The sequence below is a fragment of the Amblyomma americanum genome, chromosome 1 (assembly GCF_052857255.1).
Source record: "Amblyomma americanum isolate KBUSLIRL-KWMA chromosome 1, ASM5285725v1, whole genome shotgun sequence".
NCBI classification, from domain to species: Eukaryota; Metazoa; Arthropoda; class Arachnida; order Ixodida; family Ixodidae; genus Amblyomma; species Amblyomma americanum.
This window is the reverse complement of record NC_135497.1, coordinates 438,397,428-438,469,516: the sequence shown is the minus strand read 5'-3', so window position 1 is coordinate 438,469,516 and position 72,089 is coordinate 438,397,428. Positions and strand designations below refer to the sequence as shown.

The following is a 72,089-nucleotide window of genomic DNA, read 5'->3' as shown; positions in this document are numbered from 1 at the left end:
GTATTCCAAAATTCTTGAATATTTCCACAGTGTTAGCCTTTTACTGGCGCTGCCATGCGGTGGGACAGCACCCGCTGGTCTTCTTTGTCTTCCCCGGCTCGTGCGTTCGTTCGCTGAGAGTGTCTGCCTGACTAGTCCTGGTGTGCCCTTCTGCCCTTCCTGCCGGCTTTCGATGACATTTTGGTGGAGGTGCTGGGTAATTTCCCAATGCACGAAGAGCTCCCGGGAGCCTCCGACGACGCCCAGCTACACCCCGTGGACACGACACCTGTCCACAAGGCAAGCCGCCGCTTACGAGGCTTAAATCCTGAGTTCCGGCCCCTGACGGCACGACCCCGCGCAATGACGTCCACTGCGGCAAGTCAGACCACCCAGAATGCCGTCAGTTCCCCACCGCTGCTCTTTCATGCGCCTCGCACTCCCACGTCGTTTCACGGCGACAAGTTCGAAGACGTGGAAGACTGGTTGGCCAGCTACGACCGAGTCGCAGCGTTTAACCTGTGGGTCGAGGACCGCAAGCTACGCAATGTCTATTTTGCCCTGGAAGACTATGCCAAGACGTGGTTTGAAAACCACGAGTCCGCTATCCCCACCTGCCAAGGCTTCCGGCGACAGTTGCTCGACACCTTCGGCAGCAACGAACGGAAGGAGCGAGCTGAAGTTGCCCTGCAGTCCCGAGTGCAGCGGCCAAATGAGAGCGTCGCCATGTTCGTAGAAGACATGACGCGGCTCTTCAACCGCGCAGATACTACCATGTCTGAAGCGAAGAAGGTGCGTCATCTTATGCGAGGAGTGAAAGAGCAGCTTTTCGTAGGACTGGCGCGCACCCCTCTTAGCACAATGGTTGACTTTGCTCTGGAGGCGACGAGCATGGAGCGCGCCTTGCAGCAGAAGTTCGCGCATTACGGCCGTCCGCCGAATATAACTGCTATGGACGCCAACATGCCGCTGCTTGGAACCGAGAGTGAGGCCCTCCGTGAGCTTGTCAGGAGCATTGTGCTCGAGGAGCTACAGAAGCTTCGTCCTGTCGAGCAACACCCAGGTGTCGGAGCCATCTCAGATGTCATTCACGACGAAGTCCGTCGAGCGGTGCAGCCAATGGCCTGTCCCCAGCCGCTGCCTGAGCCGTATGTCATGACGTACAATGAAGCGTTGCGCAGCTCTGCGCCAGCACCACCGGCGTTTTACTGCCCTGCTCCAATGCACCGCGTCAACGCTTTTCGACTTCGCCTGCCCTCTCCGACGCACAACCACCCCTCAGCAAAGCACACGCGTGGCGCACATCGAACAACCGGCCCCTGTGCTTCCACTGCGGTGAATCCGGCCACATATTGCGTCACTGCCCGTATCGTCGGATGGGCCTGCGAGGGTTTTCACTAGACGCACCCCGGCCACGCTATGGTGAACGACCCCGCGACATCGAGCAGTACCTGTTGGCCAGCGTCCACCCTGTGCTTTCGCTACAGCGCCCGTCCAAGTCGCCGTTGCCCCGTCGGTTTTCTTCCCCAGGTCGCCAGCCGTCCATCCGGCAGTCCCGTAGTCCACGCCTAGAGAACTGAAGACGGTGACCTCTGGGGGTAGAGCCGCCGTTGCTCCGCAATTCGAACAAGATCCTCCGCTCGCTGACTTGACCCTTCAACCCGATCTTCCACCTGCTCCGACCGCCTTCTGACGCCCAGAACAGCCTCTGCTCGACGCCTCATCTCTACGAACACCTCGACCCTCCACTCCGGAACCTTCCACTGCGCGCGTTCCAGAAAATTAGATCGTTTCAGCCGAAATACCGGTCCTCGCTGACAACCATCATGTGACTGCCTTCGTCGATACCGGCGCAGATTTCTCAGTTATGAGTCTTGGTCTTGCTACCCTCTTGAGAAAAGTGCTGACACCCTGGCACGGAACACAAATTCGGACCGCTGGCGGTCACGTGGTGATGCCGCTCGGCGTCTGCACCACTTGTATTGAGATTCACGGTATCATCACTGGTTGCTTCGCTGTGCTGGCTGAGTGCTCCAAGGACCTGATCCTCGGTCTCGATTTTCTTCGCGAAAATGGGGATGTCATCGACCTCCGCGAATTCATGGTGACATTCTCCGCCCCATGCACCGTAGCCGACGACAATGCGCCAGGAAGACCCGTTTTTCGCCTGTCCAGCGACCTCGTCACTCTACCACCGCGTTCCAGCTTATTAGTTACGGTGGACTGCGACAACCTCCGCGCGTCCAACGGCATCGCAGAAGCAAACTTGTCTTTACTGCTGAGCCAACAAGTCTACATCGCACGAGGTGTCGTTGCCTTGCAGAACCAGTGAACTGAGCTTCTGGTTACTGTTGTATATGTGGTTTCGGTTTCGGTTTGGGGATCACCTGCCGCCAGAGGCACCAGTGTCGCTATGTGTATATATATGACTGTATGTGGCAATAAACCGGGATGGTTTTGGTTGCTAGCAGTTCGTGTACTTGGGCGGCCCGCCGCTACAACATTGGCGACGAGGATGGGATCGATACCCAAGAGTGAGGTGCCTTGTTCTACGACGTAGAAAAGAAGGCTTGTTGTGCTAGCTTTGTACGTAACGTCAGCGAAGAAACAGCCACGAACCGGAATTGGCTGTTTTGAATAGTCCAGTAACCGAACAGTCGGGGTCAAAAGTACTTGGCCTTCAAAATACTGCTTAAAAAGATCGTGTGCAACAATGGAAACTGACGACCCAGAATCTACAAGGAAAGTTATGTCCGCACGGTCAATCGAAACTGTGACGTAAACAGCGGAGCGAGCGGCCGTCGTCACAGCCAGAATGCTCAAAACTTCCTCGCTAGGAGAGTCTTGGCTGTCTACCTCACGAACCGGAGCGGAGCCTCGTTTCTGGCAAACAGAGCGGAAGTGACCCATGACACCGCAATGGTGACAACGCTTGCTTTTGGCTGGACAGCGAACTGATGCTGCATTGTGCTGGGATGAACCGCAGCGGTAACAATGAGACTGGCGGTTGTGCGACCACTTCGAGCTCTCGTCGGATTGTGGTGTACGCGTAGGCGTATTTCCACGAGTATTTATGCGTCCAACATCTACAGAAGGAAATTCTTGCAGATCATTGTACGCCTGCTCAAACTGCCTTGCCAGTAGTACTGCTCTAGCGAACGAGAGAGACGATCCTTCAAGCAGAAGACGCTCGCGCAAGCTCCGAGACGAAATACCAGCAACGATCTGGTCACGCAGCGAATCTTCTTCGACAGGAAAAGAGCACGTAGCAGAAAGCTCCCGCAATGCAGTGATGTACTCATTCACTGATTCACCAGCTTGCTGAACTCGCCTACTGAAACGATGCCGTTCGGCAACAACATTGCTTGTTGCCGAAAAATGATCATGCAGAGCGGCGACTGCGATATCGTACGACGATACTTCAGGCCTTGTGTCGCCTGTGCCCTTGCTATCTTCCGACGTTTTCTCAGTAGCAGTTTGCTCACCGAGCTTGACGTTGTCCAACGATGGAAGTGGTAATGTGTAAAATATGCGCTGACCTTCTACGCCGAGGCTGTGAAGAAGTAGTGCTTTGCGACGATCCGGCGTGCAGTCAGAGGCCCCCGAAGCAAGCACGTAGTTCTCGAAGATGCGGAACCATTGCGGCCACGCAACAGCAGGTCGACCAGGCACAGGCAGGAACGGGGGCGGCGGCGCGAGTCCAGAAATGCTCATGGCGCCGGAAAGCAAGCGGCGAAAGTCACGCCCCCCGAAATGATCCCGTCCTCGTCGCCAATGTTGTAGCGGTGGGTGCCGCCCAAGTACACGAACTGCTAGCAACCAAAACCATCCCAGTTTATTATTTAGGACTCAAACTGAACAGCAAATGTATCTTCGATACGCAGGAACTTTCATTTTTGGGTCACAGGATCACAGCAAGTGGTATTGTTCCGCTGGAGGAAAAGGTTGCTTCCATCAAGGATACACCGGCACCCACCAATACAGCCAGCCTTCGATCGCTCCTGGGACTGGTCGGATACTACTCTAGGTTCGTTCCCAACTTTGCCGATATGGTTGAACCGATGCGCGTTCTGCTTCGAAAGGGGCAACCATTTGTTTGGTCTGGCGAAGTAGACTCCAGTTTTCGAAAGACCAAAGAGGCACTTGCGTCCAACATAGTCCTGCGGACGTTCGATGCATCTCTTCCAGTTGTTGTTTCCACTGACGCTTCAGACTGTGGGCTTGGAGCGGTTCTCCAACAGGTGGAGGGAGAGAAACTACACACTGTCGCCTTTGCTTCTCGAGCGCTTTCATCTGCAGAGAGGAGATATTCAGTAGGAGAACGCGAAGCGCTTGCGTGTGTTTGGGCGTGCGAGAAGTGGCATGTTTACTTGTGGGGACGCCATTTCACGTTGCTTACTGACCATCAAGCCTTGGTCGCATTGCTGTCTACTCAAGGGCCAGGAAGGCGTCCTTTGCGGATAGCACGGTGGGCGGAGCGCCTACTGCAGTACAACTATACAGTAAAGTACCGGAAGGGTTCGCAAAATCGAGTAGCAGATGCGCTCTCTCGCCTCCCTGCGTCACCTCCTCAGGAAGAAGAGACTTTACCAGACGAAACTGTATCAGTTGCCCTTATATCTTCTTGCATTACCAGGGAAGAGTTTGAACAGGCCCAGTCGGAAGACAGCACACTGCAACGAATCAAGGCCTACATTGAATCGTCCTGACCTGCGCAAAAATCTCTGCCGGGTGAGCTTCAACCTTTCCTCAAACTTCGCGATGAACTGTCAGTGGTGGACAATTTGATTTTGCGTAGCGAACGCCTTGTGGTTCCCGCATCACTTACAGCGCGGATAATTACCGCTGCTCATGAGGCTCACCCTGGAATTGTACGAACGAAAGCACGTCTGCGAGAAAAATTTTGGTGGCCAGCCATGGACAGGCAAGTCGAGCTAGCTATTCAAACGTGTAGTATATGCCAGGCAGCGGACAAGAGCACGAAGGTTATGGCTGCACCATTGAACCCGGTCCCCTTACCAAAGGAACCGTGGCTAAAGCTTGGCATGGACATTGTTGGCCCATTTGAGAGAGCACCACACGATTGTCGATATGCGATCACGCTGGTCGACTACTTTTCTAAGTGGCCCGAAGTATACTTTTGCAACCAAGCCACAACACGCACAGTAACAGGCTTCTTGGTGTCAGTGTTCGCACGTGAAGGTTACCCAGAGGAAATTGTTTGCGATAACGGGCCACAGTTTTCATCTCGAGAGTTCCAAGCTTTTCTGCAGGATCGCGGCATCCGCTTGCGGCATTCGTCCGTATACTGCCCGCTAGCAAACGGACAGGTAGAACGGTTCAGCAGAGTTTTTAAAACCTTTGTTCAAGTGGCTACACTCGAGCAGCGTCCCTTACGCCAAACGGTAACAGAATACTTGGGCATTTACCGTTGTACGCCGCATGCCACAACTGCAGTTGCTCCAGCACTTCTCCTGCATGGACGTCTACCAAGGACTCGGCTCGATGTCGTTGGGTATCCGTCAGCAATATTTGCAACCGACCCTACTTCAGAGCTCCACCGCCTACGCGAGCGGGTGAAGCAAAAGCAGCTCACCGCCTACCTTGGAGAGACCCGTTTCAGAAGCGCCAACCGGAACTTCAGCTGTGGCTGCTGCGAAGCAGCCGCCTATGTCACCAGTGACCGGCTGTGAGCCGGAAGAGACAAATGACACCGCTAGGGAAAGCAGCTCACCGCCTACATTGGAGAGACCCGTTTCAGAAGCGCCAACCGGAACTTCAGCTGTGGCTGCTGCGAAGCAGCCGCCTATGTCACCAGTGACCGGCTGTGAGCCGGAAGAGACTTCGCCTGCCGCCAGTGGTTTCTCAGAAGCATCGGGACCTCAGCGTAGGGTACAGCCATCAAGGAATAGACGACCTCCAGACCGCTATGGACACTAAGTACAGAAAGACACGTTTTGCAGTGAACATGAACGTGTCACAATCTGCACGAGCGTTGAGTTTGCTGACGTTGTGAAATATGGACATATATGGAGTTGTATCTTGTTTTCCTCTTTTTGTTTTATATTTTTGTATTAAGTGCATAAGACAAGCACATTGTTGTTACTGTAAATATAATTCTGTAAAAGAGCACTAACGTACTATTACTACTAAATCACTAACCCATGTAGCTGTCTTTTTTATAAGGAAGGGAATATGTTGTATATGTGGTTTCCGTTTCGGTTTGGGGATCACCTGCCGCCAGAGGCACCAGTGTCGCTATGTGTATATATATGACTGTATGTGGCAATAAACCGGGATGGTTTTGGTTGCTAGCAGTTCGTGTACTTGGGCGGCACCCGCCGCTACAACAGTTACGAACTTTAGCGCCGAATACCGCCCCTTGGTCAAAAATATAGCCATCGCCTATTTCGATGAAATTAGGGAGAGTTCATTAAAAAAATTAATGGGGCAGCAGCGGTAAAAGGTGTCGCCCACATGCCAAGAGCAACACATGGAGACACAACGCTGAAATACTTTAACGAAGGCTACGCTCGTGGCGTGAATCGAGCCACGAAGTTCCGGCCAGCCTCTGTGCATCACTGCACGCAATTACGAATGAAACAGGTTACTATAGCACAGCACTTTCTATCTCCTCATCTCGGCGTTCACTGCCCAGTGAGTGCAGTTTTGGTTGCTAGCAGTTCGAGTACTTGGGCGGCACCCGCCGCTACAACAGTTACGAACTTTAGCGCCGAATACCGCCCCTTGGTCAAAAATATAGCCATCACCTATTTCGATGAAATTAGTGAGCCCGCCACCCACTGTATGTTGTCAACGTCCAGGGAAAACCCCTCAAGGAAGACCTAATCGAACAGTTAAGGCTGACGTGAACTCTGCTTTGAACAATGATCAGCATCACCGCTTGCAAACCACCCTTGACTCTTTTCATGACGGCTTTGCGACCACCTCTAAGGTCAGGCAGACGTCCATAACGAGACATCGCATCACAGTTGATGACAGTGAGCGGACTATTCGTCAACACCTCTATCGAGTGTCGGCGAGAGAACGTGAGGCGATACGACTGCAGGTGGACAAAATGCTCCGGGATGATGCCATACAACCGTCTACAAGCCCATGGGCTTCGCCCGTTGTGTTGGTCGCCAAGAAGGACGAGACACTGAGATTTTGTGTCGACTATCGAAGACTTAACAAAATTACCAAAAAGGACGTTTACCCGTCACCTCGAATCGATGACTCTTTCGACCAGTGCGTCATGCCCGCTACTTTTCTTCTTTTAACCTCCGCAGTGGGTACTGGCAGATTGAGGATAATGAACGGGACCGCGAGAAGACTGCGTTCGTTACTCCTGACGGGTTGTACGAGTTCAAGGTGCTCCCCTTTGGCTTGTGTTCCGCTCCTGCCACCTTTCAAAGAATGATGGACACTGTCCTCGTTGGCCTCAAATGGCAGTCCTGCCTCGTCCACCTTGATGATGATGACATTTCTCCTGCCACATACGACGAGCATCTCAAGCGCTTGAGTGCAGTACTGGAGGCCTTAAGATTGGCCGCCCTCTCACTCAAACCAGAGAAATGACACTGCGTTCCAACGGCTCAAGTTCCTGGACCATGTCTTGAGCGCTGAAGGTGTTACCCTGACCCCTACAAGACGGCTGCCGTCTCTGCGTTTCCGACCCCCCTGATAAGCGTGCTGTGCGCCGCCGTTTTTTTTTGGGGGGGGGGGGTCTTTGCGCCTATTACCGACGTTTTGTGCGAGACTTCTGCCGACTAGCCGAGCCTCTAACTCGCTTGACAAAGGACGACCAACCTTTCATCTGGGCCCAAGAACCAGCAGACGGCCTTCGAAGACCTCAAGAACCGCCTCCAAACTACGCCCATTCTTGGCCACTTCGACGAGGAGGCGGACACGGAACTACACACCGATGCCAGCAACGTTGGTCTGGGTGCCGTCCTCGTTCAGTGGCAAGATGGTGTTGAGCGCGTGGTTGCTTATGCAAGCCGCACTCTGACGCGATCTGAAACGAATTATTCTACCACGGAAAAGGAGTGCCTTGCTGTCGTTTAGGCGGTAACGAAATTTCGCCCATACTTGTGTGATGACCGCCCATAATGCGCAGGTCCACACGGGACGGAGAGGCAAAGAGACACCGTATGGCTCAGTTTAAACAAACAGATATATTCAATAATTACACATGATTAAGATTATACATCAGAGGCTGGGGCGTCCGAGCTTACGTGCCGACAACTTCATGGGGACGATGAAGCGGCTCCGGAGTTGAGCTCGAACGGTTGCTGGCAGAAGCTGCACGCCATCGGGCTTCGGCGCTGAAGGCCCCCTTGGCGAACGATGTCGTCCTGAGCGTCCCTCTTCCGTACTGCTTGTCGATTTTTATATCCTCTTCTCCACACTCCCTAGGGTGAGGACGCCCACAATGGAGGGGAAGGAGGGGGGCTAGGGCTTTCACTTGGGCGCACAAACATACCACCGCACTTATGGTCTCGCCCCCCTCACGTGTTGAGTCCGAGGGAAAGAAGGTTGTCTTCGAGGTAGCGCATAGCGTCGGCTGTGGTAAGGCGCGCTCTGGCCCGCTGACAGTTCCCGCGGGTCACCGGCCTCCGCTCTCCATCCATCAACTGACACTCGCTCCTCAAGGTAAGGCGCGCTCTGGCCCGCTGACAGTTCCCGCGGGTCACCGGCCGGGAAAGTGGTCCCTTGTCCTGGGATGTGCTCGGGAGGCCTCCCCTGGAACCGCCACGGCAATTGGGGAGGATAAAGCCCGTTTCCCCGCGGCGGCGGCGGCGGGTCCGGTTGGGTCCGGTTGGGCTTAAACCCCTTCGTTCTGGTCGTCACTTTCAACGAGCATGGCTGGGTAATTTATGATGCCGCTGTCATCTGGGTCTCCGTCTACGCCGCGCCGTCGAACGCGGAACCTCGTAGCACACACAAGGAACGTCACACTCGCTCACCCTCCAGAATAATGTTCTCCGAACATTTGAGTCCATGCAGCTCCCCTTGTCTTTCTGAATCGCCTCGCACAGTGCGTCCGACAAAACACTTTTCGCTGCACTCAACACCACTGCACAACACCATATGCCTCCGCTGTCATAACTGGCGTCTCCAGGGGCAGCACTGATCTTCTTTTACAGATAAACATGAAACTCAGCACCCAAGCCTCTCGTTTCTAGTCCAAACTGGACGAAATAAATTTACCACAGTTACAAAGGAGCTCCCACTTCTAGCACATCACGGCACAGACAAAAATATAGATAACGAAAGGAAGTATGGCAGGTTCTGCATGCGCTCCGCATGCTCTCCTGTGAAGGTGTTACTTAATGACAGAAAGGTTTAACTACCAACTCCGATAACTTAACACATAAGCACATAGCAATGTTATGAGCTGCCGCATTACACAATTCTAACCAGTTCACAACTCCGCTCTGTTTAGCCATTAGTCCGACTTAGCTTTCCGATTTCGCAGCGGATATCGGCCTTCATGAGTCATACTAAGTAAGTCGGTGACCCTTTGTTTGCTTTGGGACTCGCGAGGGCTCGTGGCAGGAGCCTCTCCTGGCGTTATCTGCGCGGCAACCTCGCGCGCTTCTTCTTCTAGCAATGCATGAAGTAAATCCGGTGGCATTCCGGCCGTCACCTCTGGCGCCTGCCGAACAGATGCAGGAGAGGGCGTTTCTTGCGAACTATCTGCGCGCTCCGCTTCACTTCTGTCCCCATTAAAATCCGCGCTTTCCCTTTCCTCATTTCGTGAATACTGAACCGGTGCCGACTTGAAGCGATTTGCGTGTATCCTTACCAAGCGCCGGTTCACGTCTCGGACTCTGAAGTTTACCGGAGAAAGCTTCTCGACAACCTCGCACGGTCCTCTCCACTTCGTCTGGAACTTACGAGCTAGCCCAATCTGCCTTTGGCAGTTCTCAATGTACACGCTGTCCCCCACATTAAACGGCGCGTCTCTAGCACTGCGATCGTGCACCTCCTTCCTGCGCTTCGCCGCTTTCTTTAAGGCCTCCTTTGCAATGTCCCTCGCCACTTGCAAGCGCGATTCTAGCTCCACCTTATAGTCGTCCAGTGAAGCGTATGGGACACGACGGGGGCCCTCTGGCACTTCACTAGGCTGGTCCGGGTCTCGGCCGTAGAGAAGAATGGCGATTCGCCCGTGCTCTCGTGTGCTGCGGAATTGTAGGCAAACATTGCATACGGGAGCCACAAGTCCCAGTCCCGCTGGTCGCGCGAAACAAAATGCGACAGGAACCCGGCCACGGTTTGGTTCAGTCGCTCCACCGCGCCGTTGCAAGCCGGATGGTACGGTGTTGTCTGCTTCTTAGCGATCTTAAGCAGCTCGCAAACTCTCCTCATTAGCTGAGACACGAAGTTCGTTCCCCGATCTGTCAAGAGTTGCCTCGGGGGTCCATGTCGGAGCACGATCTGTTCGACAAATGCTCTTGCAACCGTGTCTGCCTTCTGATCTGGGAGTGCTACCGCTTCCGCGTATTTTGAAAGGTGATCGACAAATACTAAAATGTACTTGTTTCCGGAAGTGGTCGTGGGCAATGGGCCCATTATGTCCATACCTGTCCGCTCGAAGGGAGCCGAAACCTCAGAGAACGGCTGAATTGGAGCTGGTCTTCGTCCCTTGGGTGTTTTTCTTTCGAGACAGGAATGACACTTCGCACAGTAGTCTCTAACATCCTGTCGCATGCCACTCCAAAAGTACAAACGCTCCACACGCCTGCGTGTCTTCGCTACGCCAAAATGACCGGCGCATGGCGCATCGTGAAACGCGCGAAGAACCCTTTCTGTCCACGACCGAGGTATGACGACTCTCTCCCAAGGGGTTTTCTCTGGTCTCCCTTTCCTGGTTGGCCTCGTGCGCCGACACAGGGTGCCGTCTTTGTCAATGAAATAATCTAGCTGTTCGGGGTGAGACGGTGCGCCCTCTAAGCTTTCGATTATTCGCTTTAGGTCAGGATCTTTGCACTGCTCTGTGCGTAATTCGGCGGGGTCGACTACGGGGACAAACTCATCTATAGCTGCCACGGCAGCTGTGCGGCTGAGTGCATCAGCATTCAGATGTCTCTTTCCTGACTTGTGCTCAACTTCAAAGCAGTATTCCTGCAGGTGTAGATTCCATCTAGCGAGTCGCGAGCTAGGGTCCCTGACACTCATCACCCATTTCAGAGGATGGCAGTCTGTGGCTAGCTTGAATTTGCGGCCGTAGAGGTAGCATCTGAAGTGCTTTACTGCCCAGACAACGGCGAGGCACTCCCTTTCCGTAGCTCCGTACTTTTGCTCTGTGGGGCTCAGCTGTCCGCTAGCAAAAGCAACGGGATGTTCTTTGCCCTCGATAACCTGAGATAGCACGGCACCAACTGCGAACTTTGACGCATCTGTGGCCATAACGAAGGGCAAATTAAAATCCGGGTGGCGCAACAGCGGTGCACTCATTAGCTTCCTTTTCAGGGCCCCAAAAGCATCCTCCGCATTTTCGTCCCAGCGAAAGGCGACATTTTTGGCTGTTAAGGCGGTGAGCGGCTTAGCGAGCTTGGCGAACTCCTCTATGTGCCTTCGGTAGTAACCGATCAGGCCGAGAAACTGCCGGACCTGGCGGACGCTAGTCGGGGATGGAAAATCCGAGACACACCTTAGTTTCTCAGGGTCCGGTCGCACGCCGTCAGCTGAAACAACGTGCCCGAGGTATTTCACCTCGTTTTTGAGGAATTGGCACTTAGAGGGCTTCAGCTTGAGACCCGCTCCTCTTAGTCGCACCAAAACGTGCTCAATATTGCGCAAATGGTTCTCAAAACTGTCACTGTATATGATTATGTCATCCATATACACGAAGCACAGCCTCCCCAGAAGACCTGCCAGGATAACATCAGCGGTTCTCAGCCAGACAGCAGGGCTGTTGGCCAGACCCATCGGCATTCTTTTCCATTCTTAGTGCCCTGAGGGCGTGTTGAATGCCGTTTTCCCGGCATCTGCCGGATCCATTGCAATCTGCCAGAATCCCGCCGCCATGTCCACTACCGTGAAGTACCTGGCAGAGCCCAGCTGAGAAAGCGTCTCCTGTATATTGGGGATGGGGCATGGATCGATGCGAGTTACGGCATTTAGTTTGCGGTAGTCCACTACCAATCGATACGAGCCATCTGGCTTTTCCACCAATAGTGCTGGTGCTCCCCAGGGTGACTTTGAGTGTTCGACAATGCCGTGATATATCAGGTCCTGCACCTGCCGCTCCATCTCCTCACGTTGGGAGTAAGGAATCCTGTACGCACGCTGGTAAACGGGCGATGAAGTGCCGGTTTCTATCCTGTGCTTTATAACGCCACAGCAGCCCAAATCCAGGTTGGACGCGGCGAATACCTCCGAGTAGTCGTTCAGAAAACCAGCCAGAGCCTCCCTCTCCCTGGATTTTACGTGATAAAGATCGAACGACACCTTTGGAGCAGCCGAAGGACTAGCATGCTCTACAGTTGCGAGTACCGTATCGGTGGGCTCTCGTTTCTCTATCGCAGAGGTCAAGAAAGCCAATGTTTTGTTCTTGCGAAGGCTCAGTGGCTGCTGGCTACAGTTAACCACCCGTAGGGGCACTCTGTGGGCGTCATTAACTGTCACGAGGCACGCAGCTGCCTTCAGGCCATTGCTGAGAGAGTCGACCGGCTCAAGCACTCCCACGGCGCCGCTCTATACATCTGAAGGCACAAACGCGTACAAAATGTGCTCCGACCAAGGAAGGACGACCGCCTCATCGACCAGCCCAGCCCGACGGCAACCCGCGAATATACCTTCTCCAATGATCCCACTTTTTGACGGGTGTCGATATCGGTAATGCGAATCTCAGCCCCTCTCCTGTTCAAAAACGGAACTTTTGAGCCGCCCGCATTAACCTCTTCCTCAGAGAATGAGACTACTACCTTCCCTTTTCTCAAAAAATCCTGCCGTAATATACCTGACACTCCGTTTGGCAGAGACACCGTGTCCGGGCATACGTAGCAGGGGTGCTCCAATGCAATTCCGCCGAGAGAGAAGTGTAACCGGTAGAGTCCACTTATGCCAAGAGGATCCCCCGTTATGCCTTCAAATTTGGTTGCCATACCACCAGACGCTTCCAACACCTCGCGGTCCCCCTTCCTTCGAAGCGTGTTAAAACTGCTCTCCTTAAGCAATGTCACCTTTGACCCCGTATCTATCAACAATTCCATGCAACAACCATTTACCTTGCAACGCACAACAGGGCATGCCTCGTCGGCCACACAAACTACCACCACCTCATCATCCACTGCTCCCTCCCCACGCTCCTCAGGCTGGGGAGGACTAACTAGTTTTTTGTCTCGGTATCTGGAGCCCCGCTGTAGGCTTGCTTAGGGCGTGTCTCGCCTGCTTCTCTTTGTGGCTCCCCACGGCGCACGTTTTGGCAGAACCTGGCGATGAGCGAAGCATGCGATTTCTTCAAAATCTCGCATACCGCGCCTGTAGCTTTGTGGCGGTCTCCGGTTTCCAGCGAATGAGCGCTGTTGAGCGCGCGCTTCAACCTGGCGTTCTACCTGCTGAGATAGCAGCTGTTCTAAGCGATCTAACCGCTCTGTCAAGAGAGCAACCTCTGGGTTGAGCTCCGCTCTATGACGCGTACTCTCGCTGCGGCTGTCGTTAACGCCTCATTTCGTTCCTCATCCAATGCGGCCGCCACGGCTTGGTCGAAATTGCTCAGCTTGCGCGAGAGCACGAACCCGCGCACGGGGTCTTGCAGACCAGCCACGAACAAAGCGGTCATTTCCTCTTTAAGTAAATCCTCCGCGTATTTCTTTTTTAGCTGGTCTCCTTCCTCCTCCCTGCTTAACGTATCGCGCGCTAAGCGCTGAAGCCGTGACGCAAACGTTCGCACGTCCTCCCCTACCATCTGTCCGGCGTCACGGAACCTCTGTACCCGCACGTGACGTGGTTCAGTGTCGAAATGCTCAAACGCGAGCTTCTTAAATTCCGCAAATGATTTTGTGGATTTTACCTTTTCGTCTCGCCATGCAAAATCATGAGCAGCTCCTGCCATCTTACACCTCGCCATTCCCAGCATTTTAGCATCGGACCATTCCCCCATTTTCCCAATCTCTTCTAGCATGGAAAAGAAATCGCAGATTGGAACCCCTGTCTTATCTCCCGTAAACGTCGGAATGACGCTTCCTAATGCCAGCATGCTTGCTCCGAGCGACGGCTGTGGAGTGGGAGCTCCCTCAGATACAGACATTTTTTTTCAAGCCCTCCAGTGCCTCAAGCCTCTCAAATGGGGGTAAAAGTCCCACAATCAGTCCCGTGATTCCCTTTTGATTACAATTTTGAAGTCATGAATGTCACAGCATTCAGAGGACATTTGCTTTTGAGACCCCACTTCTGACACCAGTGTGATGACCGCCCATAATGCGCAGGTCCACACGGGACGGAGAGGCAAAGAGACACCATATGGCTCAGTTTAAACAAACAGATATATTCAATAATTACACATGATTATGATTATACATCAGAGGCTGGGGCGTCCGAGCTTACGTGCCGACGACTTCAGGGGGACGATGGAGCGGCTCCGGAGTTGAGCTCGAACGGTTGCTGGCAGAAGCTGCACGCCATCGGGATTCGGCGCTGAAGGCCCCCTTGGCGAACGATGTCGTCCTGAGCGTCCCTCTTCCGTACTGCTTGTCGATTTTTATATCCTCTTCTCCACACTCCCTAGGGTGAGGACGCCCACAATGGAGGGGAAGGAGGGGGGCTAGGGCTTTCACTTGGGCGCACAAACATACCACCGCACTTATGGTCTCGCCCCCCTCACGTGTTGAGTCCGAGGGAAAGAAGGTTGTCTTCGAGGTAGCGCATAGCGTCGGCTGTGGTAAGGCGCGCTCTGGCCCGCTGACAGTTCCCGCGGGTCACCGGCCTCCGCTCTCCATCCATCAACTGACACTCGCTCCTCAAGGTAAGGCGCGCTCTGGCCCGCTGACAGTTCCCGCGGGTCACCGGCCGGGAAAGTGGTCCCTTGTCCTGGGATGTGCTCGGGAGGCCTCCCCTGGAACCGCCACGGCAATTGGGGAGGATAAAGCCCGTTTCACCGCGGCGGCGGCGGCGGGTCCGGTTGGGTCCGGTTGGGCTTAAACCCCTTCGTTCTGGTCGTCACTCTCAACGAGCATGGCTGGGTAATTGATGATGCCGCTGTCATCTGGGTCTCCGTCTACGCCGCGCCGTCGAACGCGGAACCTCGTAGCACACACAAGGAATGTCACACTTGTATGGTCGCCCATTTTGAGTCGTGAGCGATCACCACTCGCTTTGTTGGCTCGCGAACCTTAAAGACCCATCGGGGAGGCTGGCGCGTTGGAGTCTCCGTATGCAAGAATTCGATGTTACCATCGTGTACAAGTCTGGCAACAAACACAGCGACGCAGACTGCCTGTCCCGTGCTCCTCTCCCGTACACCATTGCTGACACGGAAGACGATCCCGCTTTTCTTGGCGCTTTAACGACGTCCGTCCTTGCTCAACAACAGCGAGATGACGCCGAGCTACGACCCGTCAGAGTATCTCGAAGGTCGCACCTCGTCGCCGCCCCGCTTCTTCACACGCGGGCTATCGTCGTTCTGCTTGCGCGGTGGCATCCTCTACAAGAGAAACTGCGGTTCCACGGACACTCCGTACCTGCTCGTGGTCCCAATGGTGCTTCGAGACGAAGTTCTGCACGCATGCCAAGACGACCTTTCTTCCGGCCACCTCGGCTTTTCTCGCACGTTGGCGCGGATATGGCGGAAGTATTACTGGCCCCGGCTTGCTACAGTTGTCCAGCACTACGTTAAGTCTTGCCTCGAGTGCCAACGTCGGAATACGCCACATGTGAAGCCGGTCGGCCTATTGAAGCCCATTGATCCGCCTCGAATCCCTTTTCACGAGGTCGGCATGGACTTGCTGGGACCATTTCGGACATCATCATTGGGCAACAGGTACATTATAGTTGTCACCGACTACCTCACCCGGTATTGTGAGACGAAAGCTCTTCCCTGCGGCACCACTGCCAAAATTGCGAACTTTTGCATCTTTAACATTGTCCTCCGTCACGGTGCCCCTGCCGTCGTTTTAACTGATCAAGGCACTGCTTTTACATCAGCCCTTACTAAGGAAGTTACGCGTCTCAGTGGTACCAGTCACTGTCGAACCACTGCCTACCATCCTAAAACAAATCGACTAACTGAGCGACTCAATAAGACCATTACCGACATGCTTTCCATGTACATCGACACCGACCATTAGAACTGGGACCAGATCTTGCCTTACGTCACGTTCGCATATAACACTGCTTTTCAAGAGACGGCGCGCTTCACGCCGTCCCGTTTGGTGCACGGTCGCGAAGCCATGCACGACTATGCTTGGAGGCAATGTTACTGCCGGACGTTGCACGTCCCTCCGTCGCTTGCGCTGAAAAGTTCGTTCGGCACGCAGAAGCCGACCGCCAGCTAGCTAGACAGCGAACCCGTACCCAGCAGGAAAGCGACGCTCAACGTTACAACCTTCATCACCGGGCGGTCTTTTACCACCCTGGCGATCAAGTTTGGGTTTGGACCCCAATCCGTCTGCGGGGTCGCTCCGAATAACTTCTGCGCCGCTACTTCGGCCCCTACGAGGTACTGCGCAAACTTAGTGACGTTAACTGCGAAGTGCTCCCGCAAGAGTCTTTTCGCTCCTCCAGGCGGCAGGCGGAATTCGAAATCGTCCACGTTGCCAGGATGAAGCCCTACCACGCCCGCTAGAACTCACTGCCAAGTCCGGCACCACAGACTTTATTCCGGATTTCCATGATTCCGCGGCATCGGGGCCATGCCCTTTCCAAGAGGAGGGGTAATGCCACAGTGTCAGCCATTTACTGACGCCTCCATGCGGTGGGACAGCGCCCGCTGATCTTCTTTGTCTTCCCCGGCTCGTGCGTTCGTTCGCTGAGTGTGTCTGCCTCACTAGTCCTGGTGTGCCCTTCTGCCCTTTCTGCCGGCTTTCGGTGACAATATCAAGTTCTCCAAATACGAATATGAACCAAATATTAAAGATATTTCATTTGTATTTGAAATTTTGAATATTCACGCACCCCTACATATTAACCACAGCAAACAACATACACACTTAAGTGCAAATATGGCACTGCTTATAATCAATCTGATGGGCAATGTGCCTAAACAGTTCCACTATTTGTGTGAGATTCAGAGCCAAATGTAATGTTTTTGGAACCACACCCTGTGGTGTAATTGGAAGAGAAGTGACAGCAATGCTTCGTATGCATTCTGCTACTTTAGTCCATCAAAAAAGTTGATCCTCGAGTGCACCACACCAGGTCCTGCTTCTTGTCGCAGCATAGGGCTGGAGTTTACGGGGCACTCTGAAAGCTGGCAACACAAAGTGCCGCCAGTTTTCCAACTTAGCCAACGACTAAGCGGAAATACTCTGACGGCACATCCACTGCACCACTATGGAACAGTGTCCTCACTTCCAGAGACAGTGTATTACAGTGAAACCAGATATAACGACTTATTGCTTATAACCTCAAATTTTTTAGATTTATCAATTGTCCCAGTGCTCCTAAGTAAAAATAAACCATATATAATGATGCAATTATCGGCGAAATAACAGTACGATAGGATTCTGGCCGCCTAAAAGGTGTTTATCAACAAAGTGTCAGAAAGTTCGATAAAAAAAGAATATTTTGAAGCGAATGGTGTGAAAACTCTATGATGGGGCGAAATCAATGAGGGGTCTTTGCATACAGCCTTCGGAACCAAGCAGCTATCATCGTTTTAATTGCTGGAGGGAGGAGAGAAGAGCTTGCTTGGCCGCTGCTGCTGCCAAAGGCCTTCTCATAAGCTGTTTGTGCGTTCCTGAAGTGGGTAAAATGACTGGGACGAAGCGCAGGGCGATTTCTCGGACCCCACCCCCACACATTTGTTGTTGAGAATTATTTCCTTTTTTTGAAGGGTTAGCTTTTCTTATCTCTTTCCTCTGTTTCGCGCTGTCCACAGCACAGACCTCGGTAGCACACCAAGTTGCAGTGCGCGATAACGTGGTAACATGAGGGTGTGTTTAGCTTTCGACAGGCCGTCTGGTGTGGGTGGCTCGCTCCGGCTAACCTGGCAGAGCGCCAAGACGCTATGCGCCCTGAAGAAGCGCCGGTGGCAGTGGCTAAATGCATGGGGGAATATATGTGAGTTTGTTTTCATTTTTTCCATTTTTTGTCGGTCCAGATGTAACGATTCGATTTTACAGTTTTCTCAATATCGTTATAAGTGGATTGCACTGTACTTTACCTTACCAAGAGACAGCAGACAATGCTAACAGACACCGTACAGTCCAGAGAAATTCTCACTGTGAAAAGAAAATGTGGACAACAAAATGCATACAGCAGCATGAGCTGAATCAAGGCTTACCAACTATTCCAACAATGACGAGCTTCCCAACAAGCAACAAGAAGTCGGTGACCTTGTCCAGCACGACCACACGCACAACGTTGCGCATGAGCAGCTTGAAGGCTTCCTTCGCTGAAGTGCAGAAGTTCTTGCCGTAAATGGCGATCTGCATTGCAGCAAGAAAAATGTGCCACCATGAGAGCTTGCGTGGCAACAAAATCTGTGCCCTTCCCACAAGACACACCACAAGAAACAATGAATGCATGTTATTAAGGCATGCACAGCAAAAAGAAAACTTGAAATGTAAGTCACAAAAGCACAAAAGAAATAGAAAGAGCGCTACAGCAACCAATATCCTTCAAACCAGAAGCACGCAGTGTATGCCAGTAGAGGCGGAAACGGCATGCAGCAAACACTGTGTTGATAAAAGGAGGCCTTAATTATTTCATAGGAAAGTGTGCCTTAGAGCCTTCCAGTCCTATATAATGGTGCACCAGTACCAATTTAATTTCTTGATCCACATGAATGAAGCCAACAGTAACTATAACCAATGAAAGCATAGAGGATTGTTGTTTTAATGGTAGTAGTAAATTCCAGATATATAAAATTCAGATGTATTGGATTATTGCTTATACAGTAAAAGCTCGTCAATTCGAAATCTAAGGGCACCGGAAAATTATTCGAATTAAGCGAAGTTCGAATTATTGAATGGGCGCCAGAATGAGCAGTTACAGCGCCCCGCCACGCGGCCAGAACCCCAAGCACTCACATCTAGACTCATTACCGCGAGCTGGAAGCTACTACACGTTTATGCAGGCATATTCTGAAAATTAAGTATGAGGTCGCAAAGGAGCCAAGGTTTGGGAGAGAGCCCAGACACTGGGTCTCACGCTACTCCTCGACCCCGAACGTCCCACCCGTTTCGGCAACAGCGTCACACAAGACAGCTGTCCGGACCTCACTTTCTCCCGCAATATCCCAGGCGCGCGATGGGAAAATCTCGGTATGAACATAGGTAGCGATCACTATATTCTCAGTGCTACCTTTGCTGCCACACACAGAAAGGCCCCCGTCGCACTGTCGCACACACCAATTGGGACGCTTTCCGATACGTGCGAGCTCAGCGTCCGCAGAGCCCCATAACCAACATCGACACATGGAGAGAGACACTGCTCCGTGACGCCGCCCACGCCACCTCCATGGCCACCCAGGAGGAGGATGGCCCCACCCCCGACGCCAAACTCATGCACATGTGGGAGGCCCAGCGCAGCCTCCACGTTCGCTGGCTCTCAAGCTTCGCCTCGCTCGCCTCGAACGAGAGATCGAAGCCTACTCTTCCAAACTCAGTCAGGAGCAATGGCACCAGACTTGCGACCGCCTCAGCGGGCAGTTGGGATGCAATAACACTTGGTTTCTGCTCAAGCACTGGCTTAATCCCACACACCAAGTCTGCATCCCACAAGAATCTCAACCGCGTCACCCACGAGTTTCAAGGCACCAACGAGGAACTCCTTCTTACCTTGAAAGACAAATACATCAACACCTCCACAGACATAGTGTTGCAAATGGGTCGCAAGCCCCAAGGGTAGCGTTGGACTGGCGGCCTGGGGCACAGCTGGAAACATCCGAAGGTCCTGGCAAAGGATGAGTCGACTGCCAACAAAACAACTTGTTTATTCCAGCATCTCAAAAGAGCAGCCGGTCAGGGCGACCACGTTACTCGACGGAAGAAATCGAAGTCTCCTCTTGGCGTCCGGGGCAGCTGCCTTTATACCCTCGGAGTCGAGGGCAAGAAGGAACGGCTCGGGATGAGGCGCACGAGACGGCGACGCACGGACATGTTGAGACGTGACGTGACGCGTCCGCCGGGCTGGCGCCGGTCAGACCTCCTCGCCTCCCAGTTGGGGAGCTCCTCTCCCCGGCTGCCACGCTTTGACAAGCGTGGGCACCAACATGCACACACACACACACGTACACACGAAGACACGTGGCATTGAAACCTGCCTGGACGCGCTTGGCGGGAGGCGTTGCGGCAGCACTGAACGGGCCAAAATGACCGCCACTTTGAACGAAGCCCCGGCGTCCATTGCATCCGCGCCGGCTATACCGCGCGTCGTAGGCGAAACGAAACAGACCGCCCAGTCGGGAGAAGGAGATCCCGATGGTCAGGGGACTGCATCCGCTGTCCGGAGGGATGTCGCTCGATGATGCTCGTAATCGAAATCGGTCGTCCCTCGGCGTTGCTTGAGCGCAGCGCACAGAGAAAGCCTCGTTCTCAGGTTCAGGTTCACACAGGACACTGCAAAGTGACTTCGGGAGAGTTGCCATTTTTGGTCTCGTTCCCAGCAAGCATTAGAACTACGCCGAAACGCAACCGCTCAGTCAGCAAGCACGACACAACCCTCACTAAGCTCTGCCAGGCTCTTTCCCCTTTTATACTACTGCCTAGTTCATTACAGTAGTCAAGCAGCACTCAGAACGCGTCCACTAATGGGAAAATTGCACTAGAAAGCACGTCATCACTTTGAAACACTAAACAAAAGCAATATGTTAAAAATCCTGCCTCAGGAAGAAAACATCAGTAACAAACAACTTTGACGCGGATTCCTACGTTAGGGGCCTCGACTTAAGCCATCGGCGTTACCGTTGAGACTCCCCTTTTTGTAACGCACCTCAATGGAATATTGTTGCAAAGCGAGGCTCCAGCGCAGGAGGCGGCCATTTTTGGGAGAGATGGTCTGCAGCCATTGGAGAGGGCAGTGATCCGTCTCAATGATAAACCTCGAGCCGGCTAGGTAGCATGACAATTTCTGAACGGCCCACACGAGACACGCACACTCTCGGTGGCGCTGTACGCCTGCTCACGACAGGTCAGCTTACGACTAGCATACAGGACGGGGTGTTCCACTTCTCCATTTTCCCGTTGGCACAGTACAACGCCCATGCCTCGCTCACTAGCATCGCACTGAACAACGAACCCTTTTGTGTAGTCTGGCGATCGTAGCACAGGCTGGCTTGTTAGGGCGCTCTTTAGGGCGCTAAAAGCTCTTTCCTTTGTCTCGCCCCAGACGACTGTTTGGGGCTCTGTTTTTCTTAGAGCATCCGTCAGGGCAGCCGCGATATCGGAGTACCTGGGGATGTGCCTCTGATAGTAGCCGGCGACACCTAAGAACGACCAAATATCGGTCTTCGTGCGCGGTTGCGGGAAGTCTCGCACAGCGGCCACCTTTATTTCAGAGGTGCGGCGACGACCCTGTCGAATCACGTGACTGAGGTAGACAACCTCGCCCTGTGCTAATTGGCACTTGGGAGCCTTGACTGTCAAGCCCGCTTCGCGCAGGCGGGTTAGCACTGCCCGCAAGTGTGCCATATGCTCAGACCAGGATGCGGAGAATATCGCTACGTCGTCCAAATACGGTAAAGCGAATTCTTCCTGTCCCCGCAACACCTTGTCCATGAGGCTTGAAAAGCAGTATGGAGCGTTCTTCAAACCAAAACTCAAAACTTTAGGACGGAATGTTCCCATTGGTGAAATGAACGCCGCATACCTACTAGCCTCTTCTGTAAGTGGAACCTGCCAATAACCCCTGACCAGATCTGGGGTGGAAATAAACTGAGCGCTACTAACTTTCTCAAGGCGCTCCTCGATGTTAGGGATCGGATAAATTTGATCCTTAGTGATGGAATTAAGCCTGCGGTAGTCGACGCAAGGACGAGGTTTCTTGCCCGGTACCTCAACTAAAATCAAAGGGGAGGTATATACACTCTCACCCGCCTCAATAACACTGAGCTGTAGCATTTTCTTTACCTCAGCCTCCATAATATTGCGCTGGCGGGGTGACACCCGGTACGCCTTGGATCGTACTGGCTCTGGGGAGGTAAGTTCTATTTCATGAGTAAGGACAGAAGTCCTACCAGGCCTCTCAGAGAACTGACCTTGAAACTCTTGTAAGAGTTGGTGTAGTTCGGTTTTCTGCTCAGGCGACAGCGGTGCTTTACTGATTAAGTCACTAATGACCTGATCGGTGTCTTCCCTGTTCGTCACTGGGCCTAGTCCCGGAAGCTCGACCGGAAGCTCTTCGGGAACGTTTACCATCATACACACCACTGCTTCCCGTTGTCTATAGGGTTTGAGCAGTCTCACCACGTAGTTAACGTCCGACAGTTTTTGAACAATCCGTGCTGGGCCCTCCCACTGCACGTCGAGTTTGTTTTTTAGCGATGTGCGCAATATCATTACCTCATCGCCCACCTCAAAACGACGGGCCCTGGCTGTCCGATCATAATAAACATTGGCCCTCTGCTGGGCCTTTGCCATTGCTTCACCTGACAACTCCTGTGCCCTTCTTAAGCGTTCGACGAGCCTAAGCACGTACTCGACCACGACTGGGTCGTCGCCCCTGCCTTCCCACGAGTCTCGAAGCATGCGAAGCGGAGACCGCAGCGAGCGACCGTACACCAGCTCAGCTGGCGAAAACCCCGTAGCCGCATGCGGCGCGGTCCTTAATGCAAACATCACCCCAGGCAGACACAGCTCCCAATCACTTTGTTGTTCAAAACACAATGCTCTCAACACGCGCTTCATGACGGAGTGGAGCTTCTCAACGGAATTCGACTGTGGGTGGTACACTGAGCTGTGTAACAGCTTTACCCCACACCTTTCAAGAAAGGCTGTCGTCAAAGCGCTAGTATACACTGTGCCCTGATCTCACTGGATTTCCGCAGGAAAACCAACTCGCGCAAATATGGACAGTAGTGCATTGACTATCTCAACTGAGCTGAGTTCTTTAAGCGGCACTGCTTCAGGGAACTTTGTCGCTGGGCAGATCACAGTCAAAATGTGTCTGTACCCCGTGGCTGTTGCCGGCAGAGGTCCCACTGTATCCATAACGAGCCGTCTAAAAGGCTCCGTAATGATAGGTACCAACTTCAACGGCGCCCTCGATTTGTCCCCTGGTTTGCCAAACCGCTGACAGGTGTCACATGTCCTCGCAAAGTGTTCTGCGTCACGAAAACACCCTGGCCAATAGTACTCTTGCAAGAGACGGTCCTTAGTCTTCTTAACTCCTAGGTGTCCGGACCACGAACCGCCATGCGACAAGCGCAACAGATCCTGACGGTAGCACTGAGGCACGATCAGCTGATCGAACTCCACTCCCCTGCGGTCTAGATACTTCCGGTACAGGACCCCACCTCTTTCCACAAAACGAGCATTTTTCTTGGCGATACCTTCCTTGACATTGCAGCGCATGTTTTCTAGGCTGCCATCCTTTTTTTGCTCGACTATCAAAGCCGACCGGCTGACTTTTAGCAACCTATTAAGTCCATCTGACGTAGGCGCGATGAGCAAATCTGCAGATAGCTCTTCTAACTTTCCCGTGTCGGGCATATCCTCTCCAGTACCTGGTGCCTTCAACGCTACAGGCTCAATTTTATTCAGTTCGGACGTGCTCTGAATATCAGCTTGCTGCGCCTCCGACCCTTTCTCATTGTTCGACAACGTCGGCCCCGCAACTACCGCCTTTGCAGCGAGCTCCCGAACTCTCGATCTGGTTAAGGCCTGAACGCTAGCCTCACCAAACAAAAGCCCCTTCTCGCGCAGGAGGTGATCGGACCTGTTCGAAAATAGGTACGGGTACTGGGGGGGGCAGCATAGATGACACTGCGGCCTCCATCTCAATTGCTCCGAAATGTCCTTCAATAAGCACTTTTGATACGGGCAGACACACGCTGTGAGCTTCCACGGCTTGCTTGATCCATGCGCACTCGCCCGTGAACATATCGGGTTCTACGTAAGAGGGGTGAACTACATCCATTGTAGCTGCGGAATCGCGAAGCACTCGGCACTCTTTCCCGTTCACGAGGAAGTCTCGCAAGTAAGGCTCGAGAAGCTTCATGTTCTCGTCAGTGCTGCATAATGAAAAAAACACGACTTTTGTTTTTGTTTCTGGACACTGCGCCGAAAAGTGACCCGGCTTCTGGAACGTATAACACACGCGCGCTTGCCTCGTCTCGAACCGCTTTCTGCGTTCGCCTTCGGCTGCCGCCGTCTCCTTACGTTCGGTCGGACTGCTTTCACTCGCATCCGCACTACGTGTGTCCCCCTTGCTCTCATGGGTGTGAACTTCGGCCTCTCAGACTTGGAGCCAAATTCACCCTTTTGACCGTCCTTAGCTCCGCGAGCCCGACGCGTCACAAACTCCTCGGCTAGCTCGGCGGATTTAGCCACTGTACTAACGTCTGGCCTATCCAAGACCCAGTACCGCACGTTCTCAGGTAACCGACTATAAAACTGTTCCAGCCCGAAACACTGCAGAATTTTCTCGTGGTCACCAAACGCTTTCTCTTCTTTGAGCCACTCCTGCATGCTTGACATAAGCCTGTAGGCAAACTCTGTATATGACTCACTTCTGCCTTTTTCATTTTCCCGAAACTTCCGACGGAACGCCTCCGCTGACAGCCTGTACTTTTTTAGCAGACTCGATTTCACTTGGTCGAAATCCTCTGCCTCCTCTCTCTTCAAGCGAGCGACTACGTCGGCCGCCTCGCCGGGTAACAAAGTGAGCAAGCGCTGTGGCCACGTTTCCCGAGGGAACCCCTGCTTCTCGCACGTTCGCTCAAAGTTAACCAGGAACAAACCAATGTCCTCTCCAAGCTTAAACGGCCGCATCAGGTCAGTCATTTTGAACGATACTCGTTCTCCTGCACCGTGTGCCTGACTTCCATTACGAGCGCGTTCCATCTCTACCTCGAGACGCTTCATTTCCAAAGCGTGTTGACGGTCGCGCTCTTCTTTCTCTTTATCTTTTTGTTCTTTACGTTCGCGCTCGTCTTTCTCTTCTTGCTCTTTACGTTCGCGCTCGTCTTTCTCTTTTTGCTCTTTACGTTCGCGCTCGTCTTTCTCTTTTTGCTCCTTACGTTCGCGCTCGTCTTTCTCTTTTTGCTCTTTACGTTCGCGCTCGTCTTTCTCTTTTTGCTCCTTACGTTCGCGCTCGTCTTTCTCTTTTTGCTCTTTACGTTCGCGCTCGTCTTTCTCTTTTTGCTCCCTCTCCTCAATGGTCTCAAGGCATTCCGACAGCTCGTCATCCTCAGCCTCCAACTCAAGAATAGCCCTTAGCAGTTCTGGTTTTCTGAGTTTGTCTGAGACATCCAGACCCAACTCTCTTGCAAGCTCCAGCAATTTCGGTTTGCGCAACGACTTCAAATCCATGGCTGCTCCGAATGCTGCTTTCTCTACTGCCTACTATTGTCTTGCCGCAAACTAACCCGGCAGCAACGGCAACCACAATTACCAGCTCTGTTTCTGACACTGACAAAAGCCTGGCAAAACTCAGAAGAAGAAAGTCCCGCACTCACCAAACCTCGCAGCCAAGAATTCAGCGCAGTCGTTCCGCTGCAGGCAACCAGTCATCACACAGGGCTCGTTGCACTGCTCCCGGATGGTCGTTGTGCTGCTCAGCATACAGTTGACCGCATATCTTCGCTGCTGGCCTCCGTTGTCGCGATCTCACCGCTAGCAACCAGTTTTTGCAAATGGGTCGCAAGCCCCAAGGGTAGCGTTGGCCTGGCGGCCTGGGGCACAGCTGGAAACATCCGAAGGTCCTGGCAAAGGATGAGTCGACTGCCAACAGAACAACTTGTTTATTCTAGCATCGCAAAAGAGCAGCCGGTCAGGGCGACCACGTTACTCGACGGAAAAAATCGAAGTCTCCTCTTGGCGTCCGGGGCAGCTGCCTTTATACCCTCGGAGTCGAGGGCAAGGAGGAACGGCTCGGGATGAGGCGCACGAGACGGCGACGCACGGACATGTTGAGACGTGACGTGACGCGTCCGCCGGGCTGGCGCCGGTCAGACCTCCTCGCCTCCCAGTTGGGGAGCTCCTCTCCCCGGCTGCCGCGCTTTGACAAGCGTGGGCACCAACATGCACACACACACACGCACACACGAAGACACGTGGCATTGAAACCTGCCTGGACGCGCTTGGCGGGAGGCGTTGCGGCAGCACTGAACGGGCTAAAATGACCGCCACTTTGAACGAAGCCCCGGCGTCCGTTGCATCCGCGCCGGCTATACCGCGCGTCGTAAGCGAAACGTAACAATACCCATCCCCTCGGAATACACGGGATCTAAGAACCCAAACATGGACAGAGACATCATGGCGTTGGAAGTCCGCGCCGCCCTGAACCACATCAAGACTACCGCGGCCGCCGGCGACGACCGCATCACCAACACGATGCTAGGCAACCTCGACGACCATTCAGTCGAAGCACATGCGGACCTTTTCAACCACCACTGGCATGAAGGTCGCCTTCCAGACTCCTGGAAGCATGAGGTAATCTTCATACCCAAACCAGGCAAACTACTCGAGCTAGGCAACCTCCGGCCCATCTCCCTCACGTCTTGCCTGGGGAAGGTTATGGAGCACATAATCCTACACAGACTACACACCCACGTAGACAAGGAGGACCTCCTCCCCCCACCATGATTGGTTTCCGCGCTGGACTGTCCACCCAGGACATCATGTGGCAGATACAACACGACATACTCGACCCGGGTCCCATCCGGGCCATGCGCACCATTCTCGGCCTCGACGTCAGTAAGGCGTTTGACAACGTGTCGCACGCATCTATACTGACCAACCTCACCCAGATGAATGTAGGCACCCGCACCTACAACTGTATTGCCAACTTCCTCCACAACCGCACTGCAGACCTCTGCAGTGACAAAATCAACATGGGCACTAGGGGGACACCACAGGGAGCAGTCTTGTCCCCGTTCCTCTTTAACATCACTATGCGAGGCCTCCCCTCACTTCTGGACACCATACGACATATCAAACACTCACTATACGCCGACGATATCACCCTTTGGACTAACTAGGCTCGGACGGGGAGATACAAGACTCACTCCAACAGGCAACCGACACCGTTCACGCTTTCGTGCAGGCGAACGGTCTCGTTTGATCTCCCACCAAATCCGAGCTGTTAGTCATCCTGGACCGGCGGGTTCGCCGACCCATCCCCGACCTTCAAGAGCCGATCAAGCTCCACATCGACACCCACCTCGTACCTCCCGTGCAGGCCATCCGCTTGTTAGGTATGCTGGTGCAGAACACGCAGAACTCTGAAGTCATCCAACGCATCCGAACCAATGCCCACCAGATCAACGGCCTTATCCGCCGCATTGCCACTCGCCGCAGAGGCATGCGGGAGACCGACCTCTGCCGCCTCACACAAGCCTTCCTTCTTAGTAGGATTGTCTACTCTTTCCCCTATTACCACCTGCGCCGCAAAGATGAAGAGGCCGTAAACAGCGTCAACCACTCGGCGTACAAGGCGGCAATGGGACTGCCCCAGTTCGCCAGCACGCAGCGTCTGCTCCAGCTCGGGGTACACCAACACCCTCACAGAGCTTATAGAAGCACATAAGGCTGCACAGATACATCGCCTTTATCGCACCAAACACGGTCGTTACATTCTCGACCGTCTTAACATCAACCCTATAGGTGATATCCACATCACTTCTCTTCCAACTGGAGTCTATAGTCGGCTGATCGTCAAACCCATGGCCAAGAACATGTTTAACCGGCCGCCACGATACGCGTCGGCAACTCAAGGCCCAGGCTCTGGAAGACACGTACTCCACCGACGGACACGCCATGTACGTGGACGCGTCGAAATACGTCTCCAACACATACGTGGCCTGCGTAGCCACGCCAACCACCATCCTCATCAACGCTGCCGCAGTGCGCACACACTCCCCCATCGCTGCCGAAGAGTTCGCGATCGCGCTGGCCATCGCAGATCCTCGGACACGCACGATTCTCAGTGACTCTAAACGAGCAATTCAAAATTTCTCGACGAACTCAGTTTGTCTACCTGCCGCACACATCCTCCGCGGCTGCACTCTCGACCGCACTGTAAGCTTAGTGTGGGTACCTGCGCTCCCGGGGAACTCTGAGAACGAGGGGATCGACTGTTTAGCCCGAGGCCTAACCAACCGGGCAGCCGACCCCTCGAACCCGGATGCTCTCACCTAGGCCCCCTATCATATTGTCACGTAGTGGTGACGGCAGTCGAAGCAGCGATGAAGACGGACGAAAGAAGGGTCTTCTAAAAGAACTGTGTATTGGGCTGACTTGCACCAAAAATGGACTAAATCACTCGGCGGCGGCGAAGCGACAAGCGTGCTCGGCGGTCGTCGAATAGAATGCCCGCAGCTGTCGGCCGTGCTCATTTTAAAGCTGATAGCGAACATTCGAGATAAAGGGCGCAAAGTTACTAGAACATTCCGGAACAACGTAGAATCAGCTTTGCCTGGCTGCGATCAATCTAGATAAATCTAGTCGCGTATTGCGTCGCAAACAAAGCGATAAAGTGGTGTCGCGGCAGATTTGAAAAACGAACAAACACTGCAAATATTCGCGGCATTACTCCCCTCTCAAAGAAGCATCGACCCGATGCATTAAAACAAATAATGCGACTAGTAAGGGAAAAAACGGATCTTGCGAAAATAGAGCATGGAAATGCAGCGGCCTTTAGCGCGCATAATACGGCTTCAGACGGACTACATGGAAAACTTCTGGTCGTACGCGGCGTCGCTGGGATGCAGTCATTGCGTCAGGGATGACTTCATAATCCAGTTCACCCTGCCGACGAAGAACCTTGTACGGGCCGAAATAGTGGCGCAAGAGCTTTTCACTCAATCCACGGCGGCCAATGGGCGTCCACACCCAGACTTGGTCTCCTGGCTTGTATTCCGTGTTGCGTCTTCGTAGGTTGTAGCGTCTGGCGTCGGACCGCTGCTGATCTTTGATCCGTAATCGGGCAAGCCTTCGAGCTTCTTCTGCGCGTTGAAGGTAGGCGGCAACGTCGACGTTCTCTTCTTCTGTAACGTTGGGCAGCATGGCGTCTAGCGTGGTCGTGTCATCCCTGCCATGGACGAGCCTAAAAGGCGTCATCTGGGTGGCCTCCTGCACTGCGGTGTTGTAGGCGAAGACGACGTAAGGCAGGATGACATCCCAGGTTTTATGTTCGGCATCGACATACATAGAGAGCATATCGGCGATGGTTTTGTTCAGGCGCTCGGTCAGTCCGTTGGTCGGCGGATGGTATGCAGTTGTCCTCCGGTGGCTGGTTTGGCTGTAGCGCAGGATGGCTTGCGTGAGTTCCGCCGTAAATGCTGTTCCTCTGTCCGTGATGAGCACATCGGGGGCGCCGTGTCGAAGAAGAATGAACTCCACGAAAAATTTGGCCACTTCTGCTGCTGTTCCGTTCGGTAGGGCTTTCGCCTCGGCGTAGCGGGTCAGGTAGTCGGTCGCTATGATGACCCACTTATTTCCAGATGTTGACGTTGGAAAAGGGCCAAGCAGGTCCATGCCAATCTGCTGAAAGGGCATTGAGGGAGGTTCAGTGGGGTTCAGAAATCCTACTGGTCGTGTGGGAGGAGTCTTTCGTCGCTGGCAATCTCGGCATGTTTTCACATAGTGTGCGACATCGGCAGACAGTCGGGACCAGTAATACTTGTCTTGAATGCGGCGGAGGGTGCGAGTAAACCCGAGATGTCCAGCTGTCGGCTCGTCGTGTGAAGCCTGTAGAAGTTCTTCGCGGAGGCAAGTAGGTACAACAAGGAGGTAGGCTGTTTTGTTCACTGTAAAGTTCTTCTTCACAAGGACCTCATTCTGCACACAGAAGGAAGACAGTCCTCGCTTGAATGAAGCGGGGGGTGAAGAAACCTTGCCTTCCAGGTACTCGATGAGGCCTTTTAGGTTGGAGTCCGAGCGTTGCTGCTGAGCAAAAGAGCTTGCGCTGATGGGTCCCAGGAAGGCGTCCTCATTGTCGTCCAGCGGCGGTGCATCTACAGGGGCTCGTGAGAGGCAATCGGCGTTAGTGTGCTTGCGTCCGGACTTGTAAACGACGGTGACGTCAAACTCCTGGAGACGCAGACTCCATCGAGCGAGTCGGCCAGAGGGCTCCTTCAAATTGGCAAGCCAGCAGAGCGCGTGGGGGTCGCTGACCACCTTGAACGGCCGTCCGTAGAGGTAGGGGCGGAATTTCGACGTAGCCCAGATGATGGCAAGGCACTCCTTCTCAGTGGTCGAATAGTTAGCCTCTGCCTTGGAAAGGGAACGGCTAGCGTATGCGACGACTTTCTCCAGCCCGTCACTTTTTTGAACGAGAACTTCGCCTAGTCCCACGCTGCTTGCGTCGGTATGAACTTCAGTATCGGCGTTTTCATCAAAATGCGCAAGGATCGGTGGGGACTGTAAACGACGCTGAAGTTCCTTGAAGGCTTCTGCTTGCGGCGCTTCCCATTTAAACGTCACGTCTGCCTTCGTCAGTTGGGTCAGGGGCTCGGCGATGCGCGAAAAGTTTTTCACAAATCGTCGGTAATATGCGCATAGTCCGAGAAATCTGCGCACTGCTTTCTTATCGGCCGGCGGTTGAAACTGTTCAATAGCAGCTGTTTTCTGCGGGTCTGGGCGTACTCCTTCCTTGCTAACGATGTGGCCTAGAAACAGCAGCTCTTCGTAGGCAAAGTGGCATTTCTCTGCTTTCAAGGTTAGGCCAGACGACTTGATTGCGTCTAGTACTGTTCGAAGTCTTTTGAGGTGCTCTTCAAAGTTGGAGGCGAAGACAACGACGTCATCTAAATATACCAGACAAATTTGCCACTTCAGGCCTGCCAGCACTGTATCCATTACTCGCTGAAAAGTCGCTGGTGCGGAACAGAGACCAAATGGCATCACCTTGAACTCAAACAGCCCATCCGGAGTTATGAATGCTGTCTTCTCGCGATCTCTTTCGTCGACCTCAATTTGCCAGTAGCCGCTCTTGAGGTCCATCGATGAGAAATATTTGGCGTTGCAGAGGCGGTCCAGTGTGTCGTCGATGCGGGGGAGGGGGTAGACGTCCTTCTTTGTTATGTTGTTCAAGCGGCGGTAATCCACGCAGAATCGAAGTGCGCCGTCTTTCTTTCTCACTAGAACAACCGGTGCCGCCCATGGGCTGTTTGAAGGCTGGATGACGTCGTCGCGAAGCATTTCTTCGACTTGGTCCCGGATGGCTTGTCGTTCTCGCGGAGACACACGGTAGGGGCTTTGACGGAGAGGTCGGACGTGTTGATCCGTTATAATGCGATGCTTGGCAATTTGCGTCTGTCGCACCTTCGGCGATGTCGAAAAGCACTCACTGTAGTTTTGAAGCAGATTGCGGATCTGGTCTTGTCTGTTCCGGTGCAGGGCTGGGTTGATGTCGAAAGTGAGCGAGTTCTCTTGGTCAGACGGATCTTCTGTGGAGGGGTCGGAGAGGGCGAAGGAGTCTCGTACGTCAGATATTTCGTCGTAGAAAGCAATCGTCGTTCCTCTGTTAATATGCCGGTATTCTTCGCTGAAGTTAGTCAGCAGTACTTCGGCCTTGCCATTGCTGAAATGTGCGATGCCTCTTGCGATGCTGATTCCTCGGTCTAGTAGCAACTGCATGTTCCCCTCGATGATGGCTTCAGTGTTTATGGCTTTCGTGGCGCCTACGGTCACGATAACGCTTGAACGGGGTGGGACGCTCACTTCGTCCTCCAGGACACTTAGGGCAACGTGCTTTTCCCGAGTTTTTATCGAAGCGATGGCTTCGTCCGTCGAAAGCGTGATCAGCTTGGATCGCAAGTCGATGATCGCCTGATGCTCATTAAGGAAATCAATACCCAAGATCACTTCGCGGGAGCACTGCGGTAGCACAACAAAGGTCGCAGGATAGGTATGTCCTTTGACAGTCACTCGCGCTGTGCATCGTCCTGATGGCGTAATGAGGTGGCCCCCAGCGGTGCGAATTTGTGGGCCGCCCCAAGCCGTTGTGACTTTTCTGAGCTGCGCAGCGAATGTTCCATTCATCACCGAATAATCGGCTCCTGTGTCGACTAGAGCGGTAACTTTCCGGCCGTCGATAGTCACTTCTAGGTCGGAGGTCCTGGCTCTTGCATTGCATGTCGCTCTCGGCGTCGGGTCACGGCTTCGTCGCGTATGCGAGTCACGGGTTGGGCGTGTGGTCGAAGCTCCTCTGGGTGGCGGCGTCGATTTCAAGGTAGCTTGCGTCGTGGTCGAGGTTCTCATTGTGTGCGGCGTCGGTGCAGCGAGTGTCGGTTCTTCATGCGGCGTCGCAGGTGCAGCGTCTTCATGGGGCGTGGACGGTGGAGGATCTTCGGCGTTTAGCTCGTGAGCAACCTCACCTCCAGAGGTTGCTGCCTTTAGTTTCCCCTACGGGGGCTGGGAGACCTTCCTCGTACCGCGGCTGCGTAGCTGCGGCGTGGCGACGCAAAGCGCGAGGTTGACGGCGATGGTGAGCGCGAAAAGCGGTTCGGCGTGTACTCTTCTCGACGCAGGTACTCGTCGATTTCCTGCGGACGTTGCCCGAAGCGTGGTCGTGGGGCGTTAATGGCAAATCCTCGAAGACCGATACGTCGGTACGGGCAGTGACGAAGAATATGGCCGGCCTCACCGCAATGGAAGCACAACGGCCGGTTGTCGGAAGTCCTCCAGGCGTCGCATTTCCTGGGGCTTGAGCGTCGGTCATAGGCTGGGCGGGCGGGGGCTGGGAGGCGGCGTTGTGGAACAAGTGGCTCATCTCGGGGAGGACGTGGGGGTTGTCGCTGGGGCTGAGCAGTACTTACTGCAGCGGCGTAGGTCATGGTCTGGGGTTCTGTGGCCGTCGGGGTGCCAAGTGCCTGTTGCACTTCTTCCCGTACCACATCCATCAGAGTCGCTGCTTGTGGCTGTGGGCAAGATGGCAGTAATCGGCGTAGCTTCTCTCGGACGATTTCGCGGATAACTTCCCGCAAACTGTCGCTGGTGGTGGCCGGCGTGTCCGAACGGATTGCACAGGCAGAGGAAGGGCGATTGTACTGCCGAGCTCGAACGTCGAGGGTCTTCTCAATCGTGCCGGCTTCTTGCATAAACTCCTCGACTGTTTTTGGCGGCTGGCGGACGAGGCTTGCAAAGAGTTGTTCTTTTACGCCGCGCATTAAAAACTGAACTTTCTTTTCCTCGGTCATCCCGGGATCGGCGCGGCGAAATAGGCGCTTCATCTCCTCGACGTAACTGTGGACGGGCTCATTCGGAAGCTGGATCCTGGACTCGAGGAGTCGTTCGGCCCTTTCTTTCCTCACGACACTAGTGAATACCTTCAATAGTTCTCTCTTGAATAGCTCCCATGTAGTAAGGGACGACTCGTAGTTTTCGTACCACGTGCGTGCGGAGCCATCCAATGAGAAAAAAACGTGTCCAATCTTTGCCGCATCATCCCACTTGTTGAATGACGCCACGCGCTCAAATTGGTCCAACCATTCTTCAGGGTCTTCGCCTAGGGATCCATTAAAAGTTGGCGGCACCCGCGGCTGCTGCAGTATGATCGGTGTCGACATCTTTGGCGAGGTTGCAGTGCTGGTAGCAGCGTCTTTTCGCTGTCTGGTGCGGTCCGGCAGTTTCCCGAACTCAGGCTCCTCTCCCTGGAGACGTCGGCTGGCTCGCTGAGCTGCTTGTTCGTCCTCGGGTGTGAAGCGCTTAGGGCTGGGTTCACGACTTGAAGGGGGCGTCCGGAACATTGAAGAGACCCCGCACCTCCACCAGATGTCACGTAGTGGTGACGGCATTCGAAGCAGCGATGAAGACGGACGAAAGAAGGGTCTTCTAAAAGAACTGTTTATTGGGCTGACTTGCACCAAAAATGGACTAAATCACTCGGCGGCGGCGAAGCGACAAGCGTGCTCGGCGGTCGTCGAATAGAATGCCCGCCGCTGTCGGCCGTGCTCAATTTAAAGCTGATAGCGAACATTCGAGATAAAGGGCGCAAAGTTACTAGAACATTCCAAAACAACGTAGAATCAGCTTTGCCTGGCTGCGATCAATCTAGATAAATCTAGTCGCGTCTTGCGTCGCAAACAAAGCGATAAAGTGGTGTCGCGGCAGATTTGAAAAACGAACAAACACTGCAAATATTCGCGGCAATATGCGGAAATCAACTTCTACAAGAAGACAAGACGCGTGTACCCGCCTCCACACCCCGACTTCGACAGAGCGCAAGCCACCATGCTTCGCAGCCTGCAGACCAATTCGATTCTCAGTCATTATCGGCTATATCTCATCACTGACGGGGAATATGACCTCGTCTGTCCTAATTGCGACCACGGAGTGTTTGCCACTCAGGCACACATCCTCTGGGGATGCGAGGGTAACCCGGCCCCACAAACTTTACTGCCAGTTCCCTCCTTGGAGGGTTGGACCCAACTTCCTGCAAGACGAGACAAGAGGACACAACTCGCACTCGTCTCGTGGGCTCAAGACGTCGCCTCCCCCCCACCCCTGGGAGCCACACAGCCCACCTGGCCTAACTCCCAACCCTCAAGTGGCAAATAAAGTTGTTCTCTCTCTCTCTCTCTACGTAGTATGCCTCGCCGCGGCCTCCTCCAGCCAAGTAAAAATGACACCAACTACACTCTTGTACAACGGGCGAATAACAACACTAGAAAAGCAATTTACTTTATTTAACGCTGCAGACAATCTTGACGCATGAATTGTGAGCGGATTCGTTTTGCGTTCGCGCAAGAAACAAGCCAAAAAAGTTTTTCAGTCGCTGTCGCTTGGCCGGCGTTATTTCGACCAGGTGAAAATAACGGAAAGCCAACCCAAATCGTTATTTCGACCTGGTCGTAATAACGAAAGCGTTATTTTCACCCATGGATTATAGATTGGCTTGGCGTCATTTGTGATTTCTGGATCGCGGTCGTGCGGGCGCGGGCGTTTTGCATCGCTTGCTTGTTTGGTCGGCCTCTGGATGCTCTGGACGTGTGGTGTGACACATTCGTTGTGAAAGGACGCTTGTGTGGTTTGTGTGCTCGCACTTGTGTAGTGCATGTGCCTTCGAAGGCGCTCCAGAAAAATGAAAGTCTTTTCGAAGCTTTCTCAGGAAAATCTTGTCGTAATTGACCATATGAAAATACGCTTTCATTTCGCGTAATATATGGGTTGTTCGAGTGGGCATATGTGCGCTCATCCGTTCCGAGCTTTCGTCTTGATTTGCGCAGAGTATAGGCAAGTTGGTTATGTGAATTCTTTACAACGTGTGGAAATGGTCAGAAATAGGATCAGGCACGGTGGTTCTGCAGTCCCCGAGGCATCCGTCGGTCGAAGCGAGCAGCGGTCCCATACGTACAGGGTCGTCCACCCTGAACACGCGAGTGCGTGGCTGCACTCTCTGAAGGGACACTGCGTCCGACACGGCCATTCATCGCAGTCGAGTGGCGCAGAAGTTGGACCTGGGCGTGGCGCTTCGCGTCATCTGCCACTTCGCTTCGATGCGCGGCAGTGTCCGACGCAGTGGCCCTCCACAGAGCGCAACCAAGCGCTCGCGTTATGACAAGAGAAGAAGGCTGCTAGTGGCACGTCGACAGGACCAGATGGTATTCCGATTATGTTAATAAAGAAGTTAGGACCAAAATCCAAGCAGACATTAATAGAGTTAGTGAACAAAATGATAGTGGGTGAATGGCGATCAAGCAGAATGAATTTGATATATAGGAGAAAAGGGGACAAAGCTGACATAAGCAAATACCGTCCCATAACAGTGAAGTGTGTGGTTTATAAAGTGGTGAGGCAGATTATAAAGGACAGACTGCAGGCTTGGATGGAGAACGAGGGGGTGCTAGGGGAGCTACACAATGGGGTCCGGAAACAGAGGAGGTTGGAGCTAGGACAATGTTTTCATTGACACATTATATAGAGATTGCTGAAAAGGAACACAGGCCCCTATGGCTAGCATTTCTGGATATCAGGGGAGCCTACGGCAACGTTATTCAAGATGATTTGTGGGAAACACTGGGCACATCCTATGGTGATCAAGTAGAATGAACACGATATATAAGGGAAAGGGGGACAAAGCTGACATAAGCAAATACCGTCCTTCAGAAACGCACTGCGACGAGTCTCGGTTAGCCTGAGCAGCTGTCTGTGGAAGGTATTTAGCAATGAAGAGGGAGCATGCCTGGAGCGTGCGAAGATGCGGTACGCGCGCGCTTCTTCGCTGTTATCGCGGTGGCCGCATTAAAAATCCCATAGAATCATCGCTGTATTGGAATCTAGAAATTCTGTATTTTAAGGTGCAGGCGACAAGAATAAAGCGGATGGCAGAAACAAAATTGTCGGAGCGAACCCACGCAAGCGCATTTCGTGCAGCGCTGTTTGTGCAGTCTGCCGCGGCATAGTTTCGTTTTTGTGCTGTCGTTCGTTCTAGCGTCGCAGCATCGATGTAACTGTGCCAACAGACGCACAAAAATCACATGGTCTGTAAGTGTGCTGGCGTTGGCCTGGGGGCTTTCAGAAGTCGCCGAACTCAGCGGCGAACAAGTGCCTATATAGAGTACGTGTATAGTATCGCTTTTTCTGGCCGGCGTCGCCATTACGCGCGCATTGAACGAATTCCGGGACGGTATAAACTACCATCGTGAGATGACTTTCGCGACGTACGACAAGGGAATTATGCAACAATTGCATTATGTAACAGATATAGGCGATCGAGTTTCAGTTGTAGGGGCTTCTGTGGCAGCTGGACTATCTGGCTCATATGAAAAAAAAAACGTACCGGGAAAAACGCAGCAACCGCGAACGTAGCAGCGGGTTCTACTAGATGTTTGTTTTGCAAAGGGAAAAATTCTGCCTCTTTTCATTGCTAGGGCTAGAAGCGCCAGATGCGGAATTCCATCTCATATCGATATCACCGCTTCGCTGTGCCGCATGCAAGCACTATGATCAGTACGTTTAGTGGTAAAACCTTTTATGCGCGATCCTTCCTCAAACACACGCTCACACAGTGAATTCTCGTTGTTTTGTGCTCGCTTTTATAGCTCAAAGTTTCGGTCAATCTATTGGAAGTGAATTAAGAGCGCCAAGAGTGAACGCGTGTGTGCGGCGGTGGTTTTGTAGCCGTGCTCTCTTTGAGCAGTCTTATATATAAATTTGTCGCTATAATAAAATTTTGAGATTTTCGACAAGTCTTTTGAAGATGAAGACAATATATCCAACGATCAATACGTGTAGGGACAAATTGTGCGCGCACCATGGGTGGGAAATATATATATGGCTACGTACCAATGGTCAGGCATTCGACGCCTCGATACTTCAAACTATTAAGTGACCGAAAATTTGTTCAAACTATGCTGATTAGAAACAAAGGGTAAGGGGACCGAAAAATAGTTCTTTACGCAGAGTTCGGAATAAAGAGAGCCCGACCAGAGGGGTTGGTATGGGTCTTTTCATTCTTATGCGACCGCTCATCAGCACTGTCAGCGGCGCCTCATAGCTTCCACTCGATAGTCCCCGCATACGCTAAGATAAACTGGTCCCACGTCGTGGCAGAAACAGGAGCGCAGCTGGAGAAACTGCACTTCGAAAGCACCATGTGACAGGGGTAGTAGACGAGTGGTTCTCCACGATGACCGTATGCAGCACGCTGCATTGCCATGCTTCATCGATCAGGACAGGTAAGCTGTACGGCCGTTGTGTATGCTTATATTACCGGCAGCTTGGTTGCACTGAAATATGCGATTTTGACGGGAGCGAAGTGCCAGTTTGTAAATACCGCCGGTTTGAATTAAGCGATTTCCCTGTCTGTCTAAAGTACCCGCCTTACATACCCCTATGGCAATAATGGCCCTCAGCAGCCGAGAAAAGAAAAAAATTAATCTAACATTAACAGGTGATGCGAATTCACTCAGCCACCTAGCTCAGACCACTGTTCTGCTTGAGGAAAGATAGGTCACAACAGTAAGAGAAGATTATAAATCAAATTTAGCAAATATTTAGGGCCTCTTGTTAGCAAAGCCTGATATTACCCAGTTTGTGCACCCGAAACATAAATCACAAAAACCAGGGAAAACGCAATTCCTGCTCAAAAAGTGCCTTCAAGAGAAATGTATTTTCCAGTGCAACAGTCTGAAGCTACCGTATAGAAACTGGCAGATGTCTTGAACCTGAAGGCAATGGATAAACTGGCGATGTTATGGTTTCCATGTCATGTTGCATGTCATGTTGAATTACCGAGGAAGACATCGTTTTCTTTATGCTTTTACAGTGCAGTTTCGGATAATGCGAATTTCAAAAACTTCCAGCAAGAGCCCAGTGCTACAGAATCCGCCTCGTTTGCAGCGAGTTGCAATGTCAGTAGCACTGCTAGGGCTGTTATCATGCCTTTGTAAAATACCTACAAAGAACATTCAATTCAAAGGGCCTCAATTACAATGTTCACGGGGCTTCAGCACCCATTTAGCAGTTGTCTCAAAGCAGTATGTTGGCGAAATTCCTTTTTTTTTCATTAGCTTTGTGGAGAATTTTCTGCTGCAATGGCATAAACAGGAAGGCAATATGCGGTTCTGCAGCAACACTTCAGACTGTGATGCGACACACGGCAAGCACTTACCTCATATATGAGTAGGTTACTCAGAGGAAACAATGTGGTGGCTGGGTATGGTCTTTAAAAAAAACTGCTTTGTAACACGGTTTTTCTATACGGCCAACGAAGTTGTTACTCATTTATTCACACGCTTAATCAATTACTGACAAGGCGCGTCGGTAGGAATACTTTATTTGGCAAGGAAGTCCTGGCCGACGTGGGCTTAATGCGACTCTGCCTGCAGGCCAAGGTGCAGACTTGTGGGCACAATCTTGAGCCAGTAGCCTGGAACGGGGAATAGGTGCCTTGGACCAGAGAATGCCGTGCCATGCAAGGTCGGCTGCTGCAGTCCCTCCACTAGTGTCAGTCATACACAGGGTTGGATGCCATGAAAAGAGAAAAAAGTATGCAAACAATAAAATGGAATTAATAAACCACTAAGAGAAACCCACAAACAAATACACAAAAAATGGAATGCATATGAGGGAAAAGAGATAAAGACATCTCCCAACAGGCTACAGCAGCAGCCCACGCACTCCTGTAGTGGCTTTGCGTATGGACATTAGAAAGATCCTTAAAAAAAGGATAAAAGAAACATTGTTCAAGATGTGCCAGAGAAACCACACACAAAAAGAAGTGTGTACAAGGCAGAGACCAAGAATGAATAAAAATAGTCAAGACAAACAACGAAAGGGTTTCTGAAAGGCTTCTGACGCTGGCACACAGGCGGTCAAAAGCTCCATATGCTAAACCCAAAACCTTAAAGGGGCGGAGACATCAAATTTTTGGTTGGAGTGTTCTTAGTTTCAAACATTGCATACTCCCACCAGGTGCGTGATACGTGCTCCGCAATTCAAATATGCACATTAAATATTATCGCATTATATATACTGAGCGATTTCGGTTTCTGAGTATTGGGGTGCATTATGAAGTCACTCCCGAGGAATAGCAGCAACCCTGGTCATGTGGGCTCCAAAAGTAGTGACACAGGGACCGCTGCATCGTCTGCTCTCGTACACATGCTGTGCATATCAGGGCCTTTCGAAATGCCGGCCATTACTGCGATATGCTTTATTTTCGAGTATTTCAAATTATAAAACGGATATTTGAAATTACAATACAAACTTGTTTCCACAAAATGCAGTGATGAAAAGAAACATTTCATTCCTCTTCATAATTTATCGCATCCTAAAGCTTATTGAGCATCTAAATGAATGAGGGAAAATCATGTAGAATGGTACAATTAGTCTGAACCATAACTGTGTTCAGGAAAAAACATGACAGCTTGACTTCGTAAGCTGCCGAACGACAATCTTTCGGCTTTTCATTTCTCAGCCTTTTGGCGAAAATCATAGCACCGAAGTGCGGCCTTGTGGTAGAGCATCCGCCTCACATTCGGGAGGTGCTGTGTTCGATTCCTAGTGCCGCCGGGTACCCACCGGTTTTAAGATTTCCCCGCCATGGTGCTCGGCTCATCCAGGGTGAGATGCTTGGGAGAAGAGTCTTCGACCAAACCGTTGCCTTGACGGATCAGAGATAAGTTCCGCCGTCAAGCAACCCTAAATCCACCTCGTGCGGTAGAAGCCCATCTTTTTTTTAACCCGTCATGCACACCTGCCGATGCGTGTGAGCCAGCCACAACGGTAGCAAGCAAATACCGCTGCATTTTGCTCGAAGGCGGTTTGTGAGCGGAGAGAGCTATGGCACATCTCTCTTGAGGCTAGAGAAGTGAACGTAAGTTTTGTAACTGGCACAAGGCGAGAGTTTTGTACTGCGGGTTTTAACCACGTGGAGACGTTTTTGTGCCCGCATTTGACGAGAATTTTGAGGTGCAGGCTATCCTTCCCACGCAGTGCACCCCTGGAGAGCCGAGCACTATGCCGGGGGACCGCCTGTTCCTATTGGATTAATTGGCTGGTGGACCGGAGGCCGCGGGAATCGTACCCACGACCTCCCGTAGCCGAGGCGAGCACTTAAGCATGAGGCCTGCGGTGGAGATGCTCTTGTCACAGTTCAGACACTGAAAAGGCGCATGATGTGATGTGGCATTGTTGAGAAACATTAATGACACAAAAAATCTGTGAACAGCAGCTTAAGATACAACAAAAGTGAGAGCATTAACAAGACGACCTCTTCCACACTCCCTTGTGACACCTCCAGCTGTGGAATGCTGCCCCAGATGCAGAATTCTTGACGGGACATGGGCCGCTTAACTCTTGTGTATGGGTTTCACCACACTGGAATCCCTGGCCGTAACGGACCCACAGATGCTGGCACATTTCAACTAGGATTCTGTGCAGGAATTTCAGCAGCTGTTTCCCTTCTCACTAGATGAAAAGTGCCTGGGTGATCCGGAGTCTTAGATTTGGAAGTTTGTTAAAATTATGCTCACAAGTTTTTGCTATCTTTTAATGGTTCATAAGAGTGGTGGCCATATGTGCTGACATTACATGTTCTTTCACAAAAGAAACAAAGAACTCTACTTTGAGAAAATTCTGGAAAATTTCTAAACGGAACACTCTGCATGCTTTCAGGGGCTCCATACCCTGCTCATTGTACTGCAAAAGAATACTTCAGGCTTTCAAGAAGGAACCCTTGAACAAGAGGGCTGACAAAGGTTGGTTTGCTCATCACTGAGAAGCACTGCCTTTTACTGCCTTTCCAATGAAGGCACACTCTGGCATCCCTTTCGATAGCAGCAATGGCACAGGACAAGCATCAAGCGATTTCCACAAAATGTAACAGCTTTATACGACCTCGTCATCACAGCTCGAACCGCAGAGAAACTAGCCTCTATTTGTTTGTTTCTGCAATAGCCTACAAGATTGACGAGGCCTGAGAGCAAGATTTACAGATCGATTTTGATGCCACACTAGGGTGACGTGGCACCTCGCATCAGCATACTGAAAGTGCATGAATTCTGCACATTACTATGACTACGGCTTATTCCACAGAAAATACTTTTGAACGTAGCTGTGTCTATTCATATGCACCAGACCAAATTTAATGGGGAGTGTGGCAACCTGTACAGAACCAACCAGTATATACAATGCTCATTTAATTGAAGACAAGAAAAAGACAGCTAAAACAGACAGGCTGCCATGCCTAATACTCATTAGAAGCAAAAATATGTCATGTCAATAACAACGGACCGTGTGCTGGACACTCACAGTATCGTTAAAACTCGCAGCAGACCTCTGCGTTAATTTCAGTCCGTCGTTTTCCTAGACTTGACCTCTTTCTTGATGGTATCCCTCACAACTCCCCGATTTTTCCAGGTAAACGAAATTCCTCTTGACAATTCTAGGTTGCTAGACACCCTTTGAAACCGCCACAACCCTTCCAAGAAATACAGTAGAACCTTGCTGTTCTGTTCTTGATTCGTGTAATCTGCAGTATCACAAAACCCAAAATTATGCGTGTTGTGCTATTTTTATTCGCAATACAAATCCTGGATAACTTTTTGAAACGATTCCCTGGCATACATGTCTATAATTTTGCCAAATTCTGACCATATGATGCATTCAGATACCAAGAGAAAATGCTAGCCAAGCTAGTCATCATTTTTGGATGCTTTGCCCACATGCAATTAAGCACTGCGGAAAAGACGCCGCTGCTGCCCTGCACAAAGGCAAAGACACAAAGCATCTTAAGAGCAGCTGCGGCTCTTCCACAATGCAAAAGTGTAACGGGACAAAGTATCTGAGAACGGTAAGAAATATTTGACGGACTGGACATGCCATGAAACTTCACCCCCATGGAAAACAAAAATATGGAAACAACTTGCAAGCGCTAGAAAAGGAACTTTTCAAAATTTGTGCCAGCACATTCACAAAGGTTTTAATGAAGTGAAAGTGCCAATAAATGCCAGGGACTAGGAAATGGCGCAAAACCTGGACATAGAGACAGTCACGTGCCGACCAGCAAAAAAATTTTCATAGGGCTAATTCACGCTTGTTGCTAAAACATTGCATTCATAACATCCATAAAAATATGAAGAGAGAAAAGGAGAGGGGGCGAGACAAAAAAATAAAAGGGAAGGTGGCACAAACCTTTGCCTTAAAAATGCAAAAGGCCTTGTTTTGTACCATTTGCAGAAGCTATCATGTCAGGATTTCGCATTCATTGAAAAGCAGTGTGCAATCACCTTGAAATCAGTGCGTGGCAGACTAGCCAGCAATTAAATTACTGTAATACAATTACAGTAATTAAATTACTTTTCTCGGTAATTTCTAATGTAATTCATTACTTTTGTGGCCTGGAAATTTAGTAATGTAATGAACTACTTTCAAGCAGTAATTTCAAGGAAAAGTAATTAATTACTAGCAATATTACTTTTGCTGCATACCGAATCCATGCTTCTCCTCGCATCTGCCATGCTTTTGCCTCACGTTTGTGGAGATGAGCATATATAAAGCAAAGGTAGGGTATATGGGGGTTTAATGTCCCAACTTTTCTGAACATGTCCTAAAAAATGCTACAAAGATTTGCTTTGGTTTAGTTTGGTTTATGAGGTTTAACGTCCTTAAGCAACTCAGGCTATGAGGGATGCCATAGTGAAGGGCTCCGGGAATTTTGACCACCTGGGGTTCTTTAAAATTGCACTGACATCGCACAGTACAGGAGCCTATAGCATTACACCTGCACCGAAATGAGACTGCTGAGGCCGGGGTCAAACCAGTCTTTCAGGTCAGCAGAGGAGCACCATATAACCAATGAGCCACAGCGGCGACTCCCAAAGATAGAATAAATTACGGAGGGCACTAGAGACTACTTCCATGCTTTGAAGGCGAAAAATATTCATTTTTTAATTCATATTGTTTCCTTCCTTTCTAGTGACACACCTACTCATTAGCATACAGTCATAGGGCAACACATAAAATGAATCATTACTCGCCACGAAGCAACGCGGTTTTGTGGCCAATGAGTTGCGCGATCACCTCACAGTCTGAAGGCCCTTGGTTCAATTCTCTGCGCCCTCGGAAGAAATTTTTCTCTTTGCTGATGATGTCACTGGCGGTTGTGAACCACTTTTCCTGGACATCGACAACATAGCCGGGTATCGCATTAAAGTGCCACTTAAGGCTCTTGCCTTAAATGTGCGCAACCAGTAATAGCCAGCACCCCAGAAAAGCGGCGTACGCAGACGACAGGTGATGTGCGCGCAAGCGCCAGCACTGCCTTTGTGAAAAGTCTGCATATCAGTCACAGGACTGCTACGCATCTTCCTGCACTGCATACGGCCTCACACACAAACGCACTGCATGGCCACCAGAAGAGCGCCATGACCAAGGCATGCCATATGGCACCTTCGCACAGATGCACTGCCAGTGCTTGAGCAAGTACTTTGACATCGCCGCACTGACAAGAAGTCTCAACTGACACGTCTAAGAAAGTTGGTCGTGAGTTGTCGGTTTTTTATGGCCTCATTTGAGGCCCTATTTCTAACTCAAGGGCAACAAAGGCAACAGCGTCCCAGTGACATGCAATTTATTTCCACCAACTTGCCTGCAGAACAAATCAATTGAACATCAGCAGAACTGGCAGCTTCTCTGCACCCCTGTGCACTTCTGGGATGATGCATGGATGAGCAGTCAATGTACTCCGGCTGTTTATGCGGATGACAAATTCTTCAAAATCAGGATGGTGGGACGATATTACACATTGAATGATGTACTTCTGATTGAAGAGTGATATGAGAAAGACCATCTACATCAGCAAAGTGGCTGTTCAAATTGAGTAAAGAGGGGCAAAATTTCCAACACCCATTTTCAAGCTCAGTGGCAGTGCAAACAAAAAACTAGAACTTTTGCACAAACCATGACCAATGCGCAACATTTTAGCATCGAAACTAAGCAATTTTCATCACTTAAGGTAGGTAATTGTAATGTAATGTCGTTACTTTTTGAGACCAGAAATATGTAATGTAATTTAATTACTTCTTTGATTTCTAGGAAATGAATTAGTAATAAAATTAAATTACTTTTCAAAAGTAATTTTGCCACGTATGGTGTGTGGACAGCGGCTGCCTAGGGACCTTCACAGTGTCCTTAAGTACTTACGCAAACAATGACACACCACCCAGTTCCCTACATGTGACAATGTCCATGAGAAAAAGGAATATTGTGACAAAGACGACGAAGCTGGCTGTGGTGCGTTAGAGAGCAGTCGCGCTAGGCCAACTGCCATTAAATTATAACTCTGCCATCGTTCATCGCGCCTCACTCTTAGGACGGCCACCACGTAACAATATTATACACCCCACAGCATTTGCATTGGAGGGAATGGCCAAGAGCATTTTCCATTTGGTTTTCTGCGTGTTAAAGGAATATATACACGTAACTTTGGTGACATGTTTTCTTCTCTACAATGATGCATAAAATACTACTACGCATGAATCACCATGTGATATTTGCCCACGGCCGCTAAATAATTTATAATTTTTTCTGTCATGCTGTTTCGGTTTCAACAGCCGAACAATGGCTGTGACGTCAAAGAGTACTTTTGTGTCACGTGAGGCGTAGAAAAACGCCGATATAATCGCTGTTTCATCGTTATAATTTACTGCAGGGCTGAAGCCAGCCTTGCTCAAGGGCTGGAATGACAACTAATGTGGAAGCAGCGATTATATTGCATTTTTATGCCTCACGTGACCTGTAGGCACACGTTGGCATCAAAGTCCTCATTAGGCTGTTGAAACTGAGACCGAAACAGCACGAGAAAGAAATGCTATTATAAATTATTTAGTGGTTATAGGAGAGTACCAGGTGGTAATTCATGTATAACAACGCCTTACGCATCATTACAAACAAAAAACACGCACCCAAAAGTTAGGTGTCTATACTCCTTTAATTCTTTAGACCCACCATTCTGCTTACTGATCTTGCTTTGCAGTTCATCTGCTGAGCGACTTAGAGATATCACCTGAGAATTGCAGATTACTAAAATATTCTCCATTAACTCTTATCCCCAACTGTTCTGAATCCAGGCCTCGGAATAGAGCAGGTACTCCTAAATACCTCCTGTTTACCGGAGGTATTTTGTTGCAGAGGATGCATTGCGGAGAGTCATTTTTTTTGCGCGATTGGTGATGTATTAGACACTGCAGTCCAAGACTTCTTCAGCACAGTTTGGTATTGACACTGTTGCTTCCATCATTGGCAAAACGCCATTCAATGAAAGTAACGCCTACATGGAAGCTGAAGACAGCTAAACTTGTACTGTTGGAAAAAACTGCATGCGTGCGAGACACTTGCTTGATCACTCAAATACGGCCTAATAGAGCAGCTGGGACACGGGACCTGGCTTACATACCTTCGAGGGCTGCACTCGTAGCTATGTGATTAAAAGGTTTCACCTGCGCATTCTTTGAAATGCCTCAGGTATCATCTTTTACCAGGTCAACGGATATACTCAGGCTGCTTCCAGTTTGGGCATATTGTTAAGTGGCGACCAGCCGAATAATAAGCGGCGATGAACGATGGCAGTGAGATCATTCTAATGGCCGCTAGCCTATAGCACGACCTTTTTGTTCCCGCTTAACTGCCAGCTTCGTCGTTTTAGTGAGACTACCCGGGGCTGCCGAGCGATTGTCCCGATAGTGAATAGAAGACACCGACGGAGAGACGGCTCAGTGCAGATGGGTTCAGAGGAGGATGGTACAACAGAAATGGCATGGGGGGAAGTGCGGGCCGCCACGATGAAAGATATGTGTGAATTAATCCTGGTCGATGAAGCTTCCGGGACACAGGTCGCCAGTAGCCGACAAACGAAGCCCTTGAATGCACCGAATGGCATGGGCAGGGGGGCGGTGTCCTCTCGTGTGGGCGGTGTCTCGGGTCGCGGCAGCGTTGTCACGTCAACATGCCTTGTGGTCAGGGCGGGGGACGGGACGGGGCGGGGGACGGGACTGGGGTGAGCGGCGAGGTCGGTTCAGGTTCGGCGGGCTGGGGCACAGCAGGGAGAACCAGGTGCACACGGCCGATGATAACAGCAGGCGGAGGACTCTGAAGATCCTGGACCAGGATGGGGATGATACCCCGCATCTCACACCAAATGTTAAGTGGCGACCAGCCGAATAATAAGCAGCGATGAATGATGGAAGTGAGATGATTTTAATGGCCGCTCGCCTATAACGTGACCTTTCCGTTCCCATACCACTGCCAGCTTCGTCGTCTTCGTGACAATATTGCCGCTTTGCACACAGTTTTTCCACAGTGCCGCAAGGTATGCCTTAACGAGGTTTTACTGTACCTGTGAGGACTAACGTTGCTGAATTTGATGCATGTCAATGTGAAATCTGAACCGATTCATATACCTCCTGCAGCAAGGCCCATGATGCAACTATAAAATTGAAGCTCTGATCTATTGCTATGCGATGCATTCAGAACAGGTGCTGCCCTTGATGGTCGCACAGATAACTTTGACCACAATGGCAACAAAGGCATCAAAGGTTGCCTCCAAACTATAGCTCTCCACCATTCGTGGCATGTTTTCCGCTGCTCTACTGTCTTTTTCCACAGTGGCCCACTCATAACTCACCCCAGTTCTGACTGCGGGGCCAATTAAGCAAACAAGTCTTACGCAGTGCTGTTCGGATGGACCTTATGGCCATGCCACTGCTCTAATTACACCCCACCACTTTCGCTCGGCCCCATGGCGACATTCCAAACACAGGTGGGGGAAGGAGGAAGTTGGAGTACCATGAAAGCCAATTGTACAACAAGGACGTAGTGCAGCGGCCTCGCTCAAAGCTCTTGCCCTGAGCTCAAACAGCACAGGTACTTCTGGTTGAGCTTACAACTTCGTCATGCCAGAGCTGACAACTCACCAGCCACACACATCGAAACAAATTTTTAATTACACATGCCAACAATGCCACATCTATTAAGATATGGAAGATGGTGTTAAGCCATCTGTGCTCTAACCAACCCAAAATTCTTACTACTGTCAAGCAGATGACCTCGTTTCTCTTAGGCAATACATCCAGCTCATTACTGTTCACAGCTATGGTAAATTGTCATTTTGACCTCTCAGATTTTCTCACCAAGAGGCACAAGGGCAATTGGTTAACTGTACAGTTCTTGGGACCAAGCGCCATTAATCAATCACTACAAGCTCTGGGCAAACACTCCCTGAAGTGGCCACCAAAAATCTTGCATCAAAGCTGCAAATTATACTGTTTGAAAGGGCATTACTCTTTTATTTATTTATTTGTACCTCAAAGGCCCACAAGAGTGTATTACATGAGGGGTGGGCTGACATGTATTGAAACATCCTGCCATATAATTTTTCAGAAAAGGCAAACTGAAGAACTAAACTATTCATCTACATCCTTGAGGCTTTTTTTCCTCCCGTAATTCCTACTAGACAAGAAGCCGTGTGTTGGTGCTTGAATCTGAATGCCACACACCCATATGCATGCCGCACACATCCTTTTACCAGCATAGCACCACGTAAGATCATGTCAATGCCTCATTTTGGGACAAGGGGTGCAAGCACACAGAACAGTAGGAACAAAACGCAAAGACTAATGTTGTGTGAGTCACTCCTGTGCTGTGTCTTTTGGGCTACATGCCTCAAGATGAACAATCCTCTCCCCATTTTCCTAAAAAAGTGAAACTACAACAAACATCTACTCCTAACTTGTGAAAACAAAACGACGAACACAGAAGGAAGAACATAAACATGTCTCGTCCTTGGCTTTCCATGTATTCTTCAATTATGGGAACTACTTCCTCGTTCAGCTACCTGTCCTACCTACATTCGTCTGTGGCTTCTCGCCTCTCGCCACTGCTCGTCTCTAGGGGTACAAACGTTGCCAGTTTCACAGCAGGAGGCCCACTTTCAAAATTATAATTTGCTAGATCCGTGACAGCCTAGTTGTTTTGTTCACTATACAGGCAGGCTTTGTTCATTTGGCGTCTGTAGGTGACAGCTGTTGTCTTAATAGTGGATGTTTCCCCGTTTCCTTTTTGTTTCTTCTTTCTATGTAATGGCTAGGACAAAAACTGTCGCCCACCCAATGCAAAGGAAATAGCCACATAATCATAAGGTCTCTTTCATTTGGCTGCACTTTCTGCACTAGTTCAAGAAGTGCAGCACGAGTTCTAGGCTGGCTTGCACTTGCCGAAATGGAAGCGCAGCTGCGGTGCAGCAATACGACGGTGCCCATGTGTAGGTCGAAGAAGCGGGAAAGGTATGGCACTAGTTATTTAATTAAATGATGGCAGTTCTTTGTTGAAAGCTTTATGGTTTATGGGGGTTTACCGTCCCAAAGTGACTCAGGCTGTGAGGGATGTCATAGCGAAGGGCTCTGGAAATTTCGACCACCTGGGGTTCTTTAAAGTGCACTGGCATCGCACTGTTCAGGGCCCTATAGCATTACACCTCCACCGAAATGAGACTGCTGACGCCGGGATCAAACAAGTCTTTTGGGTCAGCAGCCGAGCACCATATAACCAATTAGCCACAGCGGCGACTCCCAAAGATAGAATAAATTACGGAGGGCACTAGAGACTACTTCCATGCTTTGAAGGCGAAAAATATTCATTTTTTAATTCATATTGTTTCCTTCCTTTCTAGTGACACACCTACTCATTAGCATACAGTCATAGGGCAACACATTAAATGAATCATTACTCGCCACGAAGCAACGCGGTTTTGTGGCCAATGAGTTGCGCGATCACCTCACAGTCTGAAGGCCCTTGGTTCAATTCTCTGCGCCCTCGGAAGAAATTTTTCTCTTTGCTGATGATGTCACTGGCGGTTGTGAACCACTTTTCCTGGACATCGACAACATAGCCGGGTATCGCATTAAAGTGCCACTTAAGGCTCTTGCCTTAAATGTGCGCAACCAGTAATAGCCAGCACCCTAGAAAAGCGGCGTACGCAGACGACAGGTGATGTGCGCGCAAGCGCCAGCACTGCCTTTGTGAAAAGTCTGCATATCAGTCACAGGACTGCTACGCATCTTCCTGCACTGCATACGGCCTCACACACAAACGCACTGCATGGCCACCAGAAGAGCGCCATGACCAAGGCATGCCATATGGCACCTTCGCACAGATGCACTGCCAGTGCTTGAGCAAGTACTTTGACATCGCCGCACTGACAAGAAGTCTCAACTGACACGTCTAAGAAAGTTGGTCGTGAGTTGTCGGTTTTTTATGGCCTCATTTGAGGCCCTATTTCTAACTCAAGGGCAACAAAAGCAACAGCGTCCCAGTGACATGCAATTTATTTCCACCAACTTGCCTGCAGAACAAATCAATTGAACATCAGCAGAACTGGCAGCTTCTCTGCACCCCTGTGCACTTCTGGGATGATGCGTGGATAAGCAGTCAATGTACTCCGGCTGAGCAGTCGCGCTAGGCCAACTGCCATTAAATTATAACTCTGCCATCGTTCATCGCGCCTCACTCTTTGGACGGCCACCACGTAACAATATTATACACCACACAGCATTTGCATTGGAGGGAATGGCCAAGAGCATTTTCCATTTGGTTTTCTGCGTGTTAAAGGAATATATACACGTAACTTTGGTGGCATGTTTTCTTCTCTACAATGATGCATAAAATACTACTACGCATGAATCACCATGTGATATTTGCCCGCGGCCGCTAAATAATTTATAATTTTTTCTGTCATGCTGTTTCGGTTTCAACAGCCGAACAATGGCTGTGACGTCAAAGAGTACTTTTGTGTCACGTGAGGCATAGAAAAACGCCGATATAATCGCTGTTTCATCGTTATAATTTACTGCAGGGCTGAAGCCAGCCTTGCTCAAGGGCTGGAATGACAACTAATGTGGAAGCAGCGATTATATTGCATTTTTATGCCTCACGTGACCTGTAGGCACACGTTGGCATCAAAGTCCTCATTAGGCTGTTGAAACTGAGACCGAAACAGCACGAGAAAGAAATGCTATTATAAATTATTTAGTGGTTATAGGAGAATACCAGGTGGTAATTCATGTATAACAACGCCTTACGCATCATTACAAACAAAAAACACGCACCCAAAAGTTAGGTGTCTATACTCCTTTAATTCTTTAGACCCACCATTCTGCTTACTGATCTTGCTTTGCAGTTCATCTGCTGAGCGACTTAGAGATATCACCTGAGAATTGCAGATTACTAAAATATTCTCCATTAACTCTTATCCCCAACTGTTCTGAATCCAGGCCTCGGAATAGAGCAGGTACTCCTAAATACCTCCTGTTTACCGGAGGTATTTTGTTGCAGAGGATGCATTGCGGAGAGTCATTTTTTTTTTGCGCGATTGGTGATGTATTAGACACTGCAGTCCAAGACTTCTTCAGCACAGTTTGGTATTGACACTGTTGCTTCCATCATTGGCAAAACGCCACTCAATGAAAGTAACGCCTACATGGAAGCTGAAGACAGCTAAACTTGTACTGTTGGAAAAAACTGCATGCGTGCGAGACACTTGCTTGATCACTCAAATACGGCCTAATAGAGCAGCTGGGACACGGGACCTGGCTTACATACCTTCGAGGGCTGCACTCGTAGCTATGTGATTAAAAGGTTTCACCTGCGCATTCTTTGAAATGCCTCAGGTATCATCTTTTACCAGGTCAACGGATATACTCAGGCTGCTTCCAGTTTGGGCATATTGTTAAGTGGCGACCAGCCGAATAATAAGCGGCGATGAACGATGGCAGTGAGATCATTCTAATGGCCGCTAGCCTATAGCACGACCTTTTTGTTCCCGCGTAACTGCCAGCTTCGTCGTTTTAGTGAGACTACCCGGGGCTGCCGAGCGATTGTCCCGATAGTGAATAGAAGACACCGACGGAGAGACGGCTCAGTGCAGATGGGTTCAGAGGAGGATGGTACAACAGAAATGGCATGGGGGGAAGTGCTGGCCGCCACGATGAAAGATATGTGTGAATTAATCCTGGTCGATGAAGCTTCCGGGACACAGGTCGCCAGTAGCCGACGAACGAAGCCCTTGAATGCACCGAATGGCATGGGCAGGGGGGCGGTGTCCTCTCGTGTGGGCGGTGTCTCGGGTCGCGGCAGCGTTGTCATGTCAACATGCCTTGTGGTCAGGGCGGGGGACGGGACGGGGCGGGGGACGGGACTGGGGTGAGCGGCGAGGTCGGTTCAGGTTCGGCGGGCTGGGGCACAGCAGGGAGAACCAGGTGCACACGGCCGATGATAACAGCAGGCGGAGGACTCTGAAGATCCTGGACCAGGATGGGGATGATACCCCGCATCTCACACCAAATGTTAAGTGGCGACCAGCCGAATAATAAGCAGCGATGAATGATGGAAGTGAGATGATTTTAATGGCCGCTCGCCTATAACGTGACCTTTCCGTTCCCATACCACTGCCAGCTTCGTCGTCTTCGTGACAATATTGCCGCTTTGCACACAGTTTTTCCACAGTGCCGCCAGGTATGCCTTAACGAGGTTTTACTGTACCTGTGAGTACTAACGTTGCTGAATTTGATGCATGTCAATGTGAAATCTGAACCGATTCATATACCTCCTGCAGCAAGGCCCATGATGCAACTATAAAATTGAAGCTCTGATCTATTGCTATGCGATGCATTCAGAACAGGTGCTGCCCTTGATGGTCGCACAGATAACTTTGACCACAATGGCAACAAAGGCATCAAAGGTTGCCTCCAAACTATAGCTCTCCACCATTCGTGGCATGTTTTCCGCTGCTCTACTGTCTTTTTCCACAGTGGCCCACTCATAACTCACCCCAGTTCTGACTGCGGGGCCAATTAAGCAAACAAGTCTTACGCAGTGCTGTTCGGATGGACCTTATGGCCATGCCACTGCTCTAATTACACCCCACCACTTTCGCTCGGCCCCATGGCGACATTCCAAACACAGGTGGGGGAAGGAGGAAGTTGGAGTACCATGAAAGCCAATTGTACAACAAGGACGTAGTGCAGCGGCCTCGCTCAAAGCTCTTGCCCTGAGCTCAAACAGCACAGGTACTTCTGGTTGAGCTTACAACTTCGTCATGCCAGAGCTGACAACTCACCAGCCACACACATCGAAACAAATTTTTAATTACACATGCCAACAATGCCACATCTATTAAGATATGGAAGATGGTGTTAAGCCATCTGTGCTCTAACCAACCCAAAATTCTTACTACTGTCAAGCAGATGACCTCGTTTCTCTTAGGCAATACATCCAGCTCATTACTGTTCACAGCTATGGTAAATTGTCATTTTGACCTCTCAGATTTTCTCACCAAGAGGCACAAGGGCAATTGGTTAACTGTACAGTTCTTGGGACCAAGCGCCATTAATCAATCACTACAAGCTCTGGGGAAACACTCCCTGAAGTGGCCACCAAAAATCTTGCACCAAAGCTGCAAATTATACTGTTTGAAAGGGCATTACTTTTTTTTATTTATTTGTACCTCAAAGGCCAACAAGGGAGTATTACATGAGGTGTGGGCTGACATGTTTTAAAACATACTGCCAGAGAATTTTTCAGAAAAGGCAAACTGAAGAACTAAACTATTCATCTACATCCTTGAGGCTTTTTTTCCTCCCGTAATTCCTACTAGACAAGAAGCCGTGTGTTGGTGCTTGAATCTGAATGCCACACACCCATATGCATGCCGCACACATCCTTTTACCAGCATAGCACCACGTAAGATCATGTCAATGCCTCATTTTGGGACAAGGGGTGCAAGCACACAGAACAGTAGGAACAAAACGCAAAGACTAATGTTGTGTGAGTCACTCCTGTGCTGTGTCTTTTGGGCTACATGCCTCAAGATGAACAATCCTCTCCCCATTTTCCTAAAAAAGTGAAACTACAACAAACATCTACTCCTAACTTGTGAAAACAAAACGACGAACACAGAAGGAAGAACATAAACATGTCTCGTCCTTGGCTTTCCATGTATTCTTCAATTATGGGAACTACTTCCTCGTTCAGCTACCTGTCCTACCTACATTCGTCTGTGGCTTCTCGCCTCTCGCCACTGCTCGTCTCTAGGGGTACAAACGTTGCCAGTTTCACAGCAGGAGGCCCACTTTCAAAATTATAATTTGCTAGATCCGTGACAGCCTAGTTGTTTTGTTCACTATACAGGCAGGCTTTGTTCATTTGGGGTCTGCAGGTGAAAGCTGTTGTCTTAATAGTGGATGTTTCCCCGTTTCCTTTTTGTTTCTTCTTTCTATGTAATGGCTAGGACAAAAACTGTCGCCCACCCAATGCAAAGGAAATAGCCACATAATCATAAGGTCTCTTTCATTTGGCTGCACTTTCTGCACTAGTTCAAGAAGTGCAGCACGCGTTCTAGGCTGGCTTGCACTTGCCGGAATGGAAGCGCAGCTGCGGTGCAGCAATACGGCGGTGCCCATGTGTAGGTCGAAGAAGCGGGAAAGGTATGGCACTACTTATTTAATGAAATGATGGCAGTTCTTTGTTGAAAGCTTTATGGTTTATGGGGGTTTACCGTCCCAAAGTGACTCAGGCTGTGAGGGATGCCATAGCGAAGGGCTCTGGAAATTTCGACCACCTGGGGTTCTTTACCATGCACTGACATCACAATACACGGGCCTCTAGAATTTCGCCTCCATCAAAATTCGACTGCCGCGGCCAGCATCGAACCCGCGTCTTTCGGGTCACGGGTTTCATCCTGGCCGCGGTGGTCGAATTTCGATGGAGGCGAAATTCTAGAGGCCCATGTACTGTGCGATGCCAGTGCACGTTAAGGGAGCATAGAGACCTAATTTTGGTGGCATATTTTCTTCTTTATAATGTTGCGGAAGACACTACTATGCATGAATCACCATGTGGTATTCGCCTACAACCGCTAAATAATTTATAATCGAATATTTCTGTCATGCTGTTTCGGTTTCAAAAGCCGAATGAGAGCTGTGACGTCAAAGAGAGGTTTTAGGTCATATGAGGCAGAGAAAAACTGCGACATAATTGCTGCTTAATCGTTTTAATTTACTGCAGTACTGAAGCCAGCCTTCCTCAAGAGCAGGAATGACAACAAACGTAGAAGCACCAATTATATTGCAGTTTTTCACGCCTCACATGACCTACAACCTCTCTTTAAGGTCACAGTCATCTTTCAGCAAGTGAAACTGAAACAGCACAAGAAATAAATTCAGTTATAAATTATTTTGCAGCCATAGGAGCATATCACATGGTAATCCGTGTACAATAATGCCTTGCACCTCATTACAAAAAAAATATTGGCTTGGTTTATACGGGTTTAATGTCCCAAAGCGACTCAGGCTATGAGGGACACTGTAGTGAAGGGCTCTGGAAATTTCGACCACCTGGGGTTCTTTAACGTGCACTGACATCACACAGTACATGGGCCTCTAGAATTTCGCCTCCATCAAAATTCAACCCCCGCGGCCGGGATCGAACCCACGTCTTTCGGGTCAGCAGCCAAGCCCCATAACCACTTAGCCACTGCAGTGGCATCATTACATTAAAAAGAAGAAACCACGCACCCAAAAGTTAGGTGTCTATGCTCCCTTAAAGAACACCAGGTGGTCAAAATTTCCGGAGCCCTTCACTACGGCGTCCCTCATAGCCTGAGTTGGTTTGGGACGTTAAACCCAATAAGCCATAACCTTTCAGCAAATAACTGTAACCATTTCATTAAGTAGCTTGTACCATACGTTCTCTGCTTCTTCGACCTACACATAGAGGAGGTGAGTGACTGTTTGAGGAGTCATAATGAAAACCTGAGCGGTCAAGTCCAGTCGCATGGGCAGCATTTCAGCGCTAATTCGTAAGTCGCCTGTGTGTATACATGCAACGATTTTTTTTTCTTTCTGTGAAACGACCATTTCCTAGAGCAGGTTCATGGTAAAACTTAATTGCAATTTGCTGCTTGAAAATTCTTCCAAGTGTTTCAGGATTTTGGTGGTTGTTGGTGTCGGCGGCATGCAGTTGGTTGCAATTTCGTGACGACAGCAAGGCTATTGGACAATCGGGCCTGCACTCGACCATTCGTTTTGGAAGCGGCCAGTGCCAAGCTGCATTTGAACTGCCTGAGCTGTTGTTGCACGCTGCCGGCACCACCGCGGAACTTCACAGAACTAGTGCAGAGAGTGCAGCCAAATCAAAGAAACCTATCATGACCAATCTTAACAAAGTTGTAGTTTGGGCTTGTTCGTATAGCATATAGCTTGTTCGTATAGCGTATAGCGCAGCACAATGGAACAGAAAAAAGCACACAGGACAAGCGCTTATCCTGTGTGCTCCTTTTCTCTGTCCCATTGCGCTGCACTATGTTTTCTTCTAATATCACCACAATGACCTGTCACACACTGCAACAGTGCCTTGTGAGCTTTATGCACCTCACAAGCTTCCAAACAGTCAAAGGACATCAAGCACATTGCCAACAATGTTCATCTCTTTAAGGGCTCTTTACACCATCAGCTGTAAAAAGGTCTTAAGCTTAGAGACTTTAAAATTAAAGGGACACTGAGGAGAAATTGAAGTTGGCTTGTATCGATAGAATACCAGCTCCTGATCACAAAAACGCCGCTCTTACTGAAAACAAAGCCCCTGTAAGGTAGAAAATAGCAAGAACCAAAATACAAGTATCGCCACCACAGGCCAATCTCGCAAGTACAAGCATGGTGACGCCATAGGACAAGAGACGCCACCTTGGAGGAATTTTCCATCCTACTTGAATCGCGAATCTCTGAGGCTGACAAAGGTAGGTTGCGCAGATCAATAATGAAGTAAGTTTTGTTTTAAAACCAATTGTGCACTTTTATCACACAAGGAAGGCAGGCAAAAGAAAGCCTGAATGTTGGAAGCAAAGAAAACGGATTCTTGGCGGCGCCACAGGCGGCCAGGAGAGTTTCGATTTTTATGGCGCTTCGCGTCTACGAGCTTTGCGTGCTCCGTGGTTTTGTTTTTGACGCGCTTCGATTTACAAGCGCCGAACAGCAGAGGAACTCCATGTGCCGCTTCAAGTGTTAGTTAACCTTTGAAGGAGCCTGTTAAGGCTTGTCAGATGATCGCCACGGTCGATGAAAAGCTATGATGGCACGATGGTCGGTGATCGTACAAGGCAGCACTCGTGTATTCGCACGCTTGCCCGGCGAAACATTCCCGGCTGTGCCAGTAAACTTTAAACTACTTAACGGAAATCGTTTATTAGGGACGGGAGACAAGGTACAAGGCGGTTCAGAAAAATTGCTGATGGCCTAGCTCTGTTAGGCCAGGATATACCTAGCGAAAGCGCGGAGTTTTTTGCATCAGAAGAGTGCATTCACTAGATGCGCCTTTATTCCGAACCTCGGCACCGAACTTATTTTCTTTTATTTAGTGAGTGGGCGGGGGGTTTCAGTGGCTCCCATGGATGCCGCCGCTGAATACGTTGGTTAGCGGTTAAGCGCAGGCTCTGTTAAGGCGCGTTTATGCTGCGGCGAGGCGCGCGCGCCCTGCACGGCGAAGTCACGTCGGTCAAAGCGAGACCCCCTATATATATACTCCAACAGCGCTTGACCGCCGACGCGTTCGGCGGCTTCGGCGCACTCTGACCGCATTGGCGGGGAGATTGGAGCATGTATCTATTTCGCTCCGAGTGCGCCAGCCGCCGCCGGCCCGACCAGACTGATTTGGCTCTGCGGCGAGGTGCGCGTTATATTCAATAGCTGCGGCAGTTGGGCGGAACTGTTCTTTTCGAGCTCGGCTATTTTAATCCATTCGCAGTAGATATCTGAAGGTACATGCAAGTTGGCGAGAGAGCCAGATCCAGTGGACCCGTTGGATCTAGCGGAAGCCGTTGAAGCGTCGTGCGCCGGCTTTGGTTTCAAGCCGCCGACTTTAAACGCGACCGCCCTCGAGCACCCATTTGTTTTTGTTTTTTTTTGTGGCAAAAAATAAATAAATAACTTGGGCCTTGCAACCGTGGGAGACCTCGATGCTGCCTGCTGCGCCGTGCAACCGCTCCGTTCAAGGAATCACAATCCGTTGGCCCCAAAGCCCCGGCCAGCCTCCGATGGGCGCAACGCACCCCTCGCGACTGCCCGCACTGGGGTTATGATATTTAGTTTGCAACGGCTGCTCTCTGAGGAATGGGGAAACCACCCGCCGGCGCCTAACCTAACCGTGCTCCCTCAAAAGCATCGCACGCTCTGTGGGGCTGAGGTCGCTGAAATGCAGACCGCAGTTTTTGCGAGAACTACGTCGTCGGGTTCGGGAACGCTGCAAGACGTAACGCTGGCAAGACGCCGGTGCAAACGTAAACGAAGCGACGGTGGCGACCCCCGATAGATGCCTTCAACGTGCGGCGGCGGTAGCTTTCATTTCGGCAGCTGCTAGGCCGCACCGCTAGCCACCAGAAATCACGGAGTCTCCATTTACGTCACGTTTCACGTCACTCCGTTCTGTGTCGTCATAAGAGTTCTCGAGTTTGAATCGGAGTGGCGGGAAAAAATTTTTCAACTTCGAATTCAAATTTTGAAATTAATGCATCTTTCGCTCCCGGACAAGCGTCAACAAAGCCATGAAATGCCGAACTATCAGATATTGCTAACAAAAAAATTTTGATAGGGTTCTCCTCAGTGTTCCTTTAAGCTTGCTTCTCCAGCTGCCTCATGCGCTCCATTCTAGTTGGCTACCTGGGTCCAAGCACCTTTCCCACGTAAAACCGATGCTCGGCACAGGTGGCACAGCACTCATTTTAAAATTCTCACAGAAGGTTGAGGGCTCACCTTGTGGCGCCTTAGAGCCTTTGCTGCCTCAGCATTTTAACGTCCCATTTGTTCAGCCTCTGCGCAAGCAAGCCAACGCCGGACTCGAAGCAGGAATCGGGAAGGTCCGTGCATACCACAAAACTGCCAGTCAGTTTTTAAAGTCCTGTTTTCTGAAATAAATATGAATTTAAAAGAACATGTTTCGCGCTGCAGGCACCAAAGCGTAATCGCTTATCTCGCCGCAATTTTTGCACCTGTTTTAGAAAGCGAATTGTAACAGCAGAACACAACTGCAAAGGGCAGCATTAATTCAACACTCTACAGACTTTCCCAGCCGCGGGGCCACAAAAAATCGGACCGCGTACAAAACTCATCGCACAAACGGTTAGTTCAACTGGACTGTTGACAAAAGTTTCCCGCCTTTTTTCGGGAGCACGCAAAAGCTGGTAATTATGCGTGTTTTACATGACCATGAGTTACGTTGGGCTGGATTGACAAAAGGTATAAAACACGCTCAGCTCAAGTTCTTTTCTGTTGAACTGCACAGAGCTTTTGAGCAGAACTTACGAAAAAACAGATGAGTCTTTCCCTCCGAGCCTTTGGGTCCACTGCCGGGCAAGCGGGCTCAGCGCTAGTGCTGGGTTATCTGCTAACACAAAATATTCGGGAGCAAGGAAGTTGACAACGGAATGCCGAGTGTCAGATAACGGGCAATCACTCAGTATGTGCATACCAAAAGATACCAAGAACAAATTACTCACGTGCAACACGATCGCGCGCTCTTTCCGTCGACCGGCCATAGTGCTACTGAAAGCAATGCTCGGCTCGGCTCAAAAATGGGTTTAACCCATGACGTCGCATCCGGTTTGAAGCAAAGACGTCACGTCTGGCAAATTTTTTTGCTGTTTGAGCCATGTTTGAGCCGTTATTTCGACCTGGTTGCAGCAGTCACTGCCCTGTCGCTTTAGTTTTAACCACGGAGTAAGATAGGAGCGCCGACTCTGGCGCGCCGCAAATGCATTCGGAAAATTGGTTTTTAGGGAAAGGAAATGGCGCAGTGTCTGTCTCGCATCTCGGCGTAACCGCGCCATAAGCGAAGGGATAAAGCAGGGACTGATGGAATAAAGGAAGAGGTGCGTAGTGGAGGGCTCCAGAATCATTTCGACCACCTGGGTATCTTTAACGTGCACTGACATCGCACAGCACACGGGCGCCTTAGAGTTTTGCCTCCATAAAAACGCAGCCGCCGCGGTCGGGTTCGAACCCGGGAACTCCGGATCAGTAGCCGAGCGCCCTAACCACTGAGCCACCGCGGCGGGTTTCCTTTCCCCAAAAAAACAATTTTCAACCAATTTCGCCCACACTGTCATCTCTCTCACCACCGCCACGTACACGAAAGCGCGACTGAGGCGTCTACTGACCGAGGGGTCCAGTTATGCGCCCTTCCTTGCCTCAAAATAATCACAGTCTAGAACCTTGTCAACGCCGACGCCAATGAACACAACGAAGACAGCTTTCTCTTTGTATATCCCGGATTAGCTGAGCTAATCCACATTAATTTTAAAATTATTAACTTTCAAATATTGATTTAAGACCTACATTAAATTTTTTCTCTTATCCGCATGCGCATGTACTATCGGCAGCAGTAATGAACGGGGTGGGTGTTCCCTGAAAAAAGAAAAAGTTCTATCGCTGCCTTGCGACCAAGTCCCCTTGTATATTTAACAGGGGTGAAGCATGCATGTTCTCATACATGCATAAATTCTAAGCGATGGACTTATGTGACTGCACCGAAATAATTTTTCTAGGCGGATTACTGTTGCATTGAATGACATAGCTTGAAACCAATGCATCGGCTGCATCAAGGCCTATCTCACTTTGTTACGAACAAAATTCTCGCTATGTGGATGTGTGGCGCCATTTCTTGCAAACGCCACAGGTCATAAACCTTTCTTAACATTCGGTGAACACTTGAAATTTGCGTGTTAGTAAGAGAACGTTGTTTTCACTGAACATGTGCACTCGGATAAAATTCAAGGGGGGGGGGGGCACATTGTTGACCTAAAGTGCGGTGAGGCGAAATATTTTAGCGCGCTGTTGCTGTTTGTGTCACTATGTGTGGTGAAGATGTTGATTAAAGACTACACAATTGTTATGAGGGGTCTTAAGTCTGCTTACGTGCAGGAATGCTTAACCATGGAACCTTCTAAAACGCGTTTTTTCCTCGACGGCTGTACGCGTTGTGTGTTTTTGTTATTTTCACTTTATATTAGTTTCTTAATTTTATTTTAAATTTTAATTCTTTATTTTTAATTTTGACCCGCCGCGGTGGCTCAGTGGTTAGGGCGCTCAACTACTGATCCGGAGTTCCCGGGTTCGAACCCGACCGCGGCGGCTGCGTTTTTATGGAGGAAAAACGCTAAGGCGCCCGTGTGCTGTGCGATGTCAGTGCACGTTAAAGATCCCCAGGTGGTCGAAATTATTCCGGAGCCCTCCACTACGGCGCCTATTACTTCCTTTCTTCTTTCACTCCCTCCTTTATCCCTTTCCTCACGTCGCGGTTCAGGTGTCCAACGATATATGAGACAGATACTGCGCCATTTCCTTTTCCCCGCAAAAAAAACAATTATTATTATTATTTTTAATTTCAGTTTTATTTTAATGTTTTGTTAGTTTATTGGTTTTATTTTCATTTCTTTTTCTTTATTATTTTCATTAAATTTCAATGTTTTTGTTTTTTAGTGTGTTTTATTTTGAGGATGTCATCAGTTTGATTGGCAGCTGCAGGCACATTTCTGCGAATATGCCCGCTGGCGAGTCATGAGCCTATAAAGGCTTTCGCCTTTAAAAAATTTAGAGGACGCTTAACCTTCGTCTTTACCCCTGTCACACGGCATTCTTCGAAGGCCTTTCCAGCAGAGGCACCTTTTTTCACCAAAGGAGCGAAAGCTTAAAGGAGCAGCGACGCTGCTACACGGTGCACCCAAAGGTGAAACAGTCGTCGATGCTTAGCACTCGCTGCTGTGCTCTAGCCGGCTGAAGTGAGTGTTTTAAAATTAAAATGGGGAATTCTGTTCATTCGTTGAGCTCAGACAATTTTTTTCATTCTAATTGCTAGCTTGAAAGAACTGCAACAGCTGCTCTCATCATCAGCAGCAGGTATTGTGTATTGCCTTTGCCACCAGGGGTACTCGGTGTTGCTGCAACACTTTACTGTTATGGTGGCTAGAAGGGACACCATATTACTGTCTTAAAATCTGGGCATAAAATATAAACACCGTACAAAAAACAAAGCTAGACAAACCTTTTCAATTTTTAAAAGATATTTTCAAAAATTGTTGGCTTCATCTACTTTTTTTCATTGCTTTTACTTTTTGACATTGAATGGCACTGCCGTCACAGGTTCTCGAAGGCCGCGCCTTTGGGCTCCAAAGGTCTCGGACGGGCGCCTTCGCCTCCAAGGCCCTTAGCGGCAAAGGCGCAACATTTGTGCCGTGTAGCTGCACTCCTTAAGCCTTTGGATATAAGGACCCGATACTCATAGGCCTTTGCGGTGCCCGTGTGACAGGGGTATAATAAAAGAGTGAGACGCGACAGCGTGTTGCAGCATTACCAAGGAGTGCACGGAACGCCATCGCCCGTTCGGCGCGACGCGTGGTCCGTTGGACAATTTAAGGAAAGGACGCCTGTCTCACATATCTCGGTGGACACCCGAACCGGGCCGTAAGGGAAGGAAATGAAATGAAAATGGTTTTTAAGGAAAGAAAAAGACGCCTCTCTCACAATTCTCGCTGGACACCCGTACCGCACCGTTAGAGAAGGAAAATCCCTTCCCTTAAGGCACGCTCACATTAGCGGGAATAATAATAATAATAATAATAATAATAATAATAATAATAATAATAATAATAATAATAATAATTGGTATTGGGGGGAAAGGAAATGGCGCAGTATCTGACTCATATATCGTTGGACACCTGAACCGCGCCGTAAGGGAAGGGTAAAGAAGGGAGTGAAAGAAGAAAGGAAGAGAGAGGTGCCGTAGTGGAGGGCTCCGGAATAATTTCGACCACCTGGGGATCATTAACGTGCACTGGCATCGCACAGCACACGGGCGCCTTAGCGTTTTTCCTCCATAAAAACGCAGCCGCCGCGGTCGGGTTCGAACCCGGGAACTCCGGATCAGTAGTCGAGCGCCCTAACCACTGAGCCACCGCGGCGGGGCAAACAAATGAAAAGCGGGAAAACGCGCAACGCAGAACGTTTTCCGCGCGCCGCTTCCCGCACAAGCCGGTTTTTCTCCCGCGGACAGCCTGCTGTGCCGTCCCGCAGAGCGATGGGTCCGGTACCTATTTTTCCCGTGCCGCTGACGAGAACAGCCAATGGGCGCCGACCGTGAACCGTGACGTCGGTCCCAGCTCAGTGACCCCGTCGGCGGAGGCGGAGGCGGCGCGCGTCCGGCCGGGCACTCGGCGGCTGCTTTGCCAGCATGGACATGCTACTTGAGACGGTGCAGAAGCGACGGTGCAGCGAACAAACAAGTATAAGTACTTAATAGGGTGGAACTTTGGGCTTGTTGGTGCATCACTTTTGAAAAAGACAGCGCATGAAGACAGGGCGCCCGTATCGGCTCCGGGAGGTGGATGGTTCGAAGCCCACCGCCGGGCACCCACCGGTAAAAATGGGTACAAGCGTCCCCCGGCGTGGCGCCCGGCTTTCTTTAGGGGAGTTCGCTTGGGAGAAGCTCCGTAAACCCCGCTGCGCCCCTCGCGGGCGAAGCCCCAGTCTCGGACAACCTCGCAGCCTGCTAAAGGTGGTGCCCCTTCGGCCAACGTGGCTCGAATCTCGATCACCTGCAGCAGTCTCTGCATCGTCTTTTCTTGGGCTAGTTGGTTTTTCATGCTGTAGGTGTTTGCAGCGCACACGAAACACGGACGGACAGAAAAGGGAACGAAACACAGAGCTGACTTTCAACTGAGCTTTATTGGAAAAATAAGCGACTTTTATACAAAATTTTTAACATGTGACTCAGAAGATGTCAAAACGTCCTACTACATGTGCCATCTAAAATCACTGATACTCTAGATAAAAACCCTGAAAAAACACGAATGGAAAACACTGAAAGACACGTGCCGCCTAAACCACCTAAAGGGTGTCATGATCAATAACGGTGAAGGAACAACATTCGAAAAAACTACCAAAAAACTATGATACCAAAATGCAAAAGCAGGGTGAAGCTGTATATGGGCTCCCGTTGTCACAAAAAATAAAAGAAAAAAGAAAATACATTGACAAAAACAGGGCTGAAACGGTATAAAACACATTAACTAAAACAGCATAAGACCCATTATTTAAAGAGTGTTGAAATTTACAGGTGCGCGCCTGCGGCCTGCAAGAATCCAAGTTCTTTATCCAGGAGTACTAAGGACACAGCGCTGACGCACATGTCCCCTTTCTGTTGGATGGCTTTTGCCTCGATAATCTCCCTCGTGGTCTGACGCTGCTTCTACCTAAAATCGTGGTGTCCTGGAACCGTGGTATGCACTTATTGCATTCGCTGCAGTGTACAGCGAGATTTCCTTCTCGTATGTTTCTCTTGCGCAGATTGTCATAATTATTGTTGTGTTCTCGGAGTCGGTCGTTAAGGCATCGGCCCGATTGTCCTATATAGACTTTCCCGCAGCTTAACGGAATCTGATACACCACACCCTTGGTACAAGGTACAAACGGAGACCGGTGTTTTTTGGAGCACTGCACACGTGGTGTACCACACGTCGGAGTAAGCTTGCAAAGCTTTGACAGCTTTTCCGGGGCTGAAAACAATACTCTCAAATTCACTTTTTTGCCTATTCGTTTCAAATTGTGGGAGACGCTGTGCAAATAGGGTACTACAACCAGGTTTCGTTTTTGTTGACTCTCAGCCGAAGCTTTCATACTTCCTTTGCTTTTACTCTTCACTTCCCTATAGATTCTTTCAGCCACCGAGATGATGATCTGCTCCGGATAACCACTTTCTTTCAACCTTGCAGTCTGTTGATAAAAACTGCGCTCCATGGTATGTGGACAGGATTTTTGCAAAGCATTTGTCAAACACAGGTTAATAATGGAACGTTTTACTAGTTTAGAATGTGCCGAGTTGAACGGTAGGACACTTTTTTTGCCTCGTGGATCGTATGTCCAGCAGATATGATCTCTCGTACACGTGATACTTAAATCTAGGAACCGGATGGTGTCGTTAGTCGGCAGCTCATGCGTTAACACGAGTGGTTCGAACAATCTCTGAAAGACTAACAATGCTTGCGTTACATCTGCCTGGAAAGAATCATTGCTATCATCAAAAAGAATTAAATAATCATCTACATATCTAAACACATTTACGGCGTTGAACTCTGCCAGGTGACACATCAACATGTTGTCAAGATGGCCTAAAAAAATGTCACTGAGGATGGGTGCCAAGCAAGAACATATGCATACACCTTGTTTTCGCAAATATATTTCGTTATTCCAAGTTACGTAAGTGGATCCAAGGTAGAAAGTAAGCATTTCTAAAAACGACTTGACACTCATCTCAACTGCATTCTGGAAAGCTACAGAGCCAAATTTGTCGATGCTATTTTCAAGGTCTGAAAGTAAAAGTTACTTTCAACTCGGCACATTCTAAACTAGTAAAACGTTCCATTATTAACCTGTGTTTGACAAATGCTTTGCAAAAATCCTGTCCACATACCATGGAGCGCAGTTTTTATCAACAGACTGCAAGGTTGAAAGAAAGTGGTTATCCGGAGCAGATCATCATCTCGGTGGCTGAAAGAATCTATAGGGAAGTGAAGAGTAAAAGCAAAAGAAGTATGAAAGCTTCGGCTGAGAGTCAACAAAAACGAAACCTGGTTGTAGTACCCTATTTGCACAGCGTCTCCCACAATTTGAAACGAATAGGCAAAAAAGTGAAGTTGAGAGTATTGTTTTCAGCCCCGGAAAAGCTGTCAAAGCTTTGCAAGCTTACTCATACGTGTGGTACACCACGTGTGCAGTGCTCCAAAAAACACCGGTCTCCGTTTGTACCTTGTACCAAGGGTGTGGTGTATCAGATTCCGTTAAGCTGCGGGAAAGTCTATATAGGACAATCGGGCCGATGCCTTAACGACCAACTCCGAGAACACAACAATAATTATGACAATCTGCGCAAGAGAAACATACGAGAAGGAAATCTCGCTGTACACTGCAGCGAATGCAATAAGTGCATACCACGGTTCCAGGACACTACGATTTTAGGTAGAAGCAGCGATCAGACCACGAGGGAGATTATCGAGGCAAAAGCCATCCAACAGAAAGGGGACATGTGCGTCAGCGCTGTGTCCTTAGTACTCCTGGATAAAGAACTTGGATTCTTGCAGGCCGCAGGCGCGCACCTGTAAATTTCAACACTCTTTAAATAATGGGTCTTATGCTGTTTTAGTTAATGTGTTTTATACCGTTTCAGCCCTGTTTTTGTCAATGTATTTTCTTTTTTCTTTTATTTTTTGTGACAACGGGAGCCCATATACAGCTTCACCCTGCTTTTGCATTTTGGTATCATAGTTTTTTGGTGGTTTTTCGAATGTTGTTCCTTCACCGTTATTGATCATGACACCCTTTAGGTGGTTTAGGCGGCACGTGTCTTTCAGTGTTTTCCATTCGTGTTTTTTCAGGGTTTTTATCTAGAGTATCAGTGATTTTAGATGGCACATGTAGTAGGACGTTTTGACATCTTCTGAGTCACATGTTAAAAATTTTGTATAAAAGTCGCTTATTTTTCCAATAAAGCTCAGTTGAAAGTCACCGCTGTGTTTCGTTCCCTTTTCTGTCCGTCCGTGTTTCGTGTGCGCTGCAAACACCTACAGTCTCTGCACTGTCCTGTCTTCATGCGCTATGTCTTTTTCAAAATTATAAGTACGTTTACCGTAGCCAACAGCTTATCGTTCGAACCAGCCATCCTCGAGACAAAAAGGGCGACGGGAGGAGAGCTAGCAGACGATCAAGACGACGACGCGGGAAAGGGGCGCGCTTTCCAGTCTTCTCTGGTGTCACGTGACTATCCCCTTCTCTTTCTGCTCGTTCGGGTCCTCCCTCAGCGCCTCCTCTCTCCACATTCCAATCAACCGCAGCGAGAAAACGCGCGCAGTGTGAGCGTCATTCCGAGGAGCTGCGAGGCAGCGTCGACGTTGACGCTGTGCCGCTGCGGGAAGCTTCCCGCTAGTGTGAGCGCGCCTTTACGGCGCGGTTAAGGTGTCCTCCGAGATGCGCCATTTTTCACTCACGGCCAACGCCACCATATATATATATATATATATATATATATATATATATATATATATATATATATATATATATATATATATATATATATATATATATATATATATATATATATATGGATCTCGTTTTCAATACTCTACGGAGTAACTGAACTACGACGGCACTTATTATTTTACGCTGCCATTAATACCTAATCCTCGGATAAGACAAACAAGTGAGACGATTTGGTTGGTTTCCCTGAAGATTCAGTGTACGAGTAAAAGAAATCCGCTAAAGATGAACTGTTTTTCGTGCACTTCCGTGTAAATAAACTTTGGCAGCAACCGCGAACCACAGTGACCCCACGTGAATAACGCTCACGGGGCGTCCGCGTGGCACCAAGGAAAGAAAAAAAAATTATATGAAATGCTTCAACGCAAGGAACCGAACCCCTACAAGATGGCTTCTTCCGCGCCCCTTCGCAAAGCTGCGGTGAAGTCGTCTTACATGAGCGCGGGTTCTTGTGGTGGTGGTGGTAGTGGTTGTTTATTAAAATAATAGTAAAAAGGAAGGAAAAGAATTTTGCTAGCCCCGGCATCTGCCATCGATACTGAAGCACCTGAGCTGGGGCAGCGGAAATAAAGGATAGCAGGCAGAATGGAGAAATGAAATGAAAGAGGTGAGGGGACAGGAAGAGAGGATAGGGGGAGAAGTAATATGTACAAACTATTTACACAATAAGAAATGTGTCCAGGTTGTGCCCGTGATTAGTTCATTTTAGAGGAATTAATCACACACGCGCACAGGACTGTGTTGGCTACAACTGGAGTGGGGCGTCCAGTTAATAATCGTTCAAGGTAGAACTCGCGGAGCGTTCGGTCACTGCGTGTAACTACCTGACGGAGAACAGACGGGACGTCAAGCCCGTGTGTTCGAGGAATGCACAGAGGCTCACCAATGTTCGCTCACGAGTGCGCGCACTGCACTGCGGCCACAATAGCGTCTTGATGGAGTCTTGTAGTATGCCCTGCGCCCTATAGGCCGCGAGCATATCGCGACGAGCATCGGCGCACGCGGCACAGTGAAGGAGCAGGTGTTCTAGTGTTTCCACTGCACCGCATCCGTCACACATATCACTCGTCGCAATTCCGTGACGCACCCGTCGTTCCCCGGGCCACACGCAGCCAATGCGCGCGCGGAGGATGATTGCACGTTGTGACCGTGTAAGTCCGCGACAGCCGGTGATATTGTCGATGCGCTCACCTCCTGCGATGCGTGGGTCGGGGTGCTGCTTTCGGAGATGGTCGTGGATGGCCGCACGCACGTCCTCCAGTGCAAGGGGCAGATCGCTGGCAGGTAGTTGGTGTGCAGCGGTCGCGAGGTCGTCAGCGTCTTCGTTGCCGGCGATGCCGCAGTGACCGGGCACCCACTGTACACGCACGGCACATCCTCTCTGCGCGAGGCGCTCGATGCGCGAGCGAATTTCCCGCACTAGTGGAGTACCGCGGCCGTTAGATTGCAGGCGGCTGAGGGCGGCGCGGGAGTCGCACAGCAGAGCACTCCTGGGAGGTGGAGGGCCGAGGGTGAGCAGCAGGTCCAGCCCGAGCCGAATCCCCATCAACTCCGCCGTGGTGGAGGAGCCCAGGAAGGTTGCGTATTGCTGGCTGTGCAGTCGCAGGGCGGGGATGGTAGCCGCCGCAGCAAGGGAGCAGCTGTCGCGGGCCACTGAGCCGTCGGTGTACACGAGGAGATGGTCCGGCAGCTCCTCGTGTATGACGGCTCTGGCCAGCTGCTGCACAGCACAGAGGGGTGTGCTCCGCTTTCCCGCAATGCCGACGATCTCTCGCTGTACGACCGAGGCAGCAGGCCAGGGCGCGCAGGACTCGTAGGGGGGTGGGCCTGGGTTCTTGGGGGAAAGCTCAATTGCCAATGTGGAAAAGGCGGGACACCATCCCGCACACACTGGCGCACATTTTGGTATCGCGAGCTCGTAAGGCAGGAAATGTTGCCCCCCCCCCCCGACTTATAAAGTAACTAAAAATCTGATGAAGAATAATGAGCGTAGTATAACTATTAGAGGCAAGGATGCCTTCCTTCAGCGCTTACAATTTTAGAAGATATATGTTTTATATTAGGCCGCTACAACTCTGAGCGTTAAAAAAGGAAGGGATTCGCCGGCCAAAATCTAGGAGACGAACCCATGAGCCCTGCGTGTTGACAATGTTCCATACGATCATTAAGACGTAATCCTCGTGTAAAATACAGAAGCATCGACAGCGCACAGCCACACATCCACATGCGTCCGATAACGCGGTTCTCGACAGCGTCCTCCACCTGTCCTGGGTCCCCAAACGCTGCATTACGGGGAAATTCTTGATGCACTCCGCAGTCAGTTCCACCCACGGTACCTTATCCCTCCACACGGGGGACAGAGGAATTTGAACTCGGACATCTCGGCACCTTCTGGGAAAATTGCTATCAGTATGCGCTGGTGACGCGATCCCGCCAGGGCACCTTGAACGGGTTAATCGTGCCCATGTCAAGCGGCTGGTCTTGGTCGTCGCATTCAGTGGCAGCACAGCGAGCTCACCGCAGTGAGCGAAGGTAGCATGTGATGCGGCGCAAGGTTGTAGAGCGTGAGACGTACCTTCCTATTTTGTTTCACCCTATCATGTTCGATGTCGACAAGCTACTCAGCGAAAAAGTCGCCTGTCATCCCCGTGCTCCGCTAAGCTTACTCTTAGTGGTGCACTAAAAAATTGCTGGCGGTTTAGCTCTGGTTAACCCTGATCGAAAGCGAAAAGCTGCCTCTCCCTGGCTACGTTTGTGGCCGAGCGACTGGCGGTTTCCATCAGAGATAGGCATCCTCACGAAGGCGAACCCTCATGAGGGCTTCCTCACCCTCATGTGACGTTCCTTGTGTGTGCTACGAGGGTCCGCGTTCGACGGCGCGGCGTAGACGGAGCCCCCAGTGGCGGCGAAAGCACTCAAGGGAAAACAATTCAGCTGGAAGAGAGGAGATCGGAGACAGCCGGTCTCGTTTTGGAAGCAGCCAGCACACAAGTTTCTACTGTATATGGCTGCAAGCAACTTCAGTGGGATTGCTTTCGGGCCTGCCGCCATGGACCGCACGGAAATGACCCAGGTGACAGCGGCATCATCAATTACCGAGCCATACTCGTTGAGAGTGAACGACCAAAACGAAGGGGTTTAAGCACAACCGGATCCCCTTTCCATAGTGTCGGCACGTGTCGAACGCCGCCGCCGCCGCCGCGGGGAGACGGGCGTTATCTTCCCCAATTGCCGTAACCATGCCGGGGACAAAGGGCCTCGTTTCGGCGGGCCTGGCCCCGTGACAAGACGGCGGGCATCATCAATCAACCCTCCCGAGCACATCCCAGGACAAGGGACCACTTTCCCGGCCTTTTAGTGACCTCGCGTTCCGGCCTTGAGTGGCGAGTGTCATTTGATGGAGAACGGAGGCCGGTGACCCGCGGGAACCGTCAGCGGGCCATAGACCGTCTACCACAGCCGACGCTACCTCGACGACAACCTTCTTTCCCTCGGACTCAACACGTGAGGGGGGCGAGACCATAAGTGCGGTGGTGTGTTTGTGCGCCCAAGTGAAAGCCCTAGGCCCCTCCCACTCCGGCGTGGGCGTCCTCACCCTAGGGAGTGTGGGGATAAGAGGATATAAAAATCGACGAGGAGTACGGAAGAAAAACGCTCAGGGCGACATCGTTCGCCAAGGGGGCCTTCAGCGCCGAAGCCCGACGGCGTGCAGCTTCTGCCAGCAACCGTTCGAGCTCAACTCCGGAGCCCCTCCATCGTCTCCATGAAGTCGTCGGCACGTAAGCTCGGACGCCCCAGCCTCTGATGTATAATCATAATCATGTGTAATTATTGAATATATCTGTTTGTTTAAACTGAGCCATACGGTATCTCTTTGCCTCTCCGTCCCGTGTGGACCTGCGCATTATGGGGGGGTCGTCACACTCACCTCATGAGGATTTGACTCAGTGAGGTGAGGGTGAGGGAGGATGAGTTGATGAAAATATGTGAGGGAGGAAAGACATGGTGAGGTGAGGGCAAGGGAGGAAAGACATGAGGAGGTGAGGGTGAGGGAGGGCAGAATTCACTGTTTGAGGGCGATGGTGGTGGCCCGAACAGTACTCAGGGCTAACGATTTTGTCTGTGCCGCCCGTTATGAATTCCCGTTTTAAAGCGCTACTTCTTAGGGTGAAGATTCCGGGAAGACACAGTTTCTGAACTCTGGCGGTACACGAGGCGAACACGAAACGCGGGTGCAGCACACCTTCTCCGTCGCCATGATGTAATACACCGCCGAAAAAAGCACTCTTCTATCTTAAAAACCGTTTTTTGAAAATTGTGCACAGAATTCGGTGAAACACCCTGTATAGTGTGCTAACAAGAGGCCACTGGCCAGGCCGTGCGGGTGGCTGCCAGTCCAGCTGGAACCATGGTACAGCAATCAACATTTTCATTATCAGCCTCGAGTCTGTCAGATGATCACAGTGTAGAGTAAAACACGCAGAAATTATACAATAGGGCTGTTGAAATCCCCAGTTCTAGGCCTTCTTAGCGGAATAAAGTCAGATTTCAGCTCAGTGAGGTTTCACAAAATTGGCTGCACGCAAGAAATGCTTTTGCGAAATTCCACTGTTAAATCAAAGCCTGTTGACGGCATTGGTGTTGAATTTTTGTGTTTACGCTGTGAGTAGTTCAGTACAGTCACGTCTTCTTTCTATATTCTATTTTCTCTGGAACTGCGGTATGGGAAAGCGGTGACGCAATGTGGTGGGCAACGACGACCACTGTAGTCTTGCCATGAAAATAAGGCCGCACTTTAACAACCTTGGTCTGAATCATCGCTCGCTCCGCCTTGCATTGTACGATGTGCTAAAAAAGAAAAGTTGTACTGCTCTCCAAATAACATCAACATCTCTTGGTTTATTTCCGTCCCTGGTAAGACCTGTGACCGCGCAATCGCACTCCTGATTTTATGAACGAAATTTCTACCAGGCATACTAGGGAATGGACACTCAGCGTTTGGTTAAGGCACAGACGTGCAAGCAAAAAAAATTACAGGTGGCTTCGCTTGGGGTCAACCATGAATTATCGTGCGCTAGCACCGTTACTTCTGTTTAGCATGGTTTATCCTGACCTTCTGTGCTGTTGCTTGGCCTGAACATGCTTACTTTGATTGATATGTCATATGATGTAAGTTTGCGTGTTATTGCATCATTTTAGACTTGTACTGCAG

General features: G+C 50.4%; 1 protein-coding gene and 1 long non-coding RNA gene across 2 annotated transcripts in view; both read right to left on the bottom strand.

The window, feature by feature from the left end:
* Positions 1–3,754, bottom strand: part of LOC144125328 (uncharacterized) — a 13,924-nt gene extending 10,170 nt beyond the window's left edge. Inside the window, exon 1 of the mRNA XM_077658610.1 lies at positions 3,027–3,754. Within this exon, the coding sequence (XP_077514736.1) occupies positions 3,027–3,693 (667 nt within the window). The 5' untranslated portion in view covers positions 3,694–3,754. The remainder of the gene's footprint in view (positions 1–3,026) is intronic.
* Positions 3,755–39,032: 35,278 nt separating this feature from the next.
* On the bottom strand, positions 39,033–59,192 carry LOC144104003 (uncharacterized). Its single transcript, XR_013308402.1, has 3 exons — positions 59,099–59,192; positions 58,550–58,701; positions 39,033–39,195 (listed from the first exon to the last, which is right to left on the bottom strand). It is a non-coding gene; the product is annotated as an uncharacterized LOC144104003 (long non-coding RNA).
* Positions 59,193–72,089: the final 12,897 nt, after the last annotated feature.